Source organism: Urocampus carinirostris, chromosome 9 (assembly GCF_059441175.1).
Source record: "Urocampus carinirostris isolate Australia breed hairy pipefish chromosome 9, RoL_Ucar_1.0, whole genome shotgun sequence".
NCBI lineage: Eukaryota > Metazoa > Chordata > Actinopteri > Syngnathiformes > Syngnathidae > Urocampus > Urocampus carinirostris.
The window spans coordinates 33,550,299-33,622,387 of NC_142357.1; positions in this window are offsets into that span (position 1 = coordinate 33,550,299).

Genomic DNA, 72,089 nt, shown 5'->3' on the forward strand with positions numbered 1-72,089 from the left:
ATCTTAAATAATGCAAAGGGCTTTTATTGCCGTGCCGGCTGTTTTAAATGAGCTTTGTGAAGTGTGAACGTATGGCGGCCATTCACCCCGGGAGATTTAAGATATCTGCAGAAACGAATTTGCCGGATGGAGATAAAAGATTTTATTTTAGGACGTCTTGACAAACGTCACGTGTTGCATATATTGCAAGGGTGGGTGGCTTACAAGGTAGCTGCAAGATTGGAATTTTCAATTCGATTGAGACTAGAAGTGGGCCGATCGATCCCCGTATTGATATTATCAGGGTTGGGTAGGGTTACTTGATTACTTTCAATTACTTTTGGATTACTCCGATACCAAATATGCTAATAAAAGACAAAAGAAACTAAACATGAATAAAATGATGACTCACAACACGTGGTAAGCTTTCTCTCCTGGCTTTGATCTCTTTGATCGCCGGCAAAACTAACATGAAATGCGGAAACAAAATGAAAATAAATCCAAACAGCTTGCCAACATCATTTTTGCCATTCCACGTATTCCGTTATTCCCCAAGCCTGCACAAAATTTAGTCATTTTATTCCTATTTAGCTTATTTGGCATTGGAGTAATCCAAAAGTAATTGAAAGTAATCAAGTTAAAGTAACCCTACCCAACCCTGGATATTATCGTTACAAAGTAAATACCTGTATTGGATCAATATGTCATGATTACTGATGTGACTCAGGTGTGCCCGCTCATTTGGCGCCAACCGCCGCGGGTTCTGATTAGCTCCCTGTCACTATTTGAACCCAGTCCTGTCAATCCCCTGTGGTCAGTCCGTCTGTGAACCTCAGTGTATACTAGGCAATCGGCGTTTCTTTATGTAGATAGCACCACCCTTCTCTTTCACTCAGCACCCTCGGCAACTCTATACGCTTATTCCTCGATGTGTGAATCACAGGCACACTTTAAAACACTCTCCCTACCTGGCCTGCTGATCCATCCTGCCTCCCTGGCACAAGAGAAGGCCAAGTCTATGCACACACCACTGTCAGAAGCTAAAAATGACAGAGGCAAACAGGAAGCTCAGTGGTGTGGAGCTTTTTTCAACCACAGAAGAAGACAATGCCAGGTGTAATTTCTGTGGTAAAGTGGTCTGCTACTGTGGCAACAACACATATTTAGACAAACACATGAAAAAAACTAGCTTCATCAAAAAAATGTAAAACTGTTTTCACTATGACAACAGGGCCAGGGAGAGACAATTGGCACTTAAATTGCAGTATAGACTATATTTTCAAAATATTGTGCAATGGAAAGCATTTCAGGGCAGCACAGCGACTGGGTGGTTTTTCCCATGTGGAGTTTGCATGTTCTCCCCGTGCCTCCGTTGGTTGTCATATAAATATTTCCAACATTTTTGTGTATCAAAAGTTTGTGTTGTAGTTGTTTCAAAGAAAACATTTTTAGTGCCTAAAATCTTTGTGATGCGTTTTTCGTGATTACAGACGAACACAAGGTTAAAAGAGGTTCAATTATTCAATTATCATAACATTTACAAGCCAAACGTATTGTCATTGGATCAGTATTCATCAATACTACTCTATCTACTTGAATTGAATCAAGACCAAAATGATCAGTATCACCCACCCCTAATTGTGACAGACATGAAGGTTATCTCTTTTCATTTTGATTTGTCCCAAATGAGTGGAGAGGTGTTGTAAAAGGATAGTGGGATGTTTAGACATGTTTTAAGGGATGGGCAGGGCACCTGTATGATGCCGCAGGGGTAAACCAGTGAAAGCTGTCGGGCCCTGCTGTTGAACAGAATGGTGTGTTGTGTCACCCTGAACCAAGTGACATGGCCACTTTCTTGTGTCCCGTTTCATCTGGAGGGACGAAAGCATGACCGACTTGGGTGCCAAGGTGCCTAACTTGTTTGGGTGTTCGGGCATTTGGGTTGGCCATGGTCCAAACATTTTTTGTGTGTGTTTTTTGCTACTTTTCCTTTTATTTTATTTGTTTTGGTATGCATCTTGCTGTCGGTCACCCCTGGAGGGATATGACCAGGGTAGATCGATACATCGATTTGACACAGCTACAAAAATAAACATACACCAGTGATTCCCAACTTAATCTGTTGACTATGTCGCGTTAATTTGTTTTTCTTCAATCTTGACCTAGAAATTGGATACATAGATACTGTATAAAAAAATTGCAACATTGGCCCCTTTAAGGAAGCAAGCATAAAACTATGGTCCACGGAGCAGGAAATAAAAGATGGAAAGCAAGTATAAAAGCCCAAAAGTGCCAAAAGAATATAAACAAAAGTGAAAACTGAGGCAGGAGTGTTCAAAATGAGGATGATATTTAATAACAAAACCAGGAACAGTAACAATCAAACAAGAGGTCACAAAACAAATAACATATTTAAACAAATTCAAACCAGACAATAGCCAAACCTAAAACAAAGACTGAAACCGGAAATGGAAATACAAGGTAATAGGTAAAAAACAAGCAGGCCCTAGACTACTAAATATATGTTCAAACAAGTAATTAGAAGCGGAAAAGAACATATCCTGGCAATGCAAATGCAACAAACATACTAACAAACAAAAACAAGTTGGTACAAGCAAGTAACAAAAGGTTTAAACCAGAAACAACAGACAAAAAAACAAATCAGATGTTGCAATGAAAGTGGATGTGAGAATGAGCGAAATCCATTTGGTGTCCAAGATGCCATTAAAAACCTTCAAGATAATTAGGGACAGGTGTGTGGCGATTGGACACACCTGTGCCCTGTTCCAAACCTGTTTTTTTTTTCCCAGTTTGTCGTCAAGCCATTGTTATCTACCCCCCAAAAATATATAATATTCTAAAGTTTGTCAACATTCGACTCAATCTGGTGTTCATTAGAAGTCTTCTGGAAGTATGCTTTTTTTCCATCTTCGCAACATTGCTAAAATTCGCCCTATGCGGTCTCTGTCCGATTTATAATTCATGTGTTTGTTACCTACCATCTCGATTACTGTAATGCACCACTCTCCGGTCTCCCGAAGTCCAAAATCAAGAACCTTCAGCTAGTACAAAATGCTACAGCGAGGCTTTTAACTAAGACAAGAAAGTTTGAAAGCACGGCAGCACAGTTCTAAAGTCTTAGGAACCTCCTGTGTGGGTTCAAATCCAGCTGCTGGACTTCCTGTGCGGAGTATGTATGTTCTCCCCGTGCTTCCGTGGGTTTCCTCCGGGCACTCCGGTTTCCTCCCACATTCCAAAGACATGCGTTTCAGGTGGATTGGCCGGTTCAAATTGTCCCTAGGCGTGAATGAGCGAGCGAGTTGTCTGTCCCTGTGTGCCCTGTGATTGGCTGGCAACCAGTTCAGGGTGTCCCCTGCCCACTGCCCGATGATTGCTGGGATGGGCTCCAGCACCCCTGCGACCCTACTGAGGACAAGCGGTGCAGCTGATGAGATGAGATGAGAAGAAAGTTTGATTATATTACCCCGATTTTAGCTAACCTACATTGGCTCCCTGTTAGCTTAAGATGTGATTTTAAGGTTCTGTTGGTATGATACAAAATCATGCATGGACTTGCTCCCTCATATCTTTCAGATTTAATTTCCCCCTATGTTCCTGTACGGAACTTTCGCTCTGAAAACGCTGGTCTACTAGTGATCCCAAGAGCCAAGAAGAGATCCGCAGGTTCGAGAGTGTTCTCCATTCGGGCCCTGGTGCTGTGGAATGCTCTTCCCCCTGAGATTCAATTTGCAACCTCAGTGGAAATGTTTAAATCTAAGCTTAAAACACAATTCTATTCTATAGCATACGAATAACCTATATTTCATGTTGACAATATATGTGTATTATTTGCCCTCATGTAGGTTTTAGATCAGGGGATGGTATCATAATAGTCCGTAGTTGGCAATAGTCTTTGATCTTGCAGCCCTTTGAGACTTTGTGATTAAGGGCTATCCAAATACACATGACTTGACTATGCTAGCTCCACCTTCATTAGCTGTCCTTGTACATGTTCACACTCGCACCTTCGACTCAGTTCTCAAGAAAAGTTTTTTAGACATCTTTTGGCTGAGGTGTCAGGTCAGCTTTCAGCACCTTAGTGGAAGTAATTTTCAGTTTCCACGTATTTCTTGCTGGAACATCTGTTTCGGTCTGGTAGCTGGTGTTAATGATGTTGAGTGTTAGCTTGAACTGCAAGAAAATTTCCTCCGGTTCAATTTTAGTTACTCTGTAAAATCCGAACTAGACGATGCAAAAAATATGACCGCTTTCGAGCAGAGTTGAAAACTTCTATTTATTTTCCCATCTTTCGACACAGACTCGGAGATAGAAAGTGGAAGCATGTCAGGTTTGTCCTCGAATTGAAGATCATTTGCTGCCCTTTTCAAACTAGCAGAGAGATATTTCACTGCAGTAAGAAGGAGAAAATGCCATCAAAATAATTGCATTTCAGGGTTGGGATTTAGTGCAGCGATTCATTTGAAGAGAAAAGCTTTTTCGCAGAATTGTTGACATTGTTTTTTTCTTGAGGGCACATTTGTCCCTCTTGGAGTGTAGCTGAAGCTTCTGGGCCTTAATGGGGAAAGCAACAGCATAAAGCTTTGGCCTGGTTGACATTATGTGAGAGACTTTAAGAGCATTGTGGTCACTAATGGTATATTTATCAAGTACAGACGCTCCCCTACTTACGAACATTTGAGTTACGAACAAGGATACATACGAACATTCTTTTCTGGATGTTGAAAAATATCCGGACATTGCTGTAAGTTAGATTTTGTATTTTGTGCACCTTTTTCCGAGTACAGGACATTACTGTAGTGCAGTGTCTGAAAGTCATGCCAAAAAGTTAGTAAGTTTATTAGAAATCTACTCATAACATTCATTGCATGGATATGACATCGCTATTTTCCATCTGCCATCAGTACGTACCTGTATTTACTCATCTTCGTTCACGCAATGTTTGCATTGCGTCGTCTGCTACAGGCCACGTGAACTCCTCTTTCCACGATGCTTCTAATGTACGTTTACGTTTTGTAACGCCATCAATTTTGTTAGCTTCTTTTGAATATTTCTTCTGGGGCTGAGGTTTTGGCTTGATTTGTAACCACTTATGCATTATTCTTTTGTTCTCTGTCCGTCTGCTTTGGAAAATGATATGCAAATGCACGATCTTATAACGCTCGGGAAAGCCCGGAAGCACGAAGTTATTTGATGCAGGCTTCTGATTGGCTGCCGAGTATGCAAATTGCCAAACAAACCGAAATTCTGAAATTTCCAAATGAACCAAAATTCCAAAATTTCCAAAACGAACGAAGAATTCAAAATGGGAATAAATATTTTTATTTGTAAAAAAGAAAAAACAAAAAAACAAAAAAAAACTTAAGCTTTTAATTTATTTTTCTTGAAAACCTGGGCAGAGACGTTTTGTAAGTTGGGCGCCTGACGTAAAAAATGCGCGCCCCGGGCATCGGAGCAGACGTTATTTCAGACTACTGCTGTAGTGCTTCTTTCCGCCGGGTGGCGCTGTGAGAGGTCACCCAGCATCCACCCCGAACAAGAAATCCGGCTTATACTTCCTGGTCCGTGTGTAATCATAACTAAGTGTACTATATCGCTAGCGTGCTAAGAACTTTGACGTTTCTATTGTCTAAATCTCGTGCATCTATTCAATATGGTTCATGTAAAGTGTAAAGAAGAGGTGAGCCATTTCATTTGAAACGAAAGTGGAATAAGAAAGCTTGATGCGGTTGAGAAAATGGTCGGAACGCTTTTTTTTCGGCCACATTATACCATGGAAGAGGACCTCTTCCAAAAGTAAGCTAAACTGAACTCTATCTATTATTCTATTAAATGTTTATTTTTTAGTACAAAACAATACAGGTTACTTATACAAGCCTTAAATAATCTTATGTAAAACTTAATCATACAAAATTTAGCATTGAAGCAACTTACAAACAAATTCAACTTACAAACGATCGTCCGGAACCTATCGTTCGTAAGTAGGGTGTCTGTATGGCATAAGAAAACAAATTTGAATTTAAAATAGCACAAATAAAACCTCTATATGGGTGTTTTTTTCTGATAACTGGTCCCTAAATGCTGAGGACATAATCGTCTTTTGGGGATTACCATTACCCTCAATCGGAGATGTTGGAGAGTTTCTCTAATACCCTCAAGCGTGTTCTCCAAAAGACTCCCAGAATGCATTTTGACATTGTCATTTGTCTCATTTGCAGAGCTTTACATTTGGTCACGTCTTGAAGGAAGAACCCAAACTCAAATTTATGTCGATCCAAATATTAAATGTTCTGTTTTGCTAGTTGCTAAATTTCTATGAAAATCATATTTCTAACAAGGCATTTCTCCTAAACTGTTTTATAAAAAGATCATGAAAGCCATTGGTCCAGTAACTCACTGAGGGAGGCAAATCAAATTATTTTTGTAACTTAAGGTGCTAACTGGTAAAGAATTGTTTGGTTGCTAAATGCAAGTTGTTGCCAACAGACTGTGTACCTTTTCGGCTATTTATTTTTTTCGTTCTTTATTGGAATCTCGGAGATTGAATATAAAGAAAGGGCTTTTAGAAGAGGTGGGAATTTCTTATCCGAGGGTTGGATCCTTTCCTGTTCTCTTTGCATGTCCAAAATCTATTAATGTCTTCTCTCTTTCTTTTGAGTGCCTACTGAACTATGAATTTATCAGTCATGGAGAAACAAGCTCAAAGAAACAGATTACAGTCATTCTTACTGTGCAATAACAGATTGAGTTTGTTTTTTATTTCATAAATTCAGATTTTTGAAAAAAGGAAAAGAAGTGACCAGTCCTTTTTGTTTACATATATCAGAATGAAGAAGTTTGTTTGTTGTTTTTCTCACACATGTCATGATTACCGATTCAGAGCACCTGCGACTGCTTAATTGGCGCCAACAGCTTGGACAGCTGATTGGCTGATGCACTCTTTTTAAACCACCAAGAGGAAGCCGTCAGATCATTATGTGAACTGTTGCCACCAGCTCAGTAAGCCTTTACGCACGACTCTGTTCCTACCCTGCTTTTCTCTGCCTGATCCTCGTTGCCAACCTGTTTCCGGACCTGACTTTTCCCTGTTCTACCTGCCTGTTACCCGATCTGTTTTGCCCCGTTACCTGCCTTCCTCCTGTTACTGACCTTGTTTCTGAACTTGACACCGCCTTTACTCTCCAGTCCCGGCCAGCGACTTGTAATTCCGCCTGTCTTTGTTCCTCCTCGCTAGACACTGAAGTGCCACTTCCGCATCGCCCGCTCCTCTTGTCCGTCAGCCATCGGATCGTGGAAGCAAGCCCTGCTCTCCCTCTTTATTAATAAAAACTGAGAAAACGAGTGGGGTCCTGTGTCCATTTCTGGTCTGTGACAATACAAGCCTTTTATTTTACGGGAAATGGGGAGTCATGCACGTTAGGCTGCAGTCTGGTGTGGAATAATAGGAAGCCAGTGGCCGACGATATTGATACCAATTGCCCGAGCAGATACCGGACAGGACGGGACAGACAGGATTGATATCAAAGCAGGATGTCAAAATTAAACAGAACAAACTAGACGGGAACGAAACTGGAACCTGATATTAAACAGGACAAAATAAATGGGAACAACCTCTATCGTACTCCAGTGTTATTGTTATTGTATAATGACTTGTTTACCTGACTGCCCATTTTGCACATCTGGTTAGCTGCTCCTCTTGCACTCTTTGCACTATTGTATACATAGCTATAAATTATTTAGCATATTATCAGTACTTCAATACTCTAACTCAGCACAACATTTATTTATATCTGTACATTCAAGAAAACTGTGCGGGTCAGATGTATCGACATTTCGTTCAGTATACACGTGTACAAGAATGACAATAAAGTATATCTGAATCTGAGCTCTGAATCTGAATACCGGACATGAAATACCAACAGGAAACAGGACCGAGTCAAAACCCACGTTTGGCGGGGAAGAGGTTCGTTGACGGACTGACAAAGGAAGAGTGAGAGCACTGAGCTTAAATAGACGGAAAGCCAATCTGTCAACGAGCCGCAGCTGGCGCCACACGGGCGGGGCCAATTGGGCGCCATGGCAACCGTGACAGTGTTACTTAAGAAAGGAAATTGAATGTGACAAATTGCCAACGTGTATAACCATCATGGAAAAAATCATGAGGATTGATTTACAGCAAAAGTTTGCCTACTTGTCTAGTAAAGCTTGTGCCTACAACAATACAAACCCTTCTACAAAAATAGTCTGTGATTGTGGGGAATTCAGCTATAACAACGAGTTGCATCCCCCCCCAATTTTTTTATAGTGTATTAAACTCACTACATTAATTCACTTGACATGGTTTTCTTATTATTAATTCCACTGCCTTGTAGCAAACATGCAGTTGTCATAGTGTATTTTAATTGGTCCTCTCATGATGAATTCATATCAAGAAAAGCTATTTGTTTTTCCTTCCCTTTTTTCACCATTCCATCCATTTTTAATCGCTTGTTATTTCTTTCTGTGCTATGCGCTCTGTCCATAAATTTGATAATGCACAGTGTAGAATCAACATGGCGAAGGAGATTAATGGAGACAGGAGGACACGAGAATCTAGTAAGAAGCAGGAAGGTAGACTGTGGCGTTTAAAGAACTCTGTATGCGCTGGCTAAATAACTTTGATTTAGCAAATAATATCCACGGTCATTCTTCACAAATACGTACGTGAGTGGGGGACTAAAAAAGAAAATATACTGATTCAGTCGTGATACTTTAAGACAGTGATCAGGGTTGGGTAGGGTTACTTTACCTTGATTACTTTCAATTAATTTTGGATTATTCCAACACCAAATATGCTAATCAAAGACAAAAGAAACTAAATATGAATAAAATGACTACATTTTGTGCAGGTTTGGGGAGTAACGGAGCACATGGAACGGCAAAAATGATGTTGGCAAGCTGTTTGGATTTATTTTCATTTTGTTTCTGTCGCATTTTATGTTCGTTTTGCCGGCGATCAAAGAGATCAAAGCCAGGAGAGAAAGCTTTCCACGTGTTGTGAGTCATAATGTTATTTATTTTATTTGGCCTTGCGTGTAGCTAAGGTTCGCAGACGATCTGACAAATGTTGACAGGAAGGCGGGGGTTTAAAAAGAGGTCAGCAGCCAATCAGGGTCCACGGCTGTTGGCGCCAACGGAGCAGCCTCAGGTGCCTTCCATCAGTAATCATGACATAAACCATGGCAAACAAACACATTTTCACAAAACAATGAGATGTCCAAACAAAACAAAAAAAAACCTGAAATGATCTAAAACAGAAACAAAGACCAAAACAGAAACGGAGATGCAAAGAATAAAGTAACAATCAAAGAAGTAGGCACTAAACTAACATTAAATTGTCCTAACCAGAAAAATAAAATCAGAGGTAGCAATGACAGACAAAATGAAAATCACCCGACCGAACTGTCCCGAAATCGAGTGCTATCCAAAATGTCCTTATAAAGCGTCAAGATGATTGGACACTGGTGTGTGTTGATTGGACAAACTTGAGCCGAGTTCTAGACTCAGTTGGCGTCATCTGGTGGAAGGATGTGTACCAGACCCTAACAGCTGGATAAATACAAAGTCTCACTATTCATTAAGGAGACATTGAGGGTTTTTAGAGAGTGGTAGAGACTGGCTAGAATGTCAATGATCAGATGCTAGGGATCTCTCCACGCTCTCCTTAAATGCTAGAGATTTAATGAGCATTAGATGTGCCTAAAAAGGTAATCTCCTGGTGTCATGATTACTGATTCGGGGCACATGCGAAAGCCCCGTTGGCGCCAACAGCCCTGGTCACTGGTACCCTGACTCCTTTTAAACCCCCGGCCGTCAGACCGTCCTGCGAACCTACGACTTTGCTAGGCAAGCACCGTACCCTCCGACAATCTCCTGCTCTGTTTTTCCTGCCTGTTACCTGTTGCCGACCTGTTGCTGGATCTGCTCTGCTCTTCCGTCCCGGCCATCGACCTGTTCTGCCCTGTTTCCTGCCTGATACTTGTTGCTGACTTTTTTTCTGGACTCGTTACCGCCCTTGCTCCCCTGTGCCAGCTCTCGACCTGCTTTCCTGCCGCCCACGACTATCTTCGCTTGTTCCTGCCATCAGCTACCTGTGTCCGACGATCATCGGATCGTGGAAGCAAGCACTGCTCTCTTTTTCAATAAAACTGAGTAAAACGAACGCTATTGGGTCCTGTCTCTGTCTCTGGCTTGTGACACTCAGCGCCCTCTGGTGGGCGTTGGTTTGCTGGGACCTTACAATAATAGTGAATTAAACTCTGGATGGCGGTAAGCTATGCGTGTCCAAACGACTTTGGGGACGAATGGACTGAATGTGACACACAACCAATTCAAACGGCTCAACTGTCGTAGGGTTAACTCTGTCGTGTTAGCCAAAGCCCAGCTAATGGCTAAGGAAAAAGAGGAGACAAAGGGATATATTAACTGTAATAATTTGTATCGTAAGTTAAATTTGGTGGAACCCTGCCTAGTGAAACCCTGGACGTGATGTATTTTTCAGAAGCTCAATTTCAGGTTGATTTTTATTTTTAAAACCAAGAATACACTCCCGGTCATCACCAGTCGAAAATATTTTAGAGGTGAAAAACTCAGGGCATCCTGAATGATTACATCCCTGTTAATCTCCAAATGAGGTTTCAGGAGGTGAAGATTTTCTCGAGAAAAACTTCTTTAGCTGTTGCATCGCCTGCATCCTTCTATTCCCCTTCCCCGATGCCATCCATCTTCCCCAGTTCCACCTCCCGAGAACGAGTCATTACCACCTTTTCTCAGTTTCCCACTGTCAAGCCGGCCGCAAACAAATGTCTTGGTCGGAACGCTGATAAATCCCCGCGATATCGGAGATATTCATCCCGGTGGCGTTCCGTCGAACAAAGTTGTGTCTTGATAACTTCCACCGCCGTTTGCCCTCTTCGTGACATTATCTCCGAATGTCAAGATTGCTGTGTTTTTGTCCGAGTCAGGAATTTGCTAATGAAACCCAATTTTTGCAGAGACTAGGTTAAATTGAATAACTGTGTGTTTAATAACTTTAAATGGCGTTTTGGGTTGGCGGGAATTGTGATTTTTACTTCATTACTCTAGGATGTGTGGATACACATGCTCTAAAATTAGGAGATAATTATTAGTTTGGGTTTTTGGGAGAATAGGTACTGTCAAGATAAGAACAGAGACAGGGACCCACTTGCGTGTGTTTCTCTCAGTTTGATTGGGAAGAAGGGAAAGGATTGCACACACGATCCGGTGAATGCTGGTCGCGGGGGGCAAGTCGCTCTAAACGCGGAAGTGGCACTTTCGTGGCGAGCGATGGCGGTGTCGGGAGCAGAAAAAACAGGTCAGTAGTCGGGACAGGAGAGCAAAAAACAGGGTTGAGAACAAAAAACGGGTCAAACCCGGGAAACAGACGGGAGCCAAAACAGGAGTGAGTCAGGGTTGAAAAGCTTGCCTAGCGTAAACTGAGGTTCGCAGACGGACTGAAAACAGGTGACAGAAAGACGAGGGTTAAAATAGTGACAGGGAGCCAATCAGAGTCTGAGGCAGTTGGCGCCAAAGGAGCGGGCACAGGTGCATCACATCAGTAATCATGACAGGTAGTACAGTAGACTCCTGGATGCTGTCAGAGTCTGGTGTGCCTCCTTCCACCAGTGGGTGCTAATCGTGTTTAAAACTGGGCACGGGTATGTGGTGATTGGATACAATGGTACCCAACTGTCCTTACCTTGTATAAGGACATTTTGATCTGCACAAGTTTTTACATTTCCATTAAGCATCATTGCAAGCTTTAGGACCCATAGACAGTGTCTGAAATAATGTCTGCCTTTTTTTTTTTAACAAATAAAACATTTAATACCAATTTTGAAATCTTCGTTCGTTTTGAAAATTTCGGAATTTCGGTTCGTTTGGAAATTTCAGAATTTCGGTTTGTTTGGAAATTTGCATACTCAGCAGCCAATCAGAAGCCTGCATCAAAACACTTCGTGCTTCCGGACTTTCGCGAGCGTTATACGGTCGTGCATTTGCATACGATTTTCCAAAGTAGACGCACAGAGAACACAAGAAAAATGGATACGTGGTTAGGAATTGTTAAGATTGGGGTAAGACGTTTTTCATTGTGTGACGTCATTACACACGCACTATATTTCGTTATGCTAATTGTTGATTACCATGTTGTATTGAATGGAGCCGTGTTTTTGTTTGCTTGCTTTTGAGGAATATATATGCTTAAAGGCTGAACCACAATGTCCTGCTTATCTTCTCACCCATGAGGAAACTGCACACTCTGACATATCCTTACTAGGAATCAAGCCAAAACCTCAGCCCCAGAAGAAATATTCAAAAGAAGCTAACAAAATTGATGACGCTACAAAACGTAAACGTACTTTAAAAGCATCGGGAAAGAGGAGTTCACGTGGCTTGTAGAAGACGACACAACTTCAAACATTGCGTGAATGAAGATTATCTGATTATCAGTCCTTAATACAATGTTTTTTTTTAGATTAGTCGTCTTATTGTGTTTCAAGTTGTGAAAAATGGGGCAGGTAACTTTATGGCTGGTTACCTGGTGTCCGGTAACTTTTTGTCATGAGTTTCAGACACTGCCATAGCCAATAAATACATTCCCCAAAATACGATATTCTATTACTGATGCACAGTCTGAACTGAATGAAGAGGCATGAAGGCATTGTGGGAGGTAGTTCAGCCAATAGCATACAAGCTTTTTCAAAATGCTGTGACGCAAACCAATAGCAGACCAGCCTTTGATATGTTAACCAGTCACAAACAGGCATTTTAGAGACTGTAACTGGTAATAGAAACCTATATGTTTTGTTGGACACGGAAATTATTTGTAGTTGATGACGTATAGTGGGGAAAATGCCGTAGAGAGGGGCCGAAAAATATTTCATTGCACACTGTAAAGTGAAAATATTGTAATGCCCCCGGTGAGCAGGAAGTTGCCTTGCATGGCTGACGCTGCTATCGGTTAGTTAGTGAGTAAAAGGGTGAAACACATTGTAAAGCGCTCTGGGAGGTCTTCATTGACTTGAAAAGCGCTATATAAAATGCAGAACATTTACATTTTATTTGTAAATCCCTAATGCCATATCCCAGGGTTTACTGTACCATGTATCTTAATATCTATCTGAAATTACATCAGCTGATTTGACAATAAATGTACACATACAGTAGATATACACCAAAGAAGCTAAGCTAGCACAAAAGCAGCCACCAGACCCGTTGTGTGTTCATTTTTTACGCAATCAATAGCTAAAAAAGTCCAGATCAATACTGAAAGTAGCTGTCCCCCTTCCCACCAACTTGACACATAGTAAAAATGACACAGGCTATGTACAGTCCTTATTGCTAACATTGATTTGTTTGACCTCTGTATTAGGTCTTTGTCAGCTGACATTCTCAAAAACTCAAGATAAGGGAGGCAAGGAATACACAACAGAGGAAGACAAAGTGTAAAAAAAAGTTAAACAAACATCCAGGAGAGACAAAAAAACGGATAAAAATAGTCAAAGCTATTTTTCATTTTATGATTTATTCATGAGTAGCTTCTTCGGTTCCAGTTATTTTAAGCCTCTTGTGAGTTTGTCGCTGTTGTTGACACAGGTGTAGTGCTGAATTGGAGTACGGGCTACACAACTTCACAATGTAGCATGGGAAAACAGACGCTGCTTACGAACGAGATAGTTCCGGATGATCGTTCGTAAGTTGAATTTGTTTGTAAGTTGCTCCACTGCTAGATTTTGTATGTTTAAGGTTTATTAAATTATTTATTAAGCATTTTTAAGGCTTGTATAAGTAACCTGTATTGTTTTGTGTTCAAAAATAAATATTTCATAAAATGATATGCTCTATAAAAATAAAGTGTAACTTACTTTTGGAAGATAAGCTTCAAGAGGTCCTCCTCTGTGGTAAAGAGTGGCTGAAGAAAAGCGACCCAATCATTTTGTCAACCGCATCAAGCTTTCTTATTCCACTTTTGTTTTAAAAGGAACGGCTTGCGTCTTCTTTACACTTTACACCAACCTAATTGAATGGATGCACGAGATAGTAAACAATAAAAATGTAAAACTTCTTAGCGCACTGGAGATAATATAGACATAGTATAGACAGTAAAGAATGTTCCCACATGAACAAGGAAGAGGACGCCAGATTTCTTCTTCAGGGTGGATGCTGGGTGACCTCTCACTATCACAGACCAGAACGGACACAGGACTCAATTGCATGCGTTTCTCAGATTTTATGGAAAGAGAGTGAAAGTAAGGCTTGCTTGATTGCTTGATCCGAAGACTGGCGGAGAGTGGGAACGAGCAAGATGGGAGTGACACTTCCGTGTCGGAAGAAGACAGGCGGGAATGGCAAGTCGTTTGACCAGGGCTGGAGATCAGTTCATAATAGTGGTGGTAGGCAGGCGGCAGGCAAAACAGGCGTAGTCGGGTTCAGAAACGGGTCGAAAAACAGGAATCAGGCAGGAAAGGTTTTAACACGGAGTTGGACGGGAACGCTCACTGAGTAAAACACAACAGCTCGCAACGATCTGACAAAGTTTGAACTCAAGTCGGGGGCTTAAGAAGGGTGTGGCCACCAATCAGCTTGTCCGGGCTGTTGGCGCCAATCAAGCTGCCACAGGTGTTCCAAATATGTCGTGTCCTGGATGGTCGCCGTGGCGACCGGCTGGCCCCGCCCCCTGGGCACGGCTGCAGTAGATCAGCTAATTTGCGTGTGTGCTACTTAAGGGTGGGTTGTGGGTATTGCGGGTGCTGGTTCATTGCATTTTCTGTCTGCATTTTCCGTTCTGTTTTGCTCTGTCCTGTTTTGTTTGATTCGGAGCAAATCTGTGTTTTCACGTTTTGAGTGAAAGCCTGTTTTTGTTCTGTTTTGTACCTGAGTTTTGGACGACTTTTATTTTGCTAAATAAAAGTTTTGATCGTCAACGCAAATGAGTTCTCCCTTCCTGCCTCCGTTCTGGTCCGGTCTCCTGACAAAATAGGGCAATCATGACACTCACAGCGCCACACGCCAGTAGTGGCGGAAAGAAGAACTACAGTACTGCCCTGAAAAGGTGAACGCAATACAAAATCTAATTTACAGCAATGTCCGAATATTTTTCGACATTCCGAAAAAAAAGTTCGTATCTACCGTTTTACATAATTCGAATGTTCGTAAGTAGGGGAGAACCTGTACATCACTTTGACTTGGTTGTTTTTTACGTAGCTCACATCTTGTGAGCTGCATATATTTACCTTCTGAACACCAGGCACAAAATCACCTTTAATATCCAGAGAGAATTCCTAATTTGCATTCCGAAGGGTAGGAATGAGGCAAGCGACCTTGTTTGTAGTCTTTTGTTGTTTTTTGTGATGCCAACGTGTTTGCAGGGACGGGGTGACCTCAGTAAACACTGCTGGGATCGCTTTAATGTGTCAGGCCAGACAAGTGGCTGGGATCTGTTCATGGTTTACATCAAAAGGGGGCCAAACAGGTGGCCCGCGGGCCAGATCAGGCCCGCTAAGGGATTGAATCCGGCCCGCGAGACAACACTCAGAGAAGCACAAGAGAATAACCAGCTGTAGGTTGAAATATGTCAACTTGATGTTGCCAAAGCAAGGTGCGTCGAACAAAGACACTGTACTTGTATTTATTTCTCTCTCTCTGTCTCTCTCTTTCTTTCTCTCTTTTCCAACCCTTTTCTCCCACTCTGTCTGTCTCTTTCACTCTCTGTGTCTCTCTTTTTCTCTTTGTTGCTCTTTGTCTCTTTCTCTCTCTGTGTCTTTTAACCTCTTTTGCTCTAACTTCCTTTTTTGCTTTTCTCTCTTTTCTCTTTCCCTCTGTCTTTCTATTTCTATTTGGATTTCTTTCTTCCTCTACCTTTCTTTTCACCCTCTTTCACAACTTTTTATCTTTTGTTTCTCACGCTCTCTCTTTTTCTTTCTTTGTCCCGCCCCCTCTCCTTTCCCCTCCCTCTTTCTCTTATTTCTTTATCTCTCTTTTTCTTTCTCTTTAATCTACTAGTCCGGCCCCCGACAGAATGGTTGTTCTATTGTGTGGCCCCCGATTTAAAATGAGTTTGACACCCCTGGTTTACATTGACCTTCTGACGCATTATGGATTTAACTTTTGTGCTCGTCTTGACCAGAGGTGGTCATCCTGGTCCTCGAGAGCCGCTTGTCCTGCAAGTTTTGAAGGTTTCTCTTCGTCAACTCAGGTGATGCTTGCTTTGTAGGAGCTTGATAGTGATCCGGGTGATTGGAATGACTTGCATTGGAGGAGAGAAACCCCAACAACATGCAGGACATCTTCTTGAAGACCAGGTTGGCCACCCCTGGTCTAGACTTGTATTGTGCTTTGCCTTCCGGGTTTTAAAGCAATGCTTTGGTACAAGAAAAAAAAAAATCACAGGTGAACATTGTTAACTGTGCTGTGGACTGATCTTCCCTCTGAGATTTGATCTGCAACCTCAGTGGAGCTGTTTAAATATAGGCCTAAAACACACTTATATTCTATAGCAGGGGTGTCAAACTCATTTTAACTCGGGGGCCACATCATAGAACAAACATTCTGTCAGGGGCCGGACTAATGGATTTAAGAGGAAGATAAAGAGAGATAAAGAAATAAGAGAAAGAGGGAGGGAAAAGAAGAGAGGGCGGGACAAAGAAAGAAAAAGAAAGAGAGGGAGAGAGCGTGAGAAACAAAAGATAAAAAGTCGTGAGAGAGGGGGAAAAAAGGGAGAGGAAAAAAGAATTCCAAAGAGAAATAGAAAGACGGAAGGAGAGAAAAGAGAAAAGAAAGCGCGAAGGGTAGGAAGAGAGAAAGAGAAAAGAGAGAAAAGGAAAAAAGGAAGTTAGAGCAAAAGAGAGAGAAAGAGACAAAGAGCAACAAAGGAAGAGAAAAAGAGAGACACAGAGAGTGAAAGAGACAGAGTGGGAGAAAAGGGGTGGAAGAGAGAGAGAGAGAGAAACGAGGGTCCGAGAGAAAAAGAGAGTGAGGGAGAAAGAGAGAAAGACAAAAAAGAGAGTCAGAGAGAGAGAGAAAGGGGGACAGAGATAAAGTTAGAGAAGGGAAGAGGGAAGGAGAACGAGAGAAAGACAAAGAGAGAGAGGGAGATAGGTGGGGAGGGATGGGGAGTCAGAGAGAGAGAGAATAGAGAGAAAGATGAAGATAGCCAGAGAGAGAGAGAGGGAGAAAGTTAGATGGCGAAAGAGAGACAGAGCGAGAAAGGGAAAGACAAAGAGCAAGAGAGTCAGGGAGAGGAGAATAAGATAAATTGTAAGACAGAGAGAGAGAGAGAGAGAGAGAGAGAGAGAGACAGAGAGAGAGAGAGAGAGAGAGAGAGAGAGAGAGAGCGAGAGAGAGAGAGATAAAGTGGGAGAGAGAGTTAGAAAGTTAGAGAAGGGAAAAGGGAGAGAGGGAAGGAGAATCAGAAGAAGAGAGAAAGACAAAGAGAGAGAAAAGAAAGGGAGTGAGATAGAGAGATGGGAAGGCGGTGAGAGAGACCAAGAGAGACAGAGAGAAAGAGAAATAGAGAAAGGTAAAAAAGGAAGTTAGAGCAAATGAGGTTGAAAGACACAGAGAGAAAGAGACCAAGAGCAACAAAGGAAAAGAAAAAGAGAGTCACAGAGAGTGAAAGAGACAGAGACAGAGTGGATAAAAGGGGTGGAAGAAAGAGAGAGAGAGAGAGAGAGAGAGAAAGAGAGGGAGAGAAAGGGAGAAAGGGAAAGACAAAGAGCAAAAGAGGGAGAGAGAGGAGAATAAGAGAAATCGCAAGACAGAGAGAGAGAGAGAGAGAGAGTTCAAGAGAGAGAGAGAGAGAGAGAGAGAGAGAGAGAGAAAGAGAGGGAGACAAAAAAGAGAGTTAGAGAGAGAAAGAGAGGGAGACAAAAAAGAGAGTTAGAGAGAGAGAGAAAATTAGAGAAGGGAAGAGGGAGAGAGGGAAGGAAAATCAGAGAATCTCCAGGCAGTGGGCAGGGGACACCCTGAACTGGTTGCCAGCCAATCGCAGGGCACACAGGGACAGACAACTCATTCGCTCATTCACACCTAGGGACAATTTGGACCGGCCAATTCACCTGAAATGCATGTTTTTGGAATGTGGGAGGAAACCGGAGTGCCCGGAGGAAACCCACACAAGCACGGGGAGAACATACAAACTCCGCACAGGAAGTCTGGAGCTGGATTTTAACCCACGACAGGTTCCCATGACATGAACTGTGCCGCACAAGCGCTAACCACTGCGCCGCCGTCGACATTGTAATGCTAAGAAATGTAAAAGAAAGCTTTATTTATTTTTTTATCTGTTGTTCATTGTTTTTTGACCCTGATCACGTTTTGCTCTCCCGTCCCGGCTTACGACTCGTTTTTGATCCCGACCACGTTTTGCTCTTCCTGTCTAAAATAGTCCTGTAATCTCTCGCTATAACCGAGTTCCCCTTTCAGGGTCTTACTGCTTCAAGCATTTTCACAGTGGTTGTATGTGAGGGTCTGCAAAGCTTTCTCTGCAGGTCTGAATCATATGATGTTAATTCTATTTTGTCTATCAATACTTGTTAAATATTTCCACACTGTGAGCTTCCCCCTTGCCCACACTGCTTCCAGATGTGTGATTTCATAAGTAAGCATTTCACCAATAACATTTCCGCTTTTACATGTTGCTAGGCTCAGAAATCTACCCAGTCGCCTTCAGGGTGAGATTTGAAGGCTTTGGCCCATACTTTTTTTTACATTTTTATTGAAAAATTGCAAATGCAAACCCAATTAACATGAAATAGAATACAAAGTTAAGAATCTTCAAGAGAGCATACGGTGCTGTAGAGAGAAAAAATAAATCAATTAAATAAACTAAAGAAAGTCTCTGTGTGCCCTGTGACTGACCGGCAACTGGTTCAGGGTGTCCCCTCCCCAATGCCCGAAGATAGCTGGGATGGGCTCCAGCACCCCCGTGACCCTACTGAGGATAAGCGGTGCAGATAATGGATGGATGAGGGAATTCTTAAGTATTTCATATATCCCTTGGACACTAAGAGTATTCATAAAACTCGAAGATTCAACGAGGAAACCACATTCACTAACAAATCTCTGAAAACAGGTTTATACTTTTGATATTTTTTTGTGAATGAAAAATTGGACTGTGTATAAAATGAAATGTATTGCATTTTTATCATTCTTGTTGAGTTTAATAAATCCAAGCATTATATGATTTTTTGATAAGTTGGTGGGAAAAGTGGAGATGACAGAAGTGATCCAGAGCTGAATATCTTGCCAGAACTCTTGTAAAATTGGATATGAGAAGAACGTATGGTCAGTGGTTTTAAATGTTGCAAGATGGGCTGATATCATTTACAATTTTAAAATGTGATTTTAACAAATCTTTTCATAAATATTATTCTTCCCTGTGTTGCTCAGTCTGAGCTCCTTGAGGGGACTGCGTTCGGGGCTCAGCCCTCCCGTCGGACCTGAAAACCAAAATCACGTCTTTCTAGTTGTTTAAATAAATTTTGATTCCAAGAGTCGGTCCATAAGAGCAGGTTCGTTCGCTAACAACACATCACAAATTTGGTATGGAGCTAAAGGTTTAGTATTAATAGCCACAGTAGGCCACTGGATTTCCATCTTGCATTGTATTCTACAATTTGTTTTACCGAACCAGGGGTCCCCAACGTGTTGCCCACAGCCTCATAACGACAGCTGAATAGCCCGTGAACCTCTACTTTAAATATTTCAGCAGTGTTGGGTCATCCAGTATTTTTTTATAGTTAACCTTTTAAAACCATAGTAACAGTATAGTAGTAACATACCTTATTTTAGAAATGCATATCAAACTGGTAGCTATTTGTGTACTTATTTTTAGAACGTAACCCATATAATCAAATTAGAGTTCTACGTAAAGTGTTTAGTACAGAATTAACCACTTTTGTTTGAATTGTTATATGAAACTGCAAACGGTAACTGTTCTGCCTTTGAGAAGCATATAGAGTGGTCTTAGAGTACTCTCTTGCCAATAGAAAGCAAAAGGGTAAGGATTGAGGTCATTGTCCCAAAAAACAGCAACCGAAGCAAATAAGTATGTTTTTTTCGGGACACTGTTTACTAGCTGTCTAGCTGGCGAAAAGGGGGATATTTTGGAGTCGGGACAAAACAGTAAGCATTCATGTATAATTTGATTAATTTTAGTGGTAAAACCAGATGTGGTCATTTTAATTTAAATTATTTCATTTTGCATGTATTTTTTTATACAACCCTCTCTGTAGTACTTGTGACGGGCGCCCAATTGGCCCCGCCCGTGTGGCGCCAGCTGCGGCTCATCGACAGATTGGCTTTCCATCTTTTTAAGCTCAGTACTCTTGCTCTTCGTTTGTCGGTCCGTCAACGAACTTCTGCCCCGCAAGACGTGGGTTCTGACTCGACCCCGTTTCCCTGTTGGTGTTTCTAGTCCGGTATTGTTCCCGTTTATTGTTGTCCTGTTCAATATCGATTCCCAGTTTCGTTCCCGTCTATTTTTGTCCTGTTTATTATTCTCTCCAGTTTTCATTCCCGTCTTGTTTGTCCTGTTTATTTTCGATATCATGTTTCATTATCAATCCTGTCTGTCCGCCCTGTCTGGTATCGACCCCATCTGTCCGATCTCTACTCGGGCAGTTGGTATCGATCTCGTCGGCCTCTGGCTTCCTATCATTTCACGCCGGACTGCTGCCTAACGTGCATGACTCCCAATTTCCCGTAAAATAAAATGAAATGAAATGAAATGATCTGCATTTATATAGCGCTTTTCAAGTCAATGACTTCCCAAAGCGCTTTACAGTGTGCTTCACATTTCCCAATAGCGGCCTTGTATTGCAGCCATGTAAGACGCTAACCTGCTTATTGTGTCTTACCCAAGGACACTTCGACATGTGACACGGACAAGCTGGGATTCGAACTGGGATCCCTTGATCCCAAGACGAGCGCTCTACCTCCTGAGCTACTGCCGCCCTAAAATAAAAGGCTTGTGTAAGAACGTCACGCGTTTGAGTCCTGATCCTGTTCTGGTTCTTGACAGTTTTACTTCCATGCGGACTCTATTTGAAAAATATATCGCAAAGACTATGTTTTGGGGGGTGCACCTTATAACCTGGTGCATCTTATAGTGTGGAAAACACAGTATTTATCTGTGGATTTTTTTGTAATAATCAAAATAGGTGATGCTATACGGTACTTTCCAAGAGCCCCTGTGTGTTTATTCGAAAACGTTTTAGTATTTCGCTAGCGTTCGCCTTATTGGTTATGCAGCTCTTGTATGATGGCAAATTCCACCCAAACAAACATTCCGCTCGCTCCCATCCTCTGCTGCCTTGCGGCCTCCATCCAATAACGCCTCTAATAACAATCCAAAGCAGCCAGTCAATGCCATTATCGCCTGGAACGAAGACATCTATTTCCATGAACAGAGCCCATCAAAAACGCCCTTGTTGTCCAAGGGGGTGCAATAAGTTTACATCAGTGTTGGTAATGAATGCCGAAGAAGACAGACATTGTAGTTAATGGTGATTGCACGAGGAGCGAGTTGAGCATCCGTCGCCATTAACGAGACGCCTTTCTTTAACGGGGAAAAGGGTGATAATTAATTCTCAATCTGCAACTGCATGGGTAGAGGTGAGTTAACAACGGGAAAGGTGGAAACCGCATCAAGGTCTTTCTTGGCGGATGAGGAAAACCATACGTATCAGTTTTCCTTTGAAACCGGGAAACAATTTGAGGTATTAAAAAAATGTAGATTTAAATGAGGATTAAAATACTTTTCAAGTCATGTCTGTCATGTCCTGCACGGTCGTCATGGCACCCAGCTGGTCCCGCCCCTTGACACCGGCTGAGACAGATTGACTTGATTGCGTGTGGGATACTTAAGCGCTCCTTTTGGGACTGCCCATTCCCAGACCATTGCTTAACTTGAGGAAAAACCTGTTCATGCCCGTTTGTTCTGAGTAAACGCCTAATTTGTGATTTTGATTGCCTTTAAGCCTCTTTTGGGAGTATTACCTAGTTTGAATTTTTGGTTGCCTTTAAGCCTGTTTTGTTTTGTCTTTGGTCCCTGCATCTTGGACAACTTTTATTTTCTAGATTAAAGTAACAGATCGTACATGCAAATGAGTTCACACTTCCTGCCTCCTGGTCCTTTCCGTGACAAAGTCACATATATTTATATGGCCCTTAATAACAAGGCTTGCTCAGGCCACAATTACATCATCCCCTGATCTAAAACCGGCAACAAAAAACTCAAAACATCAGCATGGAGAAAATAAGAAACCTAGAGAAGTAGCCACACAAACGTAATCCCCTTCCAGGATGACCAGGCTGCAAAAACATAGTCAAAAGCAACAATTAATATAGGTAATACGCAGGGTTGGGTAGGGTTACTTTAACTTGATTACTTTCAATTACTTTTGGATTACTCTAATACCAAATATGCTAATAAAAGACAAAATAAACTAAATGTGAATAAAATTATGACTGAGGTGGAAGTGCTTATATCAGGAGGTAAGATGGAGAACACTCTCAAGCCTTTCTTCTTGGCTCTTGGAGTCACAGGTAGACCAGAATTTTTCAAATGAAGGTTCAGAGGAGGAACATAGGGGGAAATCAAATCAGACAAGCAGGTATTTTTCTTACTCTTAGAATTATTTCAAGGAAATGGAAGAAGTCTGTATTTCCTCACTTCATATTAATACATTTGTCACGGGTGCTATGGCGACCATGGACACCAGCTGAAACTTGTTGACAGACTGCTCCCTGTGACTACTTAAACGCTGTCCTGTGAGTCGTCTGACGTTGGAGCGTCTGCGAGACTCTGTTTTGACACGTCAAGCCCTGAGATTCTCTATTTTTCCTGTGTTTTTGCTCTTGTTTTTCCAAGGAGATTGTCGGAGGGTACGGTGCTTGCTTAGCAAAAGTGTAGGTTCGCAGGGCGGTCTGACAGCTTCCTCTTGGAAGGCGGGGGTTTAAAAAGAGTCAATGAGCCAATCAGCGCTCAAGGCTGTTGGCGCCAACGGGGCATTCACAGGTGACCCGAATCAGCAAACATGACAGATGCAACATATCAAGATAGTTCATGGAAATTCTATAAAACCTATTAATGTTTTACACGATATACAGTAGAAGTGCCAGATTTATCTGAGGATGATCTTAGGGGCCGGTCACACAGACATTTGCGGCTGAATCACGGCTAAAATTTTGCGTTTTTTTTTTGCCCGTGGTTGCCCGGGATGGAAAATGCGCAAATTTGGCCAACCCGCTGTTCATCTGTGGTATGGCCGGAAAAAAGACGCCGGCGACTGTTCCGCTTCCTCATCGCGTCATTTCCTCGTGTGGCAAACGGGTATAAAAGCTCCCGAGCCGGTGATGTGCCCATATCCAACTTCTACACAACACCCGCACTACCCCACCCCCTCGCGTGACTTTTTCATCCACGTTTACAATCGCATTTTGTAGAATACGATCGCACTTTATTGTTAAAATAAACGCGTTATATAGACTAAGATCTCCCAATTGTTATAATTAGCTCGCTTTATAGTTTTAATAAGCGTTTTATATAGAATACGATCGCTTTCGTTGGAAGCGCAGCTGAATGCGCGTACACGCGAGGGGGGGAGGATTTACCGTTCGATTACGTTCACATCATAAACAGAGACGGAATGGTTTAAATTGTATTACAATTCCAACAAATGCAAGACGGAGTGGTTTTGGATATATGTTCGCCAATACTTTCCCTAATTGTGAGAAGAAACGAGGTAAATGTGGTTGTAGTAGTGAGGGTATGCAAATTTCGGCACCGGGCTGTAAAATTCATAACCGCACAAGACACAGTCACGTGTTTATCAATATTTCAAGGTTTGACATCATTTTATTTTAAAGTCTTGAAAAGATATGTCAAAAAATAAAATTGGATCAATACGAGATCACTATGCTGACGGGGTGGAGGTGGAATTAAGTGTTGTTGGTCTATCTTTTATAATCATTACTCATTATCGATAAGATCATAATATGCTTCAAAGCTTAGGAGTCGGGATTCTTACTCTCAGCCTATAGGCCAAGCTAAGGTCCTGGCATTAAGGCTTTGTTGCGACCACTGCGAATGCACCGAAAGATTTATTCGAAATGAAGAGAAACTACGCTGACGGGGATCCATGTTCACCCCCTTGACGTCACGAGCACAACTGATGCTCGGCATTCGCGCTGTTTATGCGCGGAGAAAGGCGTTTGACTGTCACACGCGTAACACGCTAATTTCACGTAATAACACCGCGATACAGGCGCAGAACATGCTATTACCATGCTCCACCCACGATTACCCGCTGAAATTTCCCGTCCTACCCATGTGTAACCACGCCCTGGCCGCGGCCAGAGCACGTCGTTCCGCGTCATTTCCGCGTCATTTCCTCGTGTTGACCACGTGTGCGGCACGCGGTTTAAACACGTGCTCAAACTTTTGAGCTGCTCAAAAGTTTTGAACGCGGCCAACCACGTGAAAATTTGCGACCGCGAGTAAAGCACAGCTCTATCTCGTCTATATGGCGGTCTCTAAACGTCCAACAGCGCCCAACGGCATCTGCTTCACGACCAGAAACTTCTGGCCGTGGATCAGCCTCAATACGCTCGTGAAAGGCTGCGAACCCGCGCTCTGAAGAATTGAGCAGGGCAAAATTATTTTGCTGTGTGACCGGCCCCTAAGCCTGGTAATTAGCCTGCTCAGGAGCAGCCAAGTGTGCCCGCTGGTAAAGCATCCGTGCTTTGCGTATACATACAGACAGGCGGAGAGAGATAGGGATAAAGAGGAAAATGAAAGTCTCCCGAAAGCTAAAACCAAGAAGCTTACTAAAGCAAGTGTAGCAATCAGCATCACTGCGACAGCTGCATTAGACGATGAGATATCAGCGTGCTTGCTGTGTTTAAAAAAAATGGCAGCAGACAGCATGAAGCCAAATAGATTAAGCTATCAATTAATGACATTACACAAAAATCACACTGATAAGGCCTGATATGTATATAAAAAGAGATTAGCGTTAATTATGAATGGTTAGCTCAGGAGGTAGAGCTCTCGTCTTGGGATCAAGAGGTTGCAGGTTTGATTACCAGCTCCTCTGTATTATATGTCCAAGTGTCCTTGGGCAAGACACTGAATCCCTAATGCCCCCAATAAGCAGGCAGGCGCCTTGCATAGCTGACTCTATTGGTGTGTGAGTGTGTGAGTGAATGGGTAAGTGTGAAGTACATTGTAAAGTGCTTTGGGAGGTCTTCCTTGACTTAAAAAGCGCTATATAAATGCAGACCATTTACTATTATTTATGTTTTTCTAAAAAATTCCACATATTCGGCGCTTGATTGTAAAGATTGGACAATGCAAAAGTATTTCAGTATCTCTCTCTTAATTCAACACTGCACGGTTACTAAGAATATTCCCCAAGATAAATTTCGATAAACGCAGCCTCCCCAAGGAATAAATCCAGGGCCGAGCGACACACGAACGTCTCTGCGTGTCCGAGATAATGAGTGCACTCTTGTAAGGTTGCAAGGGCGCGCACAAAAGGAAGCGGCACAAAGACACTAAAAGTGATGGATGGAAGTAATCGAATTTGACGGAAGCGGTTCGGGCCACGAGACGCCGACGAACCGACAACCCTCGGTCCGCTTCAATATAATAACGCGGTGGCGACACGGGACCGTTTCCCGTCTCGTGTTCAATCACACACGATGACGTGCGGAGCAGTTTTTGTGGGGGCCGGGTACAAAGGGGGGGGACAGCAGGTAGGCTAGCGCCTGTTGGTTTTGAAATACGGCGTTACCTTGAAGTACAACCACAAGTATGCTGGTTATAGTAAAGTTGGTGTTTGGCCCTGCGCCATATTGTATATTGTAATTTTAACAGGGTTGGGTAGGGTTACTTGAACTGGATTACTTTCAATTACTTTTGGATTACTCCAATACCAAATATGCTAATAAAAGACAAAAGAAACTAAATATGAATAAAATGATGACTCACGACACGTGGTAAGCTTTCTCTCCACGCAGGCAAGGGGAGAACATGCAAACTCCACACAGGGACACTGCGGTAACTGGACTTGAAACCGGAACCTCTGCACCGTGGGGCTGCGAGCTAGCCACCCATCCGCTGTGCCGCCCATTTCACGGACCAGTGTATCCATAGTATCACTGACAGGGTTGAGTAGGGTTACTTTAATTGGATTACTTTCAATTACTTTTGGATTACTCCAATACCAAATATGCTAATAAAAGACAAAAGAAACTTAATATGAATAAAATGATGACTCACAACACGTGGTAAGCTTTCTCTCCTGGCTTTGATCTCTTTGATCTCCGGCAAAACTAACATCAAATGCGACAGAAACAAAATGAAAATAAATCCAAAGAGCTTGCCAACATTTTTGCCGTTCCATGTAAGCCTGCACAAAATTTAGGAATTTTATTCATATTTAGTTTATTTTGTCTTTTATTAGCATATTTGGTATTGGAGTAATCCAAAAGTAATTGAGAGAAATCAAGTTAAAGTAACCCTACCCAACCCTGATTATTATTTTTATGAAGCATTAAATTAGCACTCGTTTAAAGTTTTAGCAAAGCTCTTCCGGTATAGTCAAGTAGTATTAAGCTAGAAAGCTAATTTTAAAACCTCTCTTTCAATAGCATTAGGATATCAGATTTTAATTAGGTTTAAAGATGGGCATGTCACTTTAAAATATTCTACTTGCTGACGCCATCTTCTGGCTGAAATCCTCATTGCAGCACATTTGTTATGCATACATGTGATGTCCTTAGACATCTCATCTCATCTCATCAGCTGCACCGCTTATCCTCAGTAGGGTCGCGGGGGTGCTGGAGCCCATCCCAGCCATCTTCGGGCAGTGGGCAGGGGACACCCTGAACTGGTTGCCAGCCAATCACAGGGCACACGGGGACAGACAACTCACTTGCTCATTCACACCTAGGGACAATTTGGACCGGCCAATTCACCTGAAATGCATGTTTTTGGAATGTGGGAGGAAACCGAAGTGCCCGGAGGAAACCCACGCAAGCACGGGGAGAACATACAAACTCCGCACAGGAAGTCTGGAGCTGGATTTGAACCCACGCAGGAGGTTCCCATGACATGAACTGTGCCGCAGTGAATATATAAATGTAATATAAGAAGTGAATATATGGATAAGTACAAACAGAACCTTTATCCCTCTAAAAAAAATGATAAAATCCCATTGTCATTGTCAGGGCAGGGAGGAATGACGTTTCGTGCATGAGTCGAAGGGTTAAATATGACTGGCATCTTCCCATTTGAGAGAAACATATGGCATTGAATGGGTTAACAAAAGCAACAGGAACCAGAAAAAATCCAAACCTGAGAGCTTTGCAGATTGTTCCCACTGGTGATATCTAGCAGCTGGCTAATTCACTAGGGTATTGTCGGGAGACTTAAAGGGATAGAGTTTTGAAGCCTAACATAACATTTGACTGCATGCTTCTGCATGTTTTATAACCGTATGCATAAATTTATGTTCCCCGGCATGGCCGTCCCGGTCTGCGTCCAGCGTATTCCCAGTGGGTGGATTTAAAAAGGTTGGGAAAGGTGAGCTTGTGACTGAGTACCAGTCGAAAAGCTGTTCGGGTCGGAATGCTGGGCTGATTTCCCTTGAATGCTTTCAGCACGGGTGGTAGATGGAGAAGGTATTCGAGTAAGAGAAAAGATCAAATATGAAAATAAATAGGAAAAGGCTCTGTACGGAATAAACCGATTCTTTCATATCGAACGTAAACTCTGGACGGTAGAGTGCACCTGATTAAAAGCTCAAATTCAAGAACAAAACTCCATTTTGTAATTGTAGAAGCCACCACTGATTTGAACAGGATTTAACAGCCAAAAAAGGAATTGAAATTAATTTATTTAGATAGATAGATAGATAGATAGATAGAAACTTTATTCATCCCCGTAGGGAAATTCACACTTCCAGCAGTCTACCCCGTTGTTTAATAACAGATTAACATGATGCCCTAGGGGTGCTTGTAGCGGAGTGGATGACGTCACGCCAGTCCAAAAGTTCGACATCCCTGCGGCAGATGGAAATCATTTTCTTTGTGTCCAGGGATACACCACCTCGTGTTAGCGAGTCCGTCTCCTCTCCGATTCCCGTAGGCTTTCGTGTCTCTGTATAGCGGCGCTGAAGCCGGATAGCTAAAATAGCTCCGGGGTGCTAAACGTGAGCCACGTTTCCGCAAAACACAGCAACTGCGCTCCCTGTGCGCTTCGATGTTTTCCACCAGCACTCGTTGGTCTTATTTGGTAGTGAGTTCACATTTACCATGATTACGGATGGTACCAAAGACTTATAACGCCGCTAGCCGCTTAGCTAGCTCCGGCTCTTTTTCCACCATAGGCCCCCTCATCACGCTGGCACGTGAATTCTTCAGGGCAGGGAGTTGATTCCTTTGTGCGCTAAAACCCATGTCCATAGGATAGAAAGTCATCCAAAGTGTAGTTGTCAAACGGGAAGAAAAACACCGAAGATAGGCCCGACACACGCCTATGGCTGCAGAACACCAACGGCCAAACCCTGACCCTGCCCTGGTACACCTGACGCCATTTTCAGCTGCATCAGTTTTGCGCTGAGTTTTTTACATCACATGTTTTTGGATCATGTGACCATTCAAGATGGCGATTAAAAACACGCGCCCATGTTTAGTATGCGTTGAAAGAAAATGCAAATGAGGGCTGCTTCTAGAGGACAGCGCCAGGGCAACTGTGGAAAAAAGTGTCAGATTGCAATCTTTTTGTATTGTCATTTGTGGCCACATGTGTGTGAATGGGTAAGTGTGAAGCACATTGTTAAGCACTTTGGTAAGTCTGCAGTGACTTAAAAAGCACTATATAAAGGCATTCCATTCCATTACATATATATGATAATTTTGCTGTTAAAAACTGTTATTTCAGCTTAAATACAAAACAGAAACATGATTGATCCTGGTTACTTCAATTCAGGAGGTGCCTTTAGGATAAAAGATACACAAGGTTTCGTTTTCAAGTACTTTCTAAAAAAATTTATGCTTGGACTGGAATGGTAATAAACTGGCTAGCAGTTAGCCCTTCTTTAAATACTGATTATATGCTTGTTGTGTGAAGTTAAAATGTGAAAAGCTGCACAATCTAAGAAATATGCTACGGCTGCAACAACAAATCGATACAATTGATTAAAATTGATTATTAAATAAGTTGGTAACTATTTAGATCATTGATTTGTTGTACCATGTGACTTATGAGCCACTAAATACGTTCACCCCTCCATACATCCAATATCAGCACTGCTTATCCTCAGTAGGGCCGCGGGGGTGCTGGAGGCCCATCCCAGCTATTTTCAGGCAGTGAGCAAGGGGCACCCCGAACTGATTGCCAGTCAGTTGCAGGGAACACAGAGACATTCAAACCTAGGGACAATTTAAACCGGCCAATTAACCTGAAATGCATGTTTTCGGAATGTGGAAGGTAACCGGAGTTCCAGGAGAAAACCCACGCAAGCACGGGGAGAACATGCAAACTCCACACAGGAAGGCTGGTAGCTGGAATTGAACCCATGATCTCAGAACTGTGCCGCCCACGCGCTAACCACTGTGCTGCCGTGCATACAATTCCGTTCTGTCTGGTAGTGGGCACCAAGACTTTTTATAAAAAAAAAGTTATCTTACATTTTTTATAAATCTTTTTTATTGATTGGATAAAATTAAATACAATAAGTCTAAATACCAGCAGGGCAGCACGGCGGAGCAGTGGTTAGCACCTCCTGTGTGGGTTCAAATCCAGCTCCCGACCTTACTGTGCGGAGTTTGTATGTTCTCCCCGTGCTTGCGTGGGTTTCCTCCGGGCACTCCGGTTTCCTCCCACATTACAAAAACATGCATTTCATGTGAATTGGCCGGTCCAAATTGTCCCTATGTGTGAATGGGCGAGTGAGTTGTCTGTCCCCGTGTGCCCTGCGATTGGCTGGCAACCAGTTCAGGGTGTCCCCTGCTCACTGCCCGATGATTGCTGGGATGGGCTCCAGCACCCCGCGACCCTACTGAGGATAAGCGGTGTAGCTAATGAGATAATGATGAGATGAAGTCTAAATACAATATGAGCATGCAATAAATTGGTAGAAAAAGAGTATTTTACATATTTGCAGGTGTATACAGTGTTCATTTTACCTGTGAAAAGTGATGGATCCCGGGGACTCGCATGCTCAAAAATGTATGGGTCCCAAAAGAGATCTATGGGTCCCCAAAATTTAGTGTTATCGAGGTTGAAATCGTAAATCGGCGACAAATATATAATATACATCTATATATTCATTCAGTTTTAATCAAATTATTGTTGGTAATATACCGATTAAAGGGCGGCAGTAGCTCAGGAGGTAGAGCGCTCGTCTTGGGATCAAGGGATCCCAGTTTGAATCCCGACTCGTCCGTGTTACATGTCGAAGTGTCCTTGGGTAAGACACTGAACCCCTAATACCCCCAATACGCAGGTTAGCGCCTTACATGGCTGCAAGGCCGCTATTGGGAAATGTGGAGCACACTGTAAAGCGCTTTGGGAAGTCTTGACTTGAAAAGCGCTATATAAATGCAGATCATTTCATTTCATTTTATACCACCAGCCTGTCTTTTTTAAAATTTTCTCCTTTTATACTTCCTTTTTTTCTTAACTTTTTTATACAACATACTTCGTAATATCAATCATCAAAGCAAGTGAGCCGTTTGAGAGCCGGCTCTTTTTAATGAGTTGAGCCAAAAATGCCGGTTCTCTAAAAAAATACGGAAAAAAATAATCGACCGATTCATCGATCATAAAAATAATCGTTAGTTGCAGCCAACGTTCCCTGTAATTTTCCACGGGTCTGAGCGTTCACACAAAGTCGGTGAGCAGCGCTTGAAACAACAGTGAGCAACCATAATCCCAAGTGTGGCAAGATAATTCATTATCAAACATGTCCAAAACTTGACATCAAGTTACATTTTGCTGAGTTTCCGGCAATGCAAAATTATTTTTCTCTTTTGAATGAATTGACTCGTGTACTATTGCAAAGGTTGTACGGCCTACAAACATCGTATGTTCTTTCAATTCTTTCACAAGATTTCCATTTCTTTTTATTGCCTGATATATTTTGTCGCATAATATTAACATTTTTGGGGGCTTATTGAGTCGGTTGGAAGATAGAGAACTGTACTTAATCACATTTTTTAGTGGAAGTACAATGTTGGCAACAAGATTCACTTGATATAATTGGAAATTATTTCAATGCAACACAAACTTTTCTTTCTTTTTTCCGTGTTTTTTTTTCTACTTTTTTAAAAATTCCTTTAAAAAAAATCTCATTGTGTTTATTTTTTCTGAGCTGTTATTTTTTTTCCTACATTTCTTTTCTTTTTTTCTGGCTTTTTTCTAAATTTTTTCGTCTTTTTTCTCTTCCTTTTGTTTCTTTATTTCTCAGCTTTTCACTACTTTTTCATTTTGGTATTTTTTTCTTTTTTGTTTTATTCCCCCCTTCCTTTAAGTCATTTTGTGCATACTTTTACATAATATTTGGTCATGTTGGGATTAAAGAAGCAAAAACAACCCGAAGAGCCGTTTAGGACCTGAAAGAGCCGGTTCCTTTTAGTGAGCCGAGCCGAAGAACTCGGTTCCCCGACAAACTCTACTAACTTTACTCAACTTCCTTCTCCTTCGACCCGACTTCAAAATACCGCATTTAGGACCCAACGTGAGGGGAACCCGTGCATTTTTACCTTCATGCACTGTAACTTTGACCTAAGTCGCTTCTTAATTAGTAATTTTGAGCCCTCATTTTTGTGCGCCGGCTAGATTTTCTTGTGCGCTGAGAATGTGCGAGCAGTGCGCAATTGCGCACGCGCGCAGTTTAGAGGGAACACTGGTTGCAGCACTACAAAACAGTAAAAAGACATAAAACCTCATTAAAGTCCCACTGCACAACAAAGAGACCATTTCTTAATCCGTTTCCCCGTGGCTCATTTTCCTAGATAAATGCAAGAAAATGAAAGGCAATGAGGCGTTGAATTGACAGAAAACGAATAAAGTTAGCAAGGAGACTGATGGAAGGATGCAAAACGTGGAAACGCGTTTGTGTGTAAATGTCGCTCAGGGCGAGAGTGGCTGACTCAGCTGTAATGAGACATTAATAAAGATGTCGGCTAATTTGGGCTGGCGAGGCGGCGAAAACTCGGGAAACGCGGCGCTAAATTGGAAAAGTAGCATCTGCTGCAGCCAGATGATCGGCGAAAGGCGACGCAGCTGCCACCAGATCAGTTTTTTTCAAACCCAATTTTAAACTCTACCCCACAGGGTTGTAAGACTGATTGAAATAGCAAGTCCCCCGTTGTATCGCGGTTACTTTTCACGAATATTCATTGTTAATCGTGTTCTGCATTCTGATTGGTTAAACCAAGCTTCGGGAACCTATGGTTACTTTTCACGAATATTCATTGTTAATTGTGTTCTGCTTCCGATTGGTTAAACCAAGCTTCGGGAACCTATGGTTACTTTTCACGAATATTCTTTGTTAATCGTGTTCTGCATTCTGATTGGCTAAACCAGGGGTCGGGAACTTACGGTTGCTTTTCACGAATATTCATCGTTAATTGTGTTCATTATTCTGATTGGCTAAACCAGTGGTCGGGAACCTACGGTTACTTTTCACGGATATTCATTGTTAATCGTGTTCTGCATTCTGATTGGCTAAACCAGGGGTCGGGAACTTACGGTTGCTTTTCACGAATATTCATTGTTAATTGTGTTCTTCATTCTGATTGGCTAAACCAGGGGTCGGGAACCTACGGTTACTTTTCACGAATATTCATTTTGGATCGTGTTCTGCATTCTGATTGGTGAAACCAGGGGTCGGAAACCTATGGTTACTTTTCACGAATATTCTTTGTTAATTGCATTCTGCATTCTGATTGGCCAAACCAGGGGTTGGGAACCTATGGATACTTTTCACGAATATTCATTGTTAGTCGAGTTCTGCATTCTGATTGGCTAAACCAGTGGTCGGGAACCTCTGGTTAGTTTTCAAAAATATTCATTGTTAATTGTGTTCTGCATTCTTATTGACTAAACCAGTGGTCGGGAACCTACGGTTACTTTTCACAAAAATTCATTGTTAATCGTGTTCTGCATTCTGATTGGGTAAACCAGGGTTCGGGGACCTACGGTTACCTTTCAGGAATATTCATTTTTAATTGTGTTCTGCATTCTGATTGGTGAAACCAGTGGTTGGGAACCTACGGTTACTTTTCACGAATATTCTTTGTTAATCGTGTTCTGCATTCTGATTGGCGAAACCAGTGGTCTGGAACCTACAGTTACTTTTCACATATATTCATTGTTAAATGTGTTCTGCATTCTGATTGGTGAAACCAGGGGTCGGGAATCTACGGTTACTTTTCACGTATATTCATTGTTAATTGTGTTCTGCATTCTGATTGGTGAAACCAGTGGTCGGGAACCTATGGTTACTTTTCACAAATATTCATTGTTAAATGTCTTCTGCATTCTGATTGGCTAAACCAGGGGTCGGGAATCTACGTTACTTTTCACGAATATTCATTGTTAGTCGTGTTCTGCATTCTTATTGGCTAAGCCAGGGGTCGGGAACCTACGGTTACTTTTCACAAATATTCACCGTTAAATGTGTTCTGCATTCTGATTGGTGAAACCAGTGGTCAGGAACCTACGGTTACTTTTATATATTTATATATATATATTTATATATAGGACACCATTTTAACTACAGTTTACAGTCAGGGCAACACACTATCACAATTTATTGTATCTCTAAATCGCTGAATGATTTTTTTATGGCAGCTCATTAAACGATTAATATTCATTGTTGAGACACTGTAAGAAGAAACATAAAAGAGGCTCCTGTTATGTAACACGAATGCTGATTTCTCAACCTACGAGTTTTTTAAGAAAATGGGGTTGGCGGCCTGACTTTCTTCGTCATTGCTCTTTTTTGACCCACGTTAATGCATCACATCTATGACCCTACAGTATACACACACCACAAACGCCTCTCTAATGCATAAATCAAGCTTTAGTGTCTGTTGTCTTTGTTGTTCTGGGTGAAACAAGACCCAAGGAAATGGGCCCGGCGGAATGCCTTTTCTCTGCAAAGTCTTTGTTTTTACGCATGTCAGTGCATCGATTTTTTGACCCTTTAGTACCATGTGATTAACGGTCGTAAATCTAGCTTTAGAGTCTGTTGTATTTGTTGTTCTGGATTGAACGAGTCAAGTCATGTCATGTTTATTCGCATACCCCTTCATTATAAGAAGTCTCAAAGGGCTGCACAGACCGCAGACTATTATTACACCATCTCCTGATCGAAAACCCACATAAGGGCAAGGAGTTTTATCTCATTATTTATTTCATAAATAGTGTTATTTATTTTGTGACGTTCGTTCTGTGACGAATCCAGAGAGGGTTATTTGTGCAGAGAAAATAAGGCCAGCACAAAAATGGCTTCCACCTTCTTTTTTCAAATAATTCCCTCTGGAATGGATGGAATGACGGCGTCCCCTTTTGGACAGTTCCCAAAAGCACTAATTCACCATGTACCACATTCAAATCTGATAAAATTAAGTCATGAATGTAATTAAAACGTCCAAGGCAATGTATTGATAAAATAATGATCTTACCGTACGTAATCATATCGATTGGAAGGACATTCTCTAGTACAGAACATGATGCAAATTTCTCACTTTTTTGGCTTTCTAACAAGTTCAGCAATTTCAAACACCCTCACCGGATACTCAGTGTATCAGTTATCAAAGACCACGGCCATAGAGACATGGTCTGGTTGAGCGTCACTGGTCCAATTAAAAAGATTTGGCTGCGCAACAGCCGGCCTCTTTTTTTCCTACCTGACTGACTCATTGCACTACGGCCTTGAGTACAGCATGTGGGCTATACGTTGCTACCATCCGGAGCATGAGACCGAATCTCTCTGCAACAACAAGTAAGAGAACATTTTCAGATTTAACACCATGTTTGCTGGTTCTTGAAAAAAAATTCTGAACAAGGGTATCTCCCCAAATCCACTAGTATTATAGCGGGAAACTTTTTTTGTGGTAGTAACTTTATGCAGTCGAAAACTCCCATAACCTCCGGCGCCTTCCCTTCCCCTTTCCCCCTATCATGAATACTCTCTGTTAATAAATTGTGTGTCCGATATCAATTGGCCTGGTTCCTTGAATCAGTTTTCTTGGGATTAGTAATTTATATCAGAACTCAAAGAACTCAAAGTAGTAACGTAATTTAATTTTCATCAGTGTAGAAAATTCTAGCATCCTTCAGAGAAAAAAAATATTTATGGTGGAGCACAAGCAACACTTAGAGGCAAATTTGTTTACTGATTACAGTAAAGAATAATTTGTTTCAATCCTACCGATTTTCAAAATTAAAGATAGAAAAATCCCTACAATTGGCTGTTATTTATTTTATTGCTAGTATTATTTATTTTCTGACTTTTGTTCTGTGAAGAATCCAGAAGAGTTAATTGATTGTGGTTTTCTAGAAAATATTACATTTTACCTTTTAGGCACTCTTGCAATTGTCATATCTAGTTAATTGATCAGGCTGGATTCGGTTTAAATACCTGTGGGCCTGGGTCAGGTTTTTTAGGCCCGATCTTAACTCTAGTTTGGAACTCTAACTTAAAGGGACAATGTGTAATATTTAGGTCCTCCTAGTGGTATAAAAACCTTTATTAGGTAAAAAAAACATGGCATTGATTTGAATACCAGGCAAAAATACATTAACTATTATACTAATGTTAATTTTTATTAAAAAAATTATAGGTCTACAATTTTTTATTTCGTCTATATTGTGATATGCATACCTGATGTCGCTGCCATGTTTGTCTTTTTGCTTGTGTGGCACTGGTTTCCATTCACAATTGACAACAGTGCCATTTACTGGTAAAATATTACACAGTAGGGCTTCAAAACAATAACAATGCAGGTCGTATATAAGGATAATACCTACACAGCGAAGAGATGTTACTCAATAGTACATCATTTGGGACAAGCAATTCTGCAACAATCAACAGCAAAATACGTTAAGGTAATACATAAGATAAATATTGTGTAAAGAATTTGAAAATATAATTTCATAAGCTGCTGATATTAATTAATTAATAATTTACCTGTTTATTAGTTGTAGGATTTTACAAGGCCTAAAGGGATGTTCCAGTTGTTAGGTTTTCTCTGCAATTCCTTTAGTTTTGACTCATGTGTGACTGTTCCAAGATGCGTTAGTACTACAAGGTTGTGAAAAAATCTAACATATAAATGTTTCAAATAGAAAAAAACAAACATTTGACTGGAACGAGAGATCGACAGACGGTTCGGTGCAGCATCTGATAAGGATGCCTCCTGGACGCCTCCTTCGGGAGGTGTTTTGGGCATGTCCCACCGGCAGGAGGCCCCACGGAGGATTTAGGACACACTGGAGAGACTATGTCTCTAGGCTGGCCTGGGAAAGCCATGGGATCCCGTCGGACGGAACAACAGCGTCCCCTTTTGGACAGTTCCCAAAAGTAATAATTCACCTTGTACCATAATAAAATCTGATAACATGAGGTTATGAATGTAATCAAAACATCCAAGGCAATGTATTGATAAAATAATGATCTTACCGTACGTAATTATATCGATTGGAAGGACAATCTCAAGTACAGAACAAATTTCTCACTTCTTTGGCTTTCTAGCAAATTTAGCAATTTCAAACACCCTCACCGGATATTCAGTGTATCCTATATCAAAGACTACAGCCATAGAGGCATCATCTGGTCGAGCGTCACTGGTCCATATAAAAAGATTTGGCTGCGGAATAGCCGGTCTTCATGAGGTGTTCCGGGCATGTCCCACTTGGAGGAGGCCCCACGGACGACTCAGGACACACTGGAGAGACTATGTCTCTAGGCTGGCCTGGGAAAGCCTTGGGATCCCGTCGGACGGAACAACAGCGTCCCCTTTTGGACAGTTCCCAAAAGTAATAATTCTCCTTGTACCATAATAAAATCTGATAACATAAAGTTAAGAATGTAATTAAAACATCCAAGGCAGTGTATTGATAAAATAATGATCTCGTACGTAATTATATCGATTGGAAGGACAATCTCAAGTACAGAACATCACGCAAATTTCTCACTTCTTTGGCTTTCTAGCAAGTTTAGCAATTTCAAACACCCTCACCGGATACTCAGTGTATCATATATCAAAGACTACAGCCATAGAGGTATGATCTGGTCGGGCTTCACTGGTCCATATTAAAAGATTTGGCTGCGCAATAGCCGGTCTTGTTAGGTGTTTCGGGCATGTCCCACCCGCAGGAGGCCCCAGGGACGAACCAGGACACGCTGGAGAGACTATGTCTCTAGGCTGGACTTGGAAAGCATCGGGATCCTGTCGGATGAGCTGGGAGGAGGTGGCCTGGGCTTCCCTGTTAAGGTTGCTGCACCCGCGACCCGACCCCGGATAAGCAGAAGATAATAAATGGATGGACCATTCAACTTAGTTAATTGGTGCTTCTACATTTCACACTGTGATGAAGCCATATTCCTCCGTGCTGATAAAATCGAACTTGCTTTTGGAGTGCCAGCAAAGCTCTTAACCGAAGGCGGTTAAGTCTTCCTTTTGAGAATACTTAGCAGCGCTTTGCCACTTCTTGTCACTTCCAAGGCAAATGCAAAGTTCGAACCTCAGCGAAAAGGGATAAAAGATCCGGTCTATGAAATATTCATACAATTTCCTTAAAGTCAAGTTGATGAGAAGCTAGATTATTTTGAAGGACTTGTCAATGTCACACCTCTCCAAAACCCGTTTAGGGTTCTGGTAGTGCCCGTGTCTTGGAAAGACTTGCCGACCTGAACACTCTAGCTCGCCACTTGGAACGAGCGAGTCACTTGGAATAAGCGAGCCACTTGGAAAGGAGCTGTTTCATAATCTTTGCCCTCATTAGCTGTGTTCTAATTAGATGCAGTCAGAGGAAGAGTGTATTTTGCTGCATTCTTTGGCAGGAAGCTGCCACAGTTTATTATCCATAATTTACATCCTATTTCAGCTGAAAAGATGTGCTGACACGTCCTTGTTTATTGTCTTGCCTTTGCAACAGACAACTGAAAGACTCTTGGGTTCGCTTCTGAGTCACGACAGTGCAAAATATTAATGTCATCCTATTTCCATACCCGAAAACAACAAAGGTCAGCGGGAACTTAAACTCAGCAAAAATCAAATAATTGTTCCACTGGCATCTCATTTACTTACTCGATTTCATTTGAACTTCGACTTGTTAGTAAAGGTGGAAAAATAATCCAACATTTTTGCTCATTTTAAGTACCGTATTTTCCGCACTATAAGGCGCACCTAAAAGTCTTTTTTTTTTCAAAAGCTGACCATGCGCCTTATAATACAGTGCGCCTTATATATGGCTCAATATTAAATCGCAAGGTCTCGCAACTTACGCAACAGCCGCCGACTCGATTTTCCCCCGAACGTGGAGTAGTCCGCGGTGTATGCTGGGATTTATATACTGGCGTTTCATTGGCTAACCAATGTGTCAATCATCATTTGAATCGATCACTATTGGCTGAAGTTATTCGGAGCCTCGGATTGGCTAGAGGGCCAAAACAAACCCTGCAATTGGCCGAAAAAGATGTATCAATCATCCGTTGAATCGATCGCTATTGGCTGAAGTTATTCGGAGCCTCGGATTGGCTAGAGGGCCAAAACAAACCCTGCAATTGGCCGAAAAAGATGTATCAATCATCCGTTGAATCGATCGCTATTGGCTGAAGTTATTCGGAGCCTCGGATTGGCTAGAGCGCCAAAACAAACCCTGCAATTGGCCGAAAAAGATGTATCAATCATCCGTTGAATCGATCGCTATTGGCTGAAGTTATTCGGAGCCTCGGATTGGCTAGATGGCCAAAACAAACCCTGCAATTGGCCGAGTTTAGCAATGGCGTAGCAAGCTTAGCAAGCTTGCTAAAGTACACCATAAAGAAACATGTTTTATTAGTCTGTATTTGTAAATATTCTACTCTCCTGGATTTACTTCACTCACGGTTGTAAGAAGACCATGATTGTGTATCATTATTGAACGTGAGAACTTAGGTGAGCTATGCGGCTTTATATTTTCCCGGTATCTTGTTTTAGAACGATCTTGATGTTGCTGTGATGAGTTGAGTGAATTCAACTCAATTCCAAGTGTTTATTGTCATATGCACAGTAAAGTTGCGAGCGAAAAAGAAAATAGAAACTAAGGAATGGTTGGCATTTCTTGAATCCCAAGACTTTAACCTTCCGAATGATATTTGAAATGATGTATTTGAGTGACATCGTACGGACACCGCATCCGCACGTGTCTACGACACGTATTTGCTTCTTTGCAAGCTTTGGGAATGTTAAGGGGGTAATCAGTTGGACTGAATCATCTGACAGTTTTGTCGACGTTCCCATTGTAGCACCTTATAATCCGGTGCGCCTTATCTATGGAAGATATAGGACCAAAAACTATTTTTTGGGGGTGCGCCCTATAACCCGGTGCGCCCTATAGTGCGGAAAATACGGTAATAATTTTTGATATTCTGTTTTCCCAGTAAAAAAAGAAAAAAATGCAAATTTGTCTGATATAGCAGGTCATTTTGGTAATTTCAATTACATGTCAGTTTGTTTGGGAAATTGACAGATTAATTTGGGATATTAATCTTTGGCTGATATGAGAGTCAAGGAAGATGCAGGTTTGATATCAACAGGAGGCCTCCAGTAACCGCGGGGAGAAAAACGGACCCACTCCATTGAATGACTCCCTTTCTCTCACCGTGGCCCAGTGACCTGAATGTTTTTATTTGGAAGAAGTCAAGCAGTTGTAAAAACATACCAAGATGACTTTCCTGTATCCTTCAAAATAAAGACTGAAAGTGTGCATATATTTTAAACAGAATCATATAAAAGAGTAGAAAAATAGAGAATAAGTAATAAAAATAGTATGAACTCAAGTACATTCCATCAGAGCCATTTGTGACGTGAATAATAGAGATAATAGAGAAAATTACAAATAACTAGATTTAATATACCTTACATTTCCCCCCTGTTGTAAATTTCGAAGAACATCCGTGAAAACAATACCAGAGGTTTCAAGTTTACACATCATTAAGAAATCCAACAGGTTGGTAGCTTTGTGGAGGGGCGAAAAACCTTCGTAAAGGAAAAAATTCCCCTCCTCCCACCTCGTTTTTATGAGGTCGAGAGTGTTTCTTATAAAACATAGAAAACATAGTAGTAATAAGTGATGGTTAACTTTAAGAATCATAGCTAAAACAAACAAAAACCAAAACACACAAAAAACAAAAAAAACAAAACGAAATCCTGCCTGCGCGTTGGTCCCCACCGGGCCTAACCCGAGCCTGTGTGACATCGTAGGTCGCCTGCCGACGACGGTGTAAGCAGGGGCCCGACCGGCCTTACCCACTCGGATCTTCGTGTGTCAGTGGTGTATACAGTGAGGGGGTTTTCCCTTTTAGTTGGTAGGGATAAGTCCATTAGACAACGCTGTCTGGGTCAGTATCATCATCATCAGAGTATTGTGGGACAGAAATCAATTTGTAATGGTACATATGAGCAATAAACATTCTTGACACCATCTTCTTTGTCATGGGCACGATGCAGCAAGAACATACGCCACACAGGAGAATAAAGATCACTAGGATTCCGACAAATGGTACCAGGATCTTCACCAGAATCTGGGACCAGCTGCCAGAGTACAGCCAATCGAGCCATCCCGGCTGAACGTCCTTCTCCTGGGTCAATGTGTTTTCATCCGGGATGTAGGTGCAGCAGTGTTCTCCTATCAGTGCACATACACCACCTTGAGGGGCCAGAGCGAGGTCAACTGCCATCCTGGTCTGGAGGGCCATGATTAGGGATATACCGGACCTCCAGACCAGGTGTATTCCCCTTCTATTGGCTTTATGACAGGACATGTCCTTTGTTGGCTTTCTGGACCCCAAATTTTGGTGCGGATGTTGGCTTGCATCGATTGGGCTGGCAAGAGGAGCAGGGTGAGGATGAGTCCCCACCCTAGGATGGTGACAAGCATGTTTATTTGAGTTCGGTGATTTTTTTGCAGTGACTCTGGTGAATCCAGGTGTCTCTTTCAGCTATCTTTATAGCTGTCGGCGTGGTGAGCAGGACTGTATATGGCCCGTCCCAACGTGGACTGGACCAGCTCTTTCTTTTCACCACTTTTACGAGCACCAGGTCACCAGGAGTCACTGTCTCCTGAAACAAAGGAATAGAACCAGGCGGCAGATCATTTGCAGACACAACTTGTTTCTCTCTAAATAGTTTACATAACCACTCTGTCGTTGGATCTGCTTGTTTTTTTTCTTCTGAGAATGGCTGACCTTCCCACATTGGAAGGTGGAAAGGCCTGCCATGCACAGCCTCAAATGGTGTGATGCCTGTGTTTATTGGTGTAATTCTCATATATGTTTTAACTAGACTTAGACATTCAGGCCATGGTTTGCCTGTTTCTTCCATTGTCTTTTTGAGTCTTAGTTTAACTGTCCCATTAGTTCTTTCAACAAGCCCTGCACTCTGTGGATGATAGGAACAGTGGTATCTGAGTGTTATACCCAGATGGGTAGCCATGTTGTCAATAATGTCATTGACAAAATGGCTGCCATTATCACTCCAGAGCACTCTTGGAATGCCATGCTCTGGGATGATGTGTTTACAAATGGCTTTGGCAACTGAAAGTGCATTGTTATATTTTGACGGTACAATTTCTACCCACTTTGAAAACGAATCAACAAGCACAAGACAGTATTTATATGGACCACTTTTAGACAGTTCAATGTAATCCATATGTACGATTTCAAAAGGGTAAGTCCCAGCTGGGGTCTTCCCTCGTTTTGGCCTAATGTTACCTTGGACGTTGTGTCGGCAACAAACCAAACAAGATCTACAAAAATTTTTAAAATAGGTCTGTAATCCTAACGGTACTATAAATGCTTGTCGTACCACGGAACACATCCCCGGTGTTGAGACGTGGCTTTTACCATGACTCAAAATAGCGACCGCGTGATACAGACTGCGGGGAATGACGGGTTTGTTGTCTTTTTGAAAAAGTCCTTCAAGAGTTCTTGTGACTCCCATGTCCATCCATTGTTGCTTTTCTTTGTCAGGTGCATTGTCTTGCATGTCTATTAAAATTTGTGTTGGAATATGAGACGAATTTTCTTGATTCGTTTGGGTGAAAGTATCTGATTGTCGAAGTGCAGCTTTTTTCGCAGCTGCATCAGCTTTTGCATTTCCAAGTGAAACAGGGTCTTTGTTTGTTGTATGTGCTTTGCATTTGCACACTGCTAATTTAGAGGGCAGTAGTACTGCTCTCAACAGTTCTGTTAGCAGTTTTGCATGTTGGACTGGTTTGCCGGATGAGGTCTTCATTCCTCGTCTTGCCCATATGGTAGCAAAGGTGTGGATGGTTGAAAAGGCATACTGGCTATCTGTATAGATAGTGACAGGTTTGTCTTTGAACAGTTTACAGGCTTCTGTCAGGGCAATTATCTCTGCAGCTTGAGCTGAGTAGTTGCTGGGCAGTGGTTCAGATTTTAAAGTCTTCGTCTGGCTGACCACTGCATAGCCTGGGTTGTTCTGTCCAAACTGGTCTTTGCCTGATGATCCATCCACAAAAATGGTGTCTCCTTCGTCGAGTGGTGAGTCTTTGAGATCTGGGCGAGGTTTGTAAACCTCTTCAGTCTTTTCTGTACAGTTATGCGGTTGTCCATCTTCTTCTGTAGGTAAGAGGGTTGCTGGGTTGAGGGTGTTACACCTTTTGATGGTTAGGTGAGGTTGGGATAATAAGACAGCCGTCATTGCTATGTGTCTTGCTGGGGACAAGAATGACATCTTTGTTTGCGTGAGTAGTATGTCCACCGAATGGCTAACCCATAAAGTTAGTGGATGAAATAGTACTATTTCTGCTGATAAACGTATAGCCATTGCTGCTGCACAAACTGATTGGACACAATGTGGCAAGGCTTGGGCTACTGTGTCCAATCTCTTTGAGTAGTAGGCTACCGGGCGGAGTTGTCCGCCATATTGCTGTAACAACACAGATGTCATGAATCCATTTTTGCAATCCACTGTTTGAGTAAAAGGTTTCTCATAATTAGGGAAACCGATGGCTGCTGATGAAGTTATCTTCTGTTTTGTTTGGATAAAAGCTTCTTCGGCTTCCCCTGTCCATTTTATAGGGGCATTTAGTGGTAGATCTTCGGTGTAGATTAAATCCAGAAGTGGTTGGGTGGTTTCTGCATAATCTATGATCCATTGTCTGCAGAAATTCACCAGGCCCAAAAATGCCATCATTTGTCTTTTGGTACATGGTTTTGGGGCTTGGAGGACAGCCATCTTCCTGTCAGACGTTAGTTTTCGGCCTTCAGCTGAGACCAGATGTCCCAAGAAAACTACTTCCTTTTGAACCCATTGAAGTTTCTCCAATGAAGCTTTGTTTCCAGTTCTTGCTAGGTGTTTGCATAATTCAATCGATTCTGAAGTGTTTTCTTCTTTTGTGGGACTGGCTATCAAAATGTCATCCACATAGATCAGAATTTGAGTGGACTCCTTGTGTTGGTGTTGACTGATACAATTGTTAATTTCTTGTGAAAAGATAGTTGGGCTTTCTGCATACCCCTGAGGTAATCTCGTATAGGTATATTTTTTGTTGTTAAAAGTGAAACCAAACCAATGCCTGGCTGAGGGATGCAGTGGTATTGAGAAAAATGCATTGCTTAAATCAATTACTGTGAAGAATTTGTGTGAATTTTCTAATTCGTTCAAAATTGAGTGCGGGTCGGGGACGCACGGCGATCTTTGTTTTACTGCTGAGTTAACCGCCCTGAGATCATGCACCATTCTCCACGATTTAGAATCTGCTTTCCTAACTGGAAAGATTGGTGTGTTGCAACTGGCAGCAGGTGCTTCAATTAGGATGCCTGCTGTTATCATGTCTTGAATAATTGGCCGTATGCCTTCTTTGGCGTCAGGTTTCAAAGGATACTGTCTAATTTGTGGGCGGTGATTTCCTTTTGGCTCAATGGTGACCTCGGTTGCTGTGGTCATCAGCCCCACATCAGTCTTTGAATTTGACCACAATGCTTCTGGAATGTCCGGGAAGTCACTAGATTGATAGTAGCCTTCCAAAACTTCTTGTAGTCATTCACTTAAATGGATGTCTGGAATGAAAATTGTTGTCCACCTAAGTGATGTATAAGAGACTGGTCCTAAATCAGGAATGTCACATGTAAATGAGCCGTCCGCTTGTGGTTGCCATGGTTCGTTTCTTAGGATGAGAATTCGGAGGATTATCCTTTTCAGCTGGTTCCATTCCATGTCATGTGGTTTTGCCAGCAGTATGTGAAGTAATTCTCCTGGAAAGTCGTGCTTTTTCAGAGGCTCAATGTTTCTTGGAGGTTGAACTGTGATAAACATCCACCCAGATTCGTCACTCCAATAGACTTTGTCTGTAGTCATCTTTTTTGGTTGAAGTTTGTTCCAACGTTCCAAGAAGTCTTGCTTTGGTGGCTCTATAGCACATTTGATTGTACAATGCAAAGGGTATTTTGTTTGGGGTTTCCACGATGTAGTTTTCTTAAACAGCTGTAGTGGAAGCGATCTTAAATCTGTTGTAATTGAAGATGGACCTGCAACTATCGGATTGAGGTTGTAGAATATTGTTGGGGCTCCACTTCCTTCCAGGATCAGCATCTGGAATTCGTCTTCTTTTTTTACCACCATGTGATCCCCTTTAACCGTTAGTGTCAAACCTAGCGTTTTTATCAAGTCTCTTCCCAACAGATTTTCTGGACATTCAGGAACATAGACGAAACGAATTTCTCTGTGTTCAGTTCCATCTTCATCAACAACTGTCGTTGGTTTAGTGAAATATCTCTTGGCGGGTCTTCCTCCTACCCCAATTACTAACACTGATGACTTGGCCAATAATACTCCTGGTGGAAGGTTTCTAACCACAGATGATTGGGCTCCCGAATCTACTATAAAATCAACTGGTTCTTCTCTTGGTCCTACCTGTACTTGTCTTTTAGGAGGATTGACCGATGAGATATTTCCAAATAATACACTGAGATCCAGAATGGGAGTTGGTAGCAGATCTTTAGTCTCACCAAAGTTCTCCTCATCTTCCTCCTTGTCTATCTCTCTGTCGGTTAGTCAATCTTCGGATGATTGAGGATTATTATTTTTATGATAATGCCTTGGTTTCAGCTTGGAATTGCACTCATCTGCGAAGTGTCCATATTTTCCACAATTGTAGCAGTTGTCGTTTTTCTTTGGACGTCTTTTCTTACTCTGATCAATCCACAGATGTAATATTCCTATCTGTGAGTCTATCTCACTTGTGTCTCTTCCCTTCCTAGCCCTTTCCTTTCTCCTGTGAATTAACTCAGTTTTCAATTCGAGCTTTGTCTCTATTTCCTTCAGTTTTTGATTAAAACCTTTCTTTAGCCATTTCTCCAAATATTTTGAACTATCAGGGTGTATTCTATTCATAAATTTCACATCTGGGTCCTCTGCTAGCATCTTTCTTTGGGCCTGGCCCATTTTTTCTTAAACAAATGTCACCCACAAATAAAAGTATCTCTCAATAGCTTATTCCTGATCTTATTAAACTTTGACTTGCTAATTTTAAACTAAAAATGGCCTTTTTTTTTTTTCTATTAATTTTATTTCCTGGTATTGCTTTTAATTTATCCGTGTAAAATTACCAAATTGTATTTTACCTAACTTCTTCTTTCTTAAATTATCAATTTTCAAGTGAAAAAGGAGAGGAGAGTGTAAAGGAATCCTTTGTTCTGCCTCTCTTTCTCCCCCCCTCCAAAACGCAGGAATAATTCCGTGGGCCGGCGAGCGCATGCGCAGTACACAACACATAAGACAAAGGACACCAGAGGAATGCGGGAGGGGTTAGGGACATGCAAAAAGTAACTAACAGCTCAGATACATAAATCACGTACACAGACAGACATAGGGCCCACAGACAGACTCCTACAATACTCCCCACTTTAATGAAGCCACGTATTTATTCTGGGTTATTTTATTTTGGCCTGCTCATTTTAAGACGATTTCAAACAGAGGACTCTGCCGACTGCAGAGATTATATATATTCTCAAAAGCGAACCACTTTATGCCTGTCTTCTCTCTCTGATTTACGAGGCAAATTCCTCTAGTAATATCATAAAAGTGCCGTCTAACTTTCCGTTAACAGCAACTGAAACGAGGCCTATTCCTCTAGTTTCATTCGATTGAGACTAGTAATCAATCGTACAGGCTCTACCGACTCCGTTAGCGATGAGGCGAACCCTCGAATCTGGTAATCGGCTCGTCAATATATGAATCACACACACACACACACATATATATATATATGTATCATATATATATATGGACATACACAATCATATTTGACTCGGTGAGGCACAACCCTCGAACCAATTTAATAATTCGCTAATGAATCCCCAATTGTCAACCTCTTATTTCATTTTATGGCTTTCCTTAATTATTTTTAATCTTAATATCAAAAATGCATCCCACCTGATTGATCAGATCAGCCTCCCCTTGTTCGAAGAACGGTTTTCCCAGGTCGTTGACTGAAACTCGATGGGAGAGAGAAAAAGAAGAACCAGTCAGGTGGTCCTTTGTTTGAAAAAAAACTGTTGAAAAGTTCTCCCTCCTCAGTCAGACGACTGCTGGGGCACGTCCCGGGTTTCGGCACCAAAATGACAGATTAATTTGGGATATTAATCTTTGGCTGATATGAGAGTCAAGGAAGATGCAGGTTTGATATCAACAGGAGGCCTCCAGTAACCGCGGGGAGAAAAACGGACCCACTCCATTGAATGACTCCCTTTCTCTCACCGTGGCCCAGTGACCTGAATGTTTTTATTTGGAAGAAGTCAAGCAGTTGTAAAAACATACCAAGATGACTTTCCTGTATCCTTCAAAATAAAGACTGAAAGTGTGCATATATTTTAAACAGAATCATATAAAAGAGTAGAAAAATAGAGAATAAGTAATAAAAATAGTATGAACTCAAGTACATTCCATCAGAGCCATTTGTGACGTGAATAATAGAGATAATAGAGAAAATTACAAATAACTAGATTTAATAAACCTTACAGAAATCATTGAATTATGGATGGATTTTCCCCCAATATTCCTCTTCGGAGCCTTCTCGGAAAATGCTGGTCTACAAGTGATCCCAAGAGCCAAGAAGAGATATGCAGGTTTGAGAGCGTTTAGATCAGAGGATTGTCAGAAACCAGAAACGGAGACCGGACCCTTTGTAATGTGCACCCCTAGGAACTTGATACTGCTGACAACCTCCACAGCCTTGTTGTTGATGCAAAGTGGGGCATGGTTGGGCTGGTTTTTCCTAAAGTCGACAATGATCTCTTTAGTTTTGTCAACATTCAGGACCAGGCTGTTGTCCCTGCACCAGGCCACCAACTGCTCCACCTCCTCTCTGTAGGCCAGGTCGTTGTCGTCCCTGATGAGGCCCACCACTGTTGTGTCGTCAGCATACTTCACGATGTGGTTTGTGGCGGACCTAGGGACGCAGTCGTGTGTCATCAAGGTGAACAGCAAGGGGCTCAGGACACAGCCTTGGGGGGAGCCCGTGCTGAGGTAGATGACATCTGAGATGTTCTGACCTATCCGCACTGATTGGGGTCTGTCACTGAGGAAGTCCAGCAGCCAGTTCCGCAGGGGGGTGTTGAAACCCAGGAGTCTCATTTTGTCTACCAGATGTTGTGGGATGATGGTATTGAATGCTGAACTGAAGTCCAGGAACAGCATCCGCACATGGGTGTTCTTCTCCTCTAGGTGTGTCAGGCTCAGGTGAAGCGCAGAGGAGATGGCATCCCTGGTGGAGCGGTTTGTCCGGTAGGCAAACTGAAAGGGGTCGAATGAGGAGGGGAGACTGGAGGTGATGTGCTCTTTAACCAGTAATCATGACAGGGATGTTGTCATAATCGTCTGTGGTTTGCAATAATCTGTTGTCTGTGCAGCCCTTTGAGACTCTTTGTGATTAAGGGCGTCACAAATTAACATGACTTGACTTGACTTGTTCCTGCACTGATTCTGATGATTGGCATCATAATTTAATCTACTAATATGGACTAAACCCCAACCCAAACAATAACCTGTAGAGCAGTCCTTCTAAATTATTTTCTGTTTGCCAGTGTACCACAACAATAGTATCTTAAATGACGTTGTCTTCTGCTACCGGTGACCGAAATGATCTGGATTAAAGCCAAATTGGAGGGAGACTTTTCGTTTTACTTGGTATTGTCACGAGGTAGGTGGGAACGGACCAGAACGGAGGCAGGAGGCAGGAAGGGAGAACTCATTTGCGTTGACGATCATACTTTTATTTAACAAAATAAAAGTCGTCCAAAACTCCGGGACAAAACAGAACAAAAACATTCTTACACTCAGAATGGGCAAGTACAGGTTTCCTCCGACTCAAACTAAACAGGACAGGGCATAACAGAACGGAAAACGTGTAATGAGCCAACACCCGCAATACCCACAACCCAGCCTTAAGTAGCACACACGCAATTAGCTGATCTGCTTCAGCTGGTGCCCAGGGGGCGTGGCCAGCCGGTCGCCACGGCGACCATGCGGGCCATGACAGGTATCCCTTTCCCTTTATCTTCTTCCCTCTTAGCTTGTCTTTTCCCTCATATATTCTTTGATGGCGTCGCCTCAGAATCCTGTTGTGTGTGAAGCATGCATGCTCAGTGCAAACGAAAACAGTGGTCCATGTGCCCTGTGGTAGTGATAGTGCCACTGCCCCTTAGCACAGTGAAGGTGCAATAATCTAATTTGTTGCCTTGACGTAGCTCCACCCCACCCCACAGGGGCCCTGCTATTTGAGAATCCATGCTTTAGAGCAGGGGTGTCAAACTCGTTTTAGCTGGGGGCCACAAATGCTATAAAGAAATCTCACGGGGGTCGGACTAGTAAGTTTAAGAGAAAGAGAGAGGGAGAAAAAGAGAGAGGAAGAGAGCGATGGAAAAAGAGAGCGATAAACAGATAAGGAGAACAAGGGAGACAGAGTAACAGAGAGAGAAAAAGAGAGAGCAGAAAAGAGATATGAATGGAGAAGGGGGAAATGAATATAGAGAGAAAAAGAAAGTGAAAAAAGAGAAAGATACAAAGAATAAGAGAAGTGAAACAACAGAAAGAAAAAGAGTCAGCAGGAGAAAAAGAGACAAAGTGAGGTGAGAGAGAGAGAGAGATCGAAAAAGGGAAAGAAAGAGGGTGAGAAACAATGAGAAAAATAGAAAGAAAGAGAATTAAATTATTGTAAATTAGAGAGAGAAAATAGAAAGAGAGCAAGACAGAGAAAAAGAAAGAGTTAGCGAGTGAGAGAGAAATAGAGAAAATAGAAAAAGAGAGAGTGAACAGGAGAAAGAAAAAGAGGGACGAATAAATAAAAAAAGAAGTGAGTCAGAGAGAAATGGAGAAATACTACCACAATTGTTTTTGCAAGTGTTAACTGGCTTTGGTGACATCCGATGGAAATATTTAAAACTACAGCTCATTTTCCTCTTGCGCTTCTCTCACTGTTGTCTTGCGGGCCGGATTTGAGCGGGCGAATACGCGAGTTTGATCTCCTACAAGGGGTGGCCGGCACAGGTGAAGCCAATTTTTAGCTTGTTAGCAAGCTTTGTGAGAGCTTGATAATGATCCAGGTGTTTCGAATCACCTGTATGGATAGATGGATAGATAGATAGATAGATAGATAGATAGATAGATAGATAGATAGATAGATAGATAGATAGATAGATAGATAGATGGATGGATGGATGGATGGATGGATGGATGGATGGATGGATAGATACTTTATTCATCCCCGTAAGGGAAATTTACACTTCCGGCAGTCTCCCTTGTTGTTTATTAACAGGATGGCCTCGGGGTGCTGTATTGTAGTTTAGCGGAGTGGATGATGTCACACGCTAGTCCAAAAGTTCGACGTCTCTGCGGCAAATGGAAATCTTTGTGCCCAGGGATACACCACTTCGTGTTAGCGAGTCCACCTCCTCTCCGCTTACCGCAGGCTTTCGTGTCTCTGTCTAACAGCGCTGAAGCCGGTTAGCTCCGGGTGGCTCCACGTTAGCGTCCGGGATGCTAGACGTGAGCCACGTTTCCGTAAAACACAGCAACTGCACTCCCTGTGCGCTTTGATGTTTTTCACCAGCACAGCTAGTTTGTCGGTCTTATTTGGTAGAGAGTTCACATTTACCATGATTACGGACGGTACCGAGGACTTATAACGCCGCTAGCCGCTTAGCTAGCTCCGGCTCTCCATCCACGATAGACCCTCTCATCACGCCGGCACGAGAATTCTCCAGGGCAAGGAGTTGATTCCTCGAATAAACGCATTTTTGTGCGTTAAAACCCATGTCCATAGGATAGAAAGTAATCCAAAGTGTAGATGTCAAACGGGACGAAACACACCGAAGATAGAAGCAGACAATAAAACAATAAATCACAAAAATTGAGAGATAACAGGGGAGCTGCTGGAAAGGCTGCCGCAGAGAAACTCTAAACACATGCAGGACATGCGGCTCTCGACGACTGGGTTAGCCACCACCTAGTCCCTTGACAGAATACTAATGAATTTCCTTTCTTTTCGTCTCTAATGCATTCTCGCCCAACGGTCCATTGATGTGCAACAACAGTCTAGGCAGGACAAAGACTAGGAACCTTCCCGTGGTGTCCTGCAAAGGGCTCTCTCCCGGGGGAGCCTTACGAATCTAACCCAATCCACTCAGACTCGCTCTTTCTATCTTTCTTGGTCCTCTCTCCTTCTTTGTCTCTCCTTTTCTCTCTTTCCCCTTTACACTCTTGTCTCTCATTTTCCCTATCCCTCTCTTTCCTACTCTCTCCCCACCTCTCTCACTCTCTTTTCCCCCTTTTTGCATTTTACTCTGTCTGTCTTTCTCTCTATTTGTCCCTCTCTTTCTCTCTTCTAATCTCCTCTCTCTGTTCTTCTTGGGTGGGCGACTTCGAGAGCAACCCTGGCCCCCAGTCCAAATGCCAGAGGTGCTTTCGAACCATTCGCTGCGACCACACCCCAATCACCTGTACTATCTGCCCACGGGGCTTCCATAAATCATGCACCGGCCTGTCCGAATAGACTAAGGACTTCAGAGGCTTCGTATGCTTGGTTTGCTTGGGTCACACCCCGTCAGGCCTGGCGGCACAGGACAGTCACAGCCCCCTCTCCTTCTGAGAACTACGGAGCCTCCCACGAGCGAGTCTAGCGCTACTAAGGATTACCTTAGGCGCCTTGAGTGTCTCAGCGACTTCGAGAACGACCCTGGCCCCCAGTCCAAATGCCAGTGGTGCTTTCGAACCATTCGCTGCGACCACACCCCAATCACCTGTACTACCTGCCCACGGGGCTTCCATAAATCATGCACCGGTCTGTCCGAACGGACTCAGGACTTCAAGGCTTCGTATGCTTGGTTTGCTTGGGTCGCACCCCGTCAGGCCTGGCGGCACAGGACAGTCCCAGCCCCCTCTCCTTCGGAGAACTACGGAGCCTCCCACGAGGGAGTCTAGCGCTACTAAGGATTACCTTAGGCGCCTTGAGTGTCTCAGCGAATTCGAGAGCGACCCAGGCCCCCAGTCCAAATGCCAGTGGTGCTTTCGAACCGTTCGCTCCGACCACACCCCAATCACCTGTACTACCTGCCCACGGGGCTTCCATAAATCATGCACCGGTCTGTCCGAACGGACTCAGGACTTCAAGGCTTCGTATGCTTGGTTTGCTTGGGTCGCACCCCGTCAGGCCTGGCGGCACAGGACAGTCGCAGCCCCCTCTCCTTCGGAGAACTACGGAGCCTCCCACGAGCGAGTCTAGCGCTACTAAGGATTACCTTAGGCGCCTTGAGTGTCTCAGCGACTTCGAGAGCGACCCTGGCCCCCAGTCCAAATGCCAGTGGTGCTTTCGAACCGTTCGCTGCGACCACACCCCAATCACCTGTACTACCTGCCCACGGGGCTTCCATTAATCATGCACCGGCCTGTCCGAACAGACTAAGGACATCAGAGGCTTCGTCTGCTTGGTTTGCTTGGGTCACACCCCGTCAGGCCTGGCGGCACAGGACAGTCGCAGCCCCCTCTCCTGCGGAGAACTACGGAGCCTCCCACGAGCGAAGCTAGCGCTACTAAGGATTACCTTAGGCGCCTTGAGTGTCTCAGCGACTTCGAGAGCGACCCTGGCCCCCAGTCCAAATGCCAGTGGTGCTTTCGAACCGTTCGCTGCGACCACACCCCAATCACCTGTACTACCTGCCCACGGGGCTTCCATAAATCATGCACCGGCCTGTCCGAACAGACTAAGGACATCAGAGGCTTCGACTGCTTGGTTTGCTTGGGTCACACCCCGTCAGGCCTGGCGGCACAGGACAGTCGCAGCCCCCTCTCCTTCGGAGAACTACGAAGCCTCCCACGAGCGAGTCTAGCGCTACTAAGGATTACCTTAGGGGCCTTGAGTGTCTCAGCGACTTCGAGAGCGACCCTGGCCCCCAGTCCAAATGCCAGTGGTGCTTTCGAACCGTTCGCTGCGACCATACCCCAATCACCTGTACTACCTGCCCACGGGGCTTCCATAAATCATGCACCGGCCTGTCCGAACAGACTAAGGACTTCAGAGGCTTCGTCTGCTTGGTTTGCTTGGGTCACACCCCGTCAGGCCTGGCGGCACAGGACAGTCGCAGCCCCCTCTCCTTCGGAGAACCACGGAGCCTCCCACGAGCGAGTCTAGCGCTACTAAGGATTACCTTAGGCGCCTTGAGTGTCTCAGCGACTTCGAGAGCGACCCTGGCCCCCAGTCCAAATGCCAGTGGTGCTTTCGAACCATTCGCTGCGACCACACCCCAATGACCTGTACTACCTGCCCACGGGGCTTCCATAAATCATGCACCGGCCTGTCCGAACGGACTAAGGACTTCAAGGCTTCGTCTGCTTGGTTTGCTTGGGTCACACCCCGTCAGGCCTGGTGGCACAGGACAGTCGCAGCCCCCTCTCCTTCGGAGAACTACGGAGCCTCCCACGAGCGAGTCTAGCGCTACTAAGGATTACCTTAGGCGCCTTGAGTGTCTCAGCGACTTCGAGAGCGACCCTGGCCCCCAGTCCAAATGCCAGTGGTGCTTTCGAACCGTTCGCTGCGACCATACCCCAATCACCTGTACTACCTGCCCACGGGGCTTCCATAAATCATGCACCGGCCTGTCCGAACAGACTAAGGACTTCAGAGGCTTCGTCTGCTTGGTTTGCTTGGGTCACACCCCGTCAGGCCTGGCGGCACAGGACAGTCGCAGCCCCCTCTCCTTCGGAGAACCACGGAGCCTCCCACGAGCGAGTCTAGCGCTACTAAGGATTACCTTAGGCGCCTTGAGTGTCTCAGCGACTTCGAGAGCGACCCTGGCCCCCAGTCCAAATGCCAGTGGTGCTTTCGAACCATTCGCTGCGACCACACCCCAATGACCTGTACTACCTGCCCACGGGGCTTCCATAAATCATGCACCGGCCTGTCCGAACGGACTAAGGACTTCAAGGCTTCGTCTGCTTGGTTTGCTTGGGTCACACCCCGTCAGGCCTGGTGGCACAGGACAGTCGCAGCCCCCTCTCCTTCGGAGAACTACGGAGCCTCCCACGAGCGAGTCTAGCGCTACTAAGGATTACCTTAGGCGCCTTGAGTGTCTCAGCGACTTCGAGAGCGATCCTGGCCCCCAGTCCAAATGCCAGTGGTGCTTTCGAACCGTTCGCTGCGACCACACCCCAATCACCTGTACTACCTGCCCACGGGGCTTCCATTAATCATGCACCGGCCTGTCCGAACAGACTAAGGACATCAGAGGCTTCGTCTGCTTGGTTTGCTTGGGTCACACCCCGTCAGGCCTGGCGGCACAGGACAGTCGCAGCCCCCTCTCCTGCGGAGAACTACGGAGCCTCCCACGAGCGAAGCTAGCGCTACTAAGGATTACCTTAGGCGCCTTGAGTGTCTCAGCGACTTCGAGAGCGACCCTGGCCCCCAGTCCAAATGCCAGTGGTGCTTTCGAACCGTTCGCTGCGACCACACCCCAATCACCTGTACTACCTGCCCACGGGGCTTCCATAAATCATGCACCGGCCTGTCCGAACAGACTAAGGACATCAGAGGCTTCGACTGCTTGGTTTGCTTGGGTCACACCCCGTCAGGCCTGGCGGCACAGGACAGTCGCAGCCCCCTCTCCTTCGGAGAACTACGAAGCCTCCCACGAGCGAGTCTAGCGCTACTAAGGATTACCTTAGGCGCCTTGAGTGTCTCAGCGACTTCGAGAGCGACCCTGGCCCCCAGTCCAAATGCCAGTGGTGCTTTCGAACCGTTCGCTGCGACCATACCCCAATCACCTGTACTACCTGCCCACGGGGCTTCCATAAATCATGCACCGGCCTGTCCGAACAGACTAAGGACTTCAGAGGCTTCGTCTGCTTGGTTTGCTTGGGTCACACCCCGTCAGGCCTGGCGGCACAGGACAGTCGCAGCCCCCTCTCCTTCGGAGAACCACGGAGCCTCCCACGAGCGAGTCTAGCGCTACTAAGGATTACCTTAGGCGCCTTGAGTGTCTCAGCGACTTCGAGAGCGACCCTGGCCCCCAGTCCAAATGCCAGTGGTGCTTTCGAACCATTCGCTGCGACCACACCCCAATGACCTGTACTACCTGCCCACGGGGCTTCCATAAATCATGCACCGGCCTGTCCGAACGGACTAAGGACTTCAAGGCTTCGTCTGCTTGGTTTGCTTGGGTCACACCCCGTCAGGCCTGGTGGCACAGGACAGTCGCAGCCCCCTCTCCTTCGGAGAACTACGGAGCCCCCCACGAGCGAGTCTAGCGCTACTAAGGATTACCTTAGGCGCCTTGAGTGTCTCAGCGACTTCGAGAGCGACCCTGGCCCCCAGTCCAAATACCAGTGGTGCTTTCGAACCGTTCGCTGCGACCATACCCCAATCACCTGTACTACCTGCCCACGGGGCTTCCATAAATCATGCACCGGCCTGTCCGAACAGACTAAGGACTTCAGAGGCTTCGTCTGCTTGGTTTGCTTGGGTCACACCCCGTCAGGCCTGGCGGCACAGGACAGTCGCAGCCCCCTCTCCTTCGGAGAACCACGGAGCCTCCCACGAGCGAGTCTAGCGCTACTAAGGATTACCTTAGGCGCCTTGAGTGTCTCAGCGACTTCGAGAGCGACCCTGGCCCCCAGTCCAAATGCCAGTGGTGCTTTCGAACCATTCGCTGCGACCACACCCCAATGACCTGTACTACCTGCCCACGGGGCTTCCATAAATCATGCACCGGCCTGTCCGAACGGACTAAGGACTTCAAGGCTTCGTCTGCTTGGTTTGCTTGGGTCACACCCCGTCAGGCCTGGTGGCACAGGACAGTCGCAGCCCCCTCTCCTTCGGAGAACTACGGAGCCTCCCACGAGCGAGTCTAGCGCTACTAAGGATTACCTTAGGCGCCTTGAGTGTCTCAGCGACTTCGAGAGCGACCCTGGCCCCCAGTCCAAATGCCAGTGGTGCTTTCGAAGTCAAGTCAAGTCAAGTCAAATTTATTTATATAGCCCTTAATCACAAAAATGTCTCAAAGGACTGCACAGGATTACAGTTACAAAATTACACAATTACCTGATCTTAAACTAGCAAACCAGCATGCGGGCAAGGAAAAACTCAAAAACCTCAGTGTGAGGAGAAAAGAGAAACCTTGAGAAAGGACCTCACATGTGGTAATCCCCCTTCCAGGATTGAACAGGGTGAATTACAATTAGCATTACTGTACACAGAATAGTAAACACTAGGTAAGATGTTGAAAATGTCCGGAAAGAGCATGACATCAACGACGACGCCAGCTGGTAAATGCAGGGGTTGACATGCTGCAGGTCAGACCCCGGTCCGCTGACCCATCCCAAATCATCCTTCTCCTTCGTATCAGCCAGGCAGGCCTCAGAAAAAGACAGGACAAAACAGAATACGAGGTGGGCATCAATCATATGCTTTGGAATAGAAGTGTGTCTTAAGCCTCAATTTAAAAACTTCCGTTGAGGTTGCAGATCTAATCTCCAGAGGCAGGGCATTCCACAACACCGGGGCCCGGATGGAGAACGCTCTCGAGCCCGCAGACTTCTTGGCTCTCGGAATCACAAGTAGACCGGCATTTTCCGAGCGCAGACTCCGTGCAGGAACATAGGGGGAAATCAAATCAGAGAGATAAGAGGGTGCAAGCCCATGCAAACATTTATATGTTAATAAGAGAACCTTAAAGTCACATCTTAAGTGGACTGGGAGCCAGTGCAAGTTGGCCAATACAGGTGTAATATGCTCAAACTTTTTAGTCTTAGTCAAAAGTCTAGCTGCCGCATTCTGAACCAGCTGCAAACTTTTAATGCTAGACATCGGGAGACCAGAAAGCAATACATTACAGTAATCAAGCCGAGAAGTAATAAACGCATGAATTAAAATCTCTGCATCTGATTGGGACAGCATTGAACGAATCTTCGCAATATTACGGAGGTGGTAGAAAGCTATTCTAGTAATATTTTTCACATGTAACTGAAACGACAGATTAGGATCAAATATAACACCTACATTTTTGACCGAGTCACTATGGGTGATATTACATTTGTCTAGGTTCAGGGTAATGTTTGAAAACAAATGACGACAGTGAGCTGGACCAATAATCAACATTTCAGTTTTTTCTGGGTTAAGGCGTAAAAAATTATTTGACATCCATCTTTGAATCTCAGTAAGGCAATCCTCCAGATTTCTAAAACTTAAATGTCCAGTTTTTTCCAGTGGCACATACAGTTGAGTGTCATCTGCATAGCAATGGAAACTAATATTATACTTGCGGATAATGTCACCAAGCGGGATCATATAAATACTAAAAAGAAGGGGGCCAAGTACAGAGCCTTGAGGAACACCACAAGGGACATTAGATTGTTTAGAGGTCATATTGCCATAGTTAACACATTGCATCCTGTCTGACAGGTAGGACCTAAACCACGAGAGTACAGTTCCTGAGATACCAATGCGTTCTAGACGAATCAATAATATGTTGTGGTCGACCGTATCAAAAGCAGCGCTGAGATCCAGCAGCAGTAACATTGATGAGGCACCAGAATCTATTGTTAAAAGGAGATCATTGGTTACTTTTGCAAGGGCTGTCTCAGTAGAATGATTTGCTCTAAATGCTGACTGGACAGTTTCAAAAAGGTTATTTTCTGACATGAAGTCATTTAGCTGCTGTGCAACGACCTTTTCAAGTAATTTCGCAAGAAATGGCAGATTTGACACTGGCCTATAATTACCTAGGCTTTCTGGGTCAAGGTTAGGTCGCTTAAGCGTGGGTTTAATGACGGCAGACTTGAAGGCTACAGGAACAATACCCGAGGATAGCGATATATTAATAATATTTAAAACTGATGGTCCTAAGATCTCAAACAGATCCTTCACCAGTGAAGCTGGAAACGGATCAAGCAGGCACGTAGTTTGTTTGGCCCTACTGACCATCTGTGTTAGATTATCAAGGGACAATTCATTGAAACTGGAGAATGTTTCTAAACAACCGCTGACACAGTCCATACCTAGCACCTCCACATCTTTGATATAGGAGGAGGAAACAGAGCGTTCTTTTAAAATTTCATTCCTGATTAGTTGAATCTTTTTATTAAAAAATTCCATAATGTCATTAGCAGAATGAGTGCAACCATTTGGGTTAAGTTGTTGTCTGGTAAGTTTCGCCACTGTGTCAAATAAAAATTTTGGATTATTCTTATGTTCAACAATAATCTTAGAGAAATACGAAGCTTTAGCTGAGGCAAGAGCTACTTTATATTTCAGCAAACTGTCACACCAGGCCAGTCGAAAAACCTCCAGCTTAGTAGTGCGCCATTTTCGTTCAATTTTTCTGCAACTTTGTTTGAGTAACCTAGTTTCTTCAGTAAACCAAGGTGTATTCTTCTTGGGTCGGAATTTATACTTTAGGGGCGCCACAGAATCAAGAACATTTACCAAAGCAGTATTGAAGTTGTTTGTAAGTGAGTCAACAGACCCAGTGTACGAAGGGAAGGCTGCAGTTACCGTAGGTAATAATTCTTTTAAGGCTAACACCGTTTTAGGGCGGATATTGCGACTGCTAAAGCCTATATTTTCCTTATCACAGTAAACATTAAACAGCACCTCACATTTAACAAAATAGTGATCAGAGATGGCATTAGGATACGGTAACACTGTAACATTTGAGGCTACTACGCCACGGGTCAGGACAAGATCTAGAGTGTTCCCATCTTTATGAGTTGGCACATCAACTCTTTGATTGAAACCAAATGTATCCATCAGTGACTTAAATGCAATTGCAAGTGAATTTGATGGGGAGTTTATGTGAACATTAAAATCACCAATAATTACAACATTATCCGCATACGTAACTAAGTCTGTTAACAAATCAGAGAATTCTTCCAAAAAATTTGAGTATGGTCCAGGTGGGCGATACACAACAACTACATAAATTGGTGTTGACATTAAGGACCTCATAACAAGTGCTTCAAACGTTTTAAAACTAGTAGGGGTATTAGAAGTAAATTTCAACCTATTTTCCGATATAAGAGCAACACCTCCACCTTTTTTGCATGGTCGTGCCAAGTGCGCACTCACAAAGTTAGGGGGAGAAGCCTCATTTAACACTACAAACTCATTTGGTTTCAACCAGGTCTCACAAAGGCCAATAAGGTTAAGATTGTGTTCATTAATAAGGTCATTAACAAGTAAAGCTTTGGAGGCTAGTGATCTAATATTAAGAAGGCCAAGCTTCAGCACTGTGGACTGAGCTGAAACCCTTCGCGAGTTTTGCACCTTAGTGGTAACCACCACAGGATTCGACTGCCGGTCCCGGGTCTTGTGCCTTGCATGACGGCAGATGCGGCCCGAATTCCACACCACAGGAATATTGTTGACCGGTGGAGTAGCAGGATGACTATTGGTAGAAAATAATGTTATTTCTTCTCCCTCCTCACCTAACAAGGGAGAAACAGAGGTAAGAGGCACAGAAGAAGATGCTATAGAATAGTATAAATCAGGGTGTATGGTGCAGTCAGTAGAACACTCTAAACTACAAAAACTATGTGAATTGCATGAATCTAGCATAGCGCTAGTTAGCTCTAGCGTTACAGACTCCACACCCATGGTAACAGGTTCACTAATCACCTGTGACCTGGCCTGCACTAGTGTATCCTGTCATGGAAGGCTTAAACAGTAATCTATATTTTTAGAAAGAGTGAGAGCACCTTCCCAGTTAGGGTGAAGGCCGTCTCTCCTCAGCAGGTCAGGTCGGCCCCAGAAAGCAGGCCAGTTATCCACAAACCTAAATCCCTTCTGATTGCAAAAACTTGCCAGCCATCGGTTAAGCGAGACTAGTCTGCTAAACCTCTCATCATTGCCTCTCGCAGGCAAGGGGCCAGAGACAATTACTCGATGCCGACTCATCTTTCTGGCGAGATTACAGGTCCTAGCAATATTTTTCTTTGTAATCTCAGATTGTCTCATTCTAGTATCATTGGAGCCGACGTGAATGACTATATCGGTGTAGCTAGCCCTGTCCTGGTGTCTAGGTTTGCTCGTCAGCTCCCTCAAATTAGCCTCAATGTCGGGTGCTCTGGCCCCAGAAATACACATAACCGTGGCTGGGGTGCTAAGCTTTATGTTACGGGTGATGGAGTCACCTATAACTAGGGTGCGGGAGCCAGTAGACCGGGGTGGAGTGGGACTAGCTAGGGGGCTGAACTTGTTATGCGTCTGAATTGGCTCACCGCGATTAGCATGCCGTTTAGGGCTAATGCTAACCGGACTAGCAGGTTCGCTACAACCCACGCTAGCAGTGGTGTCCGAGGCACCTAACATTTTCCGTTTAAACTGCTCTAGCTCACGGACACGTCCCTCTAGAAGGGCAACCTGCCTACGGACACGGGAGCAACCTTTACAGCAACCCATACTTACTTGTAAGCGTCGGATGCCAAGAGCGTCCTAGCAGCCGTGGGAGGGGATATCCTTCAACAACGATCGGCAGCAGCTTCCGACTGTAAAAACAATTGTGCGCGGCACTTACCTTGCGCCAATCGTCCGAGATACTTACCCGAAACTTTTCAAGATAAAAAGTCTCAATCCAGAATTCTGCTAAAGTAGGAATCTGAAACAATCTCGTAGACGCGACGACGTGAGCAACACAAAATTCCCGCCACTCGCTGCGACCACACCCCAATCACCTGTACTACCTGTGTAGGGTGACCACCTTTGTGAGCCTAACCTGGAGTCAGTTGTCCATTCAACATTCATTTCTTTTGAACACATTGAGATAGTTCTAACCCAGTTTCAATAGTTGCCTCTTGGGGGTGTTAACGCATAGAAAAATAAGTCTCGAACATTAAAAAATAAAAACAACACAACACGGCAGGATCGAGAGCAGCGATGAGAGCATCTCATCGACTTCACAAAAAGGTGAGGTGAGGTCACTGGAGGGGGAGGAATCATTGTTACTCATCTGTCCTCCCACACTCAACCCATGCAGACGTAAGCAGCTGCACTGTAACTCCGAGCTCAACTCCTAGAATAAAAATGTAATTCATCTGCGTACGACCAAAGTTTGGAGAAAGATGGAGCCAAGGGGATTCAAATAAAACAAATTCATTGAAGTCTAGTGGTTCACTGTAAAGTTGGCCGTTTTGGATATGTGCATTTCTCAGAATCTCATCTCATCTCATCAGCCGTACAGCTTATCCTCATTAGGGTCGCAGGGGGGCTGGAGCCCATCCCAGCCATCTCCGGGCAGTGGGCAGGGGACACCCTGAACTGGTTGCCAGCCAATCGCAGGGCACACAGGGACAGACAACTCATTCGCTCATTCACACCTAGGGACAATTTAGACCGGCCAATTCACCTGAAATGCATGTTTTTGGAACGTGGGAGGAAACCGGAGTGCCCGGAGAAAACATAGAGAACATACAAACTCCGCACAGGAAGTCTGGAGCTGGATTTGAACCCACGACAGGTTCCCATGACATGAACTGTGCCGCACAAGCGCTAACCACTGCGCCGCCGTGCTGTTCTCAGAATTCAATGCAATGAAAATAACTTGTTTTTATATTCCTAAATATAAAAACAATCCTTCTCACACACACATAAAGTCACGTTTCAAACATCAGTCTAATAATATCTTTTATACGTTTATCATCAGGTTCGCAGACGGACTGACAACGGAAATAAAACGAAATTCCATGAACTGAACATCTTTAGATGATGATAAGAGGGTTGATGGCGGACGGAAGAAAGAAAACAGAAACAAAAATAAAGAGAAAAAGAAGTAAAAAGGGGAAACATATCCAAAACGGAGGAAAAAAAAGAAGGAAAAAAACAAACGCAAATAATTCAAGAAAACATATTACATAGAAAAAGAAAAGGACAAACGGACAGAAAAAGACGGACAGGCCGGAGTCAGGGTCAAAAAAGGATTGCTTTCTTTCAACAGAGGTTCGTAGACGGACTGACAATGGAAAAAAACTCCATGAACTGAACATCTTTAGATGATGATAAGAGGGTTAATGGCAAGCGAAGGAAAGAAAACAAACAAATATATCTCTAAGACACGTCAAAGAGTCACATTCCCACCGGAAGCACCATAACACCCAGAACAGGACATTAAAGAAAGTACAGAACATGACAAAGAGACATTTTCCAGCACGGTTTCCAAATTCATTTTCGTTCCCAGATCGCTTTCCCATGAAACACACGTAGCGTGAGATTGGATGGCGGCGTGTCCGAGAAACTCCATTCTCTCTCCTGATGATGATCTTATATTCTTTTATTGTGAAGTCGCGCTCATGTGTGTTCCTTTTCCTGTTTGTGTCAATAAAACCACACCTGACCGGAAGTCCCCAGTTCTGTCGGAGACACGTTTTTGGCAACATACCATCCCGACAGGGCTGGGTCATCCTCGAGGGAGATTTTAAAACTTAATACTTGCTTGCCAGTTCGACCCGCTCCCAGGTTCACTTATTAAAAGTATTTTTGGCGTCCTTGGACCTTCAGTTCTAAATATTATAAACATATCACTCTCCTCAGGTGTAGTTCCAGCAGCTTTTAAGTCCGCCGTTATTAAACCCACACTGAAACGACCCAACCTTGATCCAGAAATCTTATGTAATTATAGACCTGTGTCAAACCTACCTTTCCTTTCTAAAGTACTTGAAAAAGTAGTGGCACAACATCTGAATGATTTCATATCCGAGAATAACCTTTTTGAATCTATGCAATCAGGATTCAGGGCTAACCACTCTACTGAGACAGCTCTGATCAAGGTAACAAACGATCTCCTAATGGCAATGGATTCTGGTGCTTCATCACTTTTGCTGCTGCTGGATCTTAGTGCTGCTTTTGACACAGTGCACCACAATTTCCTACTAGAACGGTTGGAAAAATGGATTGGTCTCTCAGGAACCGTCCTCTCATCGTTTAGATCCTACCTCTCAGATAGGACGCACTGTGTTAAATATGGCGAATTGATATCTGAGCCCTTTAATGTTACCTGCGGTGTTCCGCAGGGTTCAGTGCTTGGCCCCCTTCTTTTCAGCATTTACATGCTTCCATTAGGTGATATTATTCGCAAGTACAATATCGGCTTCCACTGCTACACAGACGACACTCAACTATATCTTCCGTTGGAGGAATCTCCCACACTAAACTGTGGAAATTTGGAGGCCTGCCTCATTGAGATAAAAGAGTGGATGTCACTCAATTTCTTGTGTCTTAAACTCTGAAAAGACCGAAATGTTAGTCATTGGTCCATCTAAATGCCGTGACTTATTCTCAAAAACTGCTGTGAACATTGACAAATGTCACATCACACAGAGTGACTCAGTTAAAAATTTAGGTGTCATATTTGACCCTGATCTATCCTTTGAAACGCATGTAAAGAAAATTACTAGAACTTTCTTCCATCTTCGTAACATTGCTAAAATTCGTTCAATACTGTCTCAGTCGGATGCGGAAATTATAATTCATGCGTTTGTTACCTCCCGTCTCGATTACTGTAATGCACTCCTCTGTGGTCTCCCGAAGTCTAGAATCAAGTCTCTTCAGCTGGTACAAAATGCCGCAGCGAGGCTTTTAACTAGGACAAAAAAGTACGATCACATAACACCGATTTTGGCTAACCTGCATTGGCTCCCAGTTAGCCTTAGATGTGATTTCAAGGTTCTCTTAGTATTATACAAAATCATACATGGACTTGCTCCCTCTTATCTTTCAGATCTGATTTCCCCCTATGTCCCGGTCCGAAGCCTACGATCTGAGACTGCCGGTCTTCTGGTGATCCCAAGAGCAAAGAAGAGTTCTGCTGGTTCGAGAGCGTTCTCCATCCGGGCACCGGTGCTGTGGAATGCTCTTCCCCCTGAGATCCGATCTGCAACCTCAGTGGAAATGTTTAAATCTAAGCTTAAAACTCACTTCTACTCCATAGCATATGAATAACCTACTCTTCTCGTCGGCTGAAAAATAGTCTGTGTAATATAGTGTAATTATCTGTGAAGCCCTTTGAGACTCTTTGTGATTTAGGGCTATACAAATAAAAATGACTTGACTTGACTTGACTTGGCTGCCACCAAAGAGTTTATATAATGTTTAACTTTAACATTCACCAACTGACCAGAACAAAACATAGGTTCCTTTTGTGTTTCTACGACCTCTGGTACACCAACACAGTTTTCCACCCTCCATGTCTGCAATCTAAGTCCCTACTGACAAGCCCTCCGTCACCACACTGAGTTATATCTCGGAAATCAATGCAAACCCTTTAAACGTATCTTTGTTAAAACGCTTCAAGGCTTCACGTTGTTTGTTCATTGCCACCTCCAAGCCAGCAGCTTCGGCCTATTGCACTTCACGACCTATGAAATCGTGCGGTGGGTAAACTTCAAAGAATCCCTCTCTGTCTTCGCCTGCGACGCTAAAGAACAAAGTGGTCACGTAAGTCAGTCCAAGAATGCTCGAAAGCTTAGTTTTTATCCTGTGGTAGGAGTCCAAAGCCTTGGCATTAACTCAAAACACACTCCAAGGGTTTCTATTAACCTCAACAACCTTCAGCTTTCCATGGAGATGTTTATATTTTACGGTATTGGTTTCCCGGCTTACGTAGAATATGAACCCAGTCATACATACAGTATATAAATAACGTGCGGATAGAACCTCTAGTAAACGGAATTCAAGTCGTATACACTGTTCAAAAGTTTGGGGTCGCTTAGAAGTTTTATTTTTGAAGGAAAAGCAAAGGTTTTTTTCAATGAAAATACCATTTAACTAATCAGAGATCTATTTATCTTTCTACCCTGGTCATAAAACCAGCTCGGTAGCCTAGATGATAGGGCACCCGCTCCGAGACCGGGAGGTTGTGGTTCAAGCCTCGGCCGAGTCATACCTAAGACTTAAACATTGGTACCCGTTGCCTCCCTGCTTGGCGTTCAGCATTAGGGGTTGGAATTGGGGGGTTTGGACACCTAATGACTCCCAACCCCTCAGTTGGGTTGAGCGAGGGGGCTGGGAATCCCCTCCTCTGAATCAATCTACCAAAAAGAGTCAGAAATGACTCTAGCCACCTCCCACTAGGGGGATGTGGCTGTGGTATATGTATATATATATAATATATATACCTTGGTTATATCCCTCGAAATTCCTATGCTATGAAATCAACTTGTTTAATCTGTTTTTCTATTTTCAAAATGCAAGTAATCATTACACACACACATAGTCACGTTTCAAAGATCCATATTTTCAGTCTAATTCCATTGTTTTTAATACGTTTTCAACGTTTATCTATTGTATGTAATGTAATATGTATGCACGACTCCATCCATTCACTGCGCATGTGCGACCTTTCAATAAACCACGCCTACTGACCCAGATGTTGTCAGTTTGGCCTGGGCGACCAAGCAAGATGGGACTTTATAAATGTCTCGACTTGAATATAATTGCCAGCAATGAGTTTATATTAATATATAACTCCGACACTAATCAGAGATCTATTTATTTATCTAACCTGGTCATATCCCTCGAGAGGGGTGACGGGGAGCGAGACAAATACCTTAAATTCCGGACTATAGAGCGCACCTGATTATAAGCCGCACCCACCACATTTCGTGAGGAAAACCGATTTTGTACATACACAAGCCGCACCTGTATATTAGCCGCATGCGCCCACATTAAAAAAACGTAATACAAACAGGAAGTTAACCCATACCCGATGCAGTCCATAAAACACAGCCGGGAAAATGACACCGGTACTTAAGATTTAATGCAGACCTGCAGAGTCCGGGTGCCCGTTGAAAGTAATCCAAGGAAAAAAAGTGTATATTTTCAAAGGTAAGGGTGGGAAAAATATATATCCACTATTGTCGGCCGCGTCCACAAACACGTTTCACCTTTACTCCACTTCCCGTCAGCCCGTGTTTGCCCCGCCCCTTCTTTCTCATTTGCTCGTACAAAACATATCAGAATAAGTTTCTAAAATAAATACATTACAAAAATATACAGGTGCAAATACACATTATACATGGTTACACATATTTACAAAGAAAGACGGTACACCGAGAGAGTTTTCAAAGCTTTAATAATAATATTATAACTTTAATCCCAAACCGTGCCTGTGAAGGGTAGCAAAACGCTACTAGCAACACGCTCGCAACACAGTAAACAGCTCTGTTAAAAAACATACCGTACGTGTAGTTAGCACGGTAAACCGCCCTCATCTTCCTCCTCATAACTGACGTCATCAAAGTCGTCTTCCTTCAGTATGGGAAAGAGACTTTGTAATATAGACGTCGTCCCACGCTCCCTTATTCAAAAACACGCTGGCATCACGCTCGCAAAGTAAAGTTTCCGTGCGATAGCTCTGTTTCCTTCTATATCGGACTGCTCGATTGCGTTTAGCTTGAAAGTTGCGTCATGTGCCTTTCTTTTTGCAATTTGCATGATGAAGATATGTCTACGCTAATTTAATTTGTGCACAAGCTAAGAAGTTGCAGTCTAAATTTTACCTTTTGTACTCGAGCGCCTGCAAATTTTAGTTTTTTTAAATGCAATATCTACATAAGTGTAGAGAGGCCCATTTCTAGAAACCAGCACTCCAGTGTTCCGATAGTACATTGTGATTAGAAAACCATTGTGTTATGACTTTAGCACAGCTGGATTGAAAAGCTATAAAACTGACTTCATTTTGAGCTTATCGAGTATCTGGTGCCTCACATTGTGGGTGTCATTAAAATTTCATAATTGCCAGAAAAATATAACTCTTATGTGAAACTCTATTCTTGTTCTAAGAAATGAAGGCTATGCCATGGAAGGAATGGCCAAGAATGGAAGGTCTCCCACAAGGGTGGGTACTACTTTCTTTAGAGAGGAGAAGAAACAGGCTTAACCAGAGTAGAAAAAGAAGTGAAATGTACTACCAAGCAAAAGGACAAGTACAGTAGACTCTCAAGTTTGAGAAATTGAAGCATTACAGGTCCTCCACTAGCAGCTTGGTTACATAGTACCCGAACCAGTGTCAACATCAACAATAGAGATAAGATCTTAAGCTTGAGACCGTCACACAAATGTCAATCATTACGTTCGGGTTTGGATTGGGCTTCTCTCTGTGACTTTTGTTTTTTTAATCCACTGTCAATGTTCTTTGTTTCCTTTCTTTATCTTAAGAACGTACTGATGTTGTTCATGTTCCAATTTACAAGCCGTCAAAATGATGGATAGCCTTCAATGTTCCTGTCAACTCAATTTCATACAGTCTCCCCTTTAAGTTTTGCACGGTGGGGGATCCGCGTGATGGATTCCATCCCCCTGTCAATGACCCCCCAGACTCAGAAACAATATATGAAATTTCTAGTTTGCTTCGGGCTCAGACTCTCAAATTGAGTAATTGGTTGGGCTTGGGCTATATTGGGCTTTAATAAAGGCACGGTCGGGTCCAGCTGGATTTTTTAGGCCCGATTGTTACTCTGATCAACAGCTTGTTGGGAATTAATGATCAAAATGTACCGTTTACCAAATTGTTCGAATTAGTTGTCTGACTCCATTAACCAAACACAACCTACATTCGTCCAACAATTATGCTTGCTTGTTTCTTGAGAGAAAAATGACCAGGAAAGCCGACATTTTCAAACGGGGGCGGATTTATTTTCCTAACAGAAGAACTAAGTGTACTCAGGAGACGGCCAAAGAAGTGACATTGGGGTGTGTGCGGAAAGCCCTCTTCTGAAGTCCTTTAGCTTTCTGTTATTGGCCAACGTCTCCCCACAAGATGGCGTCTCGGCTCCTCCCATGGGCTTGCCAAGCCGTTGATCTCACATCACAGCGCCTTGATGTCTCGTTTTCCCAAAACAGCGCCTGCCGTTCTGCGTCTGCAAATCCACGAGTCGTGTTATCAAAATTTCCGAGATAAAATATTATGCATTTTGAATAGCCTGCCCTGACATTGAACTAAAGCCTAGTCAGTGAATATATGTATTGCATTAAACTGAATCAATCGTATAAAATCATTTATAGTCAATCGTACAAAATCCTTTATAGTCAAATGTATAAAATCCTTTAAGCTGCTGGCTTTCAAGGCAGAGTGGCAAAGAAAGAGACACATCTGAGACTGGCCAACAAAAGGAAGAGATTCAAAAAGGGAAGACAGGCATGCGACAACTCATATCATAAATAAAAGTGTGATTTTTTTCGTGTAAGACACAGAATTGTCTGGGTGACCCCAAACCTTTGTATCTTTGTATACAAAGGATAATAATTTTAAATGTGTTGATATCTGTCATGATTACTGAATCGTCCCTAACAGCCACGGGAGCTGATTGGCTGTTGAACTCTTTTTAATCTCCCGTCTTCCAAAAGACCGTCTGCAAACCTATGCTCTCAGCTAGGCAAGCTTTTGTACTTGGACATTATCCTGCCCTGTTTTCCTGCCTGATACCTGTTGCCGACCTTTTTCTGGACCCGTTTCTGCTTTTGCTCCTCCGTCCTGGCCATCGACCTGTTTTGCCCTGTTTCCTGCCTGATACCTGTTGCCAAATTCTTTTCTGGCTCCTTTTAAGTTTTGCTCCCCCGTTCTGGCCAACGACCATTTTTCTCGCTGTTAACGTCTACCCTCGCTCGACACGGAAGTGCCACTTCCGCGTTCCTGCCATCAGCTACCCTTGACAGACGAACATCGGATCGTGGATGCAAGCACTGCTCTCTTTCTTAATAAATGAAATGATCTGCATTTTTATAGCGCTTTTCAAGTCAATGACTTCCCAAAGCGCTTTACAATGTGCTTCACATTTCCCAATAGCGGCCGTGCAGCCATGTAAGGCACTAACCTGCTTATTGAGGGTATTAGGGGTTCAGTGTCTTACCCAAGGACACTTCGACATGTAACACGGAGGAGCCGGGATTGGAACTGGGATGTCTTGATCCCAAGACGAGCGCTCTACCTCCTGAGCCACTGCCGCCCCAATAAACACTGAGTAAAACGAACGCTATTGGGTCCTGTCTCCGTTCCTGGCTTGTGACAGATATCATTTTTTACCACCATCTGCATCATCTTGCAACACCCATCCAGCAAAATTCTCCCAAATTGGGTCAGAGCCCGGAAACCGCGTCCTAACAACTATTTCCCACGGATGTCTTGCCTGGGCAAGCGTCCCACTCACCACTTTTGTTTCTTCGTAACAAAAACCTCGTGGATCGCCAGCTCAGACTTAGTCACGCCGTGGGTTTGTATGCGCATCTTGACGTTGGGAAGCAGGGGTGAAGTGCTAGCATCCTCCCTAAAGATAAATCCCAACCGTGCGCAGGGTTGGGTAGGGTTACTTTAACTGGATTACTTTCAATTACTTTTGGATTACTACAATACCAAATATGCTAATAAAAGACAAAATAAACTAAAAATGAGTAAAATGATGACCCACAACCTGCGATTGGCTGGCAACCAGTTCAGGGTGTCCCCTGCCCACTGTCCGATGATTGCTGGGATGGGCTCCAGCACCCCCGCGACCCTACTGAGGATAAGCGGTGCAGCTAATGAGATGAGATGATGACTCACAACACGTGGTAATCTATCTCTCCTGGCTTTGATCTCTAGTAGTATTTTGTAATATAGTATTGCTGCAGGAGTATTTTTGTAGTAATTCTATACTTCATTTTTATTTTCAGAATGAAAGCAAAATAATATATGAGGTCCCTGTTTTCAAGCACTATATTTAATATTTAGTTTTGCAGTTATCGTGTGCTATTTTTGTTGTCTCATCTCATCTCATTATCCGTACCGCTTATCCTCATTAGGGTCGCGGGGGGGCTGGAGCCCATCCCAGCCATCTCCGGGCAGTGGGCAGGGGACACCCTGAACTGGTTGCCAGCCAATCGTAGGGCACACAGGGACAGACAACTCATTCGCTCATTCACACCTAGGGACAATTTGGACCGGCCAATCCACCTGAAATGGATGTTTTTGGAACGTGGGAGGAAACCGGAGTGCCCGGAGAAAACCCACGCAAGCACGGGGAGAACATACAAACTCCGCACAGGAAGTCTGGAGCTGGATTTGAACCCACGACAGGTTCCCATGACATGAACTGTGCCGCACAAGCACTAACCACTGCGCCGCCGTGCTGCCCCTATTTTTGTTGTATTTCTGTTAAAGTATTTTTGTGTGGACAATGTTGGCACACCCTAGTGGCTGTTTGTTGATTTTTCAAAACTGTTTTTATTTTTTATCCTTGCTTTGCAGCCTTTAATTTTTGTAATTACTTGAAAAAAATCACAATGATTGTTTCTAGATAATAAATTAACACTTCTAGGGTTCTTGTCCATGATGTAGCCGGACCCAAGCGCCTGAGAAGAATTTAGGGTTGGGTAGGGTTACTTTAACTGGATTACTTTCAATTACTTTGGATTACTCCAATACCAAATATGCTAATACAAGACAAAATAAACTAAATATGAATAAAATGATGACTCACAACACGTGGTAAGCTTTCTCTCCTGGCTTTGATCTCTTCGATTTTCGGGAAAACTAACATAAAATGCGACAGAAACAAAATGAAAATAAATCCAAACAGCTTCCCAACATCATTTTTGCCGTTCCATGTATTCCGTTACTCCCCAAGCCTGCACGAAATGTAGTCATTTTATTCATATTTAGTTTCTTTTGTCTTTTATTAGCATATTTGGTATTGGAGTAATCCAAAAGTAATCCAGTTCAAGTAACCCTACCCAACCCAACCGTACGTCATCATCATCATCATTTGAGCTCAGAACTCTTACAGGAGCCAGAGTGACCGCGGTCCTGCAGTCGTTGCGGGGAACTTGACGTCGACTGTGACTAATGCGCTCGCAATCAGACGGTCGGTTGGTGGTGTGTTTGAGTCAGCCGTAAAAACGAGGTACAAAATGTACGCGGAGGTTTGGGAAAAAATAGAATATTTTGCAGTCTCGCCACAAATGACACATGATTGGCAAGAACGCTAGGTACTGGCTGTCGGGACATCAGAAATGAGCTCAGGATACAGACGGTGACATGTTAAAGATATGGTGAGACCTGCTGTGGATGTTTACCTCCGAGCACAGGAATATACCGATGGCCAGTGTTCCCTCTAAGCTGCGGGCATGCGCAATTGCGCACTGCTTGCACATTCTCTGCGCACAAGAAAATCTAGCCGGCGCACAAAAATCAGTGCTCAAAATTACTAGTTAAGAAGCGGCTTGAGTCACAGTGCATGAAGGTAAAAATACACGGGTTCCCCTGACGTTGTGTCCTAAATGCGGTATTTTGAAGTCGAGTCGGAGTAGAGCGAAGTTGAGTAAAGTTAGTAGAGTTGGTCAAGAACCGGCTTCTTCGGCTCGGCTCACTAAAAGGAACCGGCTCTTCAGGTTGTTTTCGCTTCTTTAATCCCGACATGACCAAATATTACGTAAAACTATGCACAAAATGACTTAAAAGAAGGGGGAAATAGAACAAAAAAGAAAAAAATACCAAAATGAAAAAGTAGTGATAAACTGAGAAAAAAAAGAAACAAAAATGTAGAAAAAAGCCAGAAAAAAAAAGAATAGAAAGAAATGTAGGGAAAAAAGTAAACAGAGAACAAAAAGAAAAAAGGAACAGCTCGGAAAAAATAAACAAAATGAGATTTTTTTTAAAGGAATTTAAAAAAAAGTAGAAAAACACAGAAAAAAGAAGGAAAAGTTTGTGTTGCATTCAAATCATTTCCAATTATATCAAGTGAATCTTGTTGCCAACATTGTACTTCCACTAAAAAATGTGATTAAGTACAGTTCTGTATCTTGCAACCGACTAAATAAGCCCCCAAAAATGTTAATATTATGCGACAACATATATCAGGAAATAAAAAAAAATGGATATCTTGTGAAAGAATTGTAAGAACAAACGAAGTTTGTAGGCTGACAACCTTTGCAATAGTACATGAGTCAATTCGTTCAAAAGAGAAAAATAATTTTGCATTGCCGGATACTCAGCAAAATGTAACTTGATGAAGTTTTGGACATGTTTGATAATGAATTATCTTGCCACACTTGGGATTATGGTTGCTCACTGTTGTTTCAAGCGTTGCTCACCGACTTTGTGTGAACGCCCAGACCCGTGGAAAATTAGAGGGAACATTGCCGATGGCTTAAATATTTTAAGCTAAAACGCTAAAACGCTGTAAACAAAATGATAAATCTAAAAAAGTCTGTCCCTGTAAATTGAGAAAACACCGCACTTTCTGAGCCATTAAGAAGGTAATGAAAAATG